General features: G+C 38.6%; 3 protein-coding genes across 3 annotated transcripts in view; 1 reads left to right on the top strand and 2 right to left on the bottom strand.

Annotated features, from left to right (window-relative positions):
* DEFB125 (defensin beta 125) overlaps positions 1-2134 on the bottom strand; it is an 8383-nt gene extending 6249 nt beyond the window's left edge. Inside the window, exon 1 of the mRNA XM_069495759.1 lies at positions 2077-2134. Coding sequence (XP_069351860.1) covers positions 2077-2134 — 58 coding nt within the window. The remainder of the gene's footprint in view (positions 1-2076) is intronic.
* Positions 2135-32489: 30355 nt separating this feature from the next.
* Positions 32490-42420, bottom strand: DEFB116 (defensin beta 116). The gene is made up of 3 exons (XM_069495758.1): positions 42416-42420; positions 38656-38756; positions 32490-32731 (listed from the first exon to the last, which is right to left on the bottom strand). Exons 1-3 carry the CDS (start codon positions 42418-42420, stop codon positions 32490-32492), a joined length of 348 nt encoding a protein of 115 aa, XP_069351859.1.
* A 22051-nt stretch (positions 42421-64471) lies between these two features.
* On the top strand, positions 64472-71704 carry DEFB118 (defensin beta 118). Its single transcript, XM_069495757.1, has 2 exons — positions 64472-64529; positions 71385-71704. Exons 1-2 carry the CDS (start codon positions 64472-64474, stop codon positions 71702-71704), a joined length of 378 nt encoding a protein of 125 aa, XP_069351858.1.
* The last annotated feature ends 385 nt before the right edge of the window (positions 71705-72089 follow it).

Raw genomic sequence — 72089 nt, 5'->3', positions numbered from 1 at the left:
TATACAATCCTAGAAAATATATTTATTGAAAACTAGTAGATAAGAAAATACTAATTGTGCAATAGAAAAGTTATAAAAAGGCTATACATTTTTATTCAAGAAAACTGGCCGGGCGCGGTGGCTCACGCCTGTAATCCTAGCACTCTGGGAGGCCGAGGCGGGTGGATTGCTCAAGGTCAGGAGTTCGAGACCAGCCTGAGCGAGACCCCGTCTCTACTAAAAATAGAAAGACATTATATGGACACCTAAAAATCTATATAGAAAAAATTAGCCGGGCATAGTGGCGCATGCCTGTAGTCCCAGCTACTCGGGAGGCTGAGGCAGTAGGATCGCTTGAGCCCAGGAGTTTGAGGTTGCTGTGAGCTAAGCTGACGCCACGGCACTCACTCTAGCCTGGGCAACAAAGTGAGACTCTGTCTCAACAAAAAAAAAAAAAAAAAAAAAAAAAAAAAAAAAAAAAAAGAAAACTAAGGGAGAGCAAGAGAGAAAAATTTTTTTACTTCTTTACAATTTCAAAACTTTGCAAATTTTCAACAAATACAGTAGTTCATAATCAGAAATGAATGTAGATAGTAATTCTATAACTCACTCATTACATCAACATATGAATCAAAATATACAATTGTAGGCATATTTATATCTATTTCATAGAAGTGAATACCATTTTTCTAAACATAATATAATACCTGCAAATTTAACAAAAGTCAATTTTCTTAGTGCATAAAGATAAATAAGGAATTCAGAAATATAATGGAATAAATGTTCAAACTTGCTTATAACGAAAGTGCCATGAATTCAAACAACTAGACACCATTTTCACATATCAGACTGTAAAACTTGGAAGAATGTAATAGAAAAAAAAAGGACTGCTGAGTGTGTAGGAAGCTGACTCTCTTGCAACTGGTGATAAGAGAGAATAGTAGTGTAGCCTTTTTGGTGGGTGGTTTGACAATCTGTGTGTGTGGGTGTGTGTGTGTGTGTACACAATCATAAATGGAAAGACATACATTTGTTTACAAATTTTCTTAGCTGAATTGTTTGTGATAATTAAAGACCTGTTTTTCAGTAGCAGTGGAGCAATTAAATAATGTGAGGAGATTCACTCTTCCCCCTCAAAGTTTTATGTATCAATTAAAAATAATGACCTAGGTTTATGTATTGATAAGGCAATGTCTAAGACATATTGCTAGTGCATTGCAAAACAGCCCACATGGTTCGTTTATAATTGAATGTTTAAAAATCTAAACAGTATACACATGTGAATATACAGATTTGTGTCTGCCGGTTTACACAAGAAATTGGTAACATTGATTCCGAAGGGCAAGACCAAAGAACTGGTATTCTTGGGCAGGAGAAGACTTTTGTTTTCCTTAAACCCATATAAACCTATTAATTGCTTGATACATAAGTCAATTGCAAGTATTATTTTTTAAATAACAATTTTTAAAAGTAACGTTATTAGAAATTGGGAACAAATGCTTCCTATTCATCTAAAGTCAGAAGCTCCCCATTGGTCACTAGTCTTTCCACCCTGTCTTTACTCCATTGACCCCGACTTCCACCTTAAACTGACATGTTGTCTCTTCCATGTGATAGCTCTACGGAATCTACGCGCTGTTGATGGACTTGCTCACCATATTGAAGAACATGCAAATTAGGGCCTCCCTCTGAAGGTACTTTTAGGACAAAGAAGAATTCAAGACAGTAGAAAGAGTTGAACTAACAGAACACAAAAACGAAATTGATATAACAACAAAATGATTAAAATGGAAGTGGAGTGAGGCCGAACTAACACTGGGTAGTTACACAGAGAGACTGGTAGGGCGACATAGAGCATTGAGAAATGCTTGTCTTTGGAAAAATGTCGCAGAGGACACCCCAGCTTGCTAGATGCCCCTAACAGAAAGATTCTCAGAGAGTGAGGGAATGGAGCTGCCAAAATAAGAGCATTTCTGCTGCTCTTTATTGGCCCAAAGCTTTTCCTGCAGACTCTCTTCCCCCGTCAAGGTACCCGGGGATCCCAAGGGCAACAGCTCATCCTAGTTCCATCACCCCTGCTTTATGGGGTTCCATTACCTTTGTCCATATGGGTTAGCAACCCACAGATAATGAAGGCCGACATCATTAGATTCATGGCTCCTGGGAAAGAGGAAGCTCTATGTCCTGAGGAATCCAGAACACTGCACAGCTAGGACTCTACGTGGTCACCTTTTCTGGCCTATCATGGGTGATGAACCAGCAAGGGGGAGAATGCCATGCCACCCAGATCACCAGACCATTAATTTGCAGCATGGAGTGAGCATGACACAATAATGCCTAGTTCTAGAAAGTATCAGAGGAATTGAGGCCTTATGAGATAACCTATAATCCCATAGAACTGTAGGGTCTGATGGAAAGAAAACCCCCAAAAGGAAGTCTTCCTTAACTCTAGATGGGTCAGTTGTTTCCCCTGTCCATATGCAGCACTTTGCACATGCCCAATGGATAGCTGAATGGTGTGTAAAGATTCCACTTGTGGCAGGCCAGTAGTTTATGACATCCAGTAGAGTATTCACCTTTTCTGCTCAGCGATTGCCGCATATGAATCCCTGTGAAACAAGAAAGACACTTTTTTAACTGTTAAGTTCATACAACTCCATGGATTATGAGACACAGGGATTTGGAGTGAAAATAGGCTTTATTGATAGGTCTTCTTTTCCACACTCCACTTTCCCACCAACTTCTCCCCCACATTCAGAGATATAAATAAGAAAAAAAATATTGAGAGAGAAGCAGCATTTTTAAAGTGTGTGTGTGTGTGTGTGTGTGTGTAGAGAGAGAGAGAGAGAGAGAGAGGTTTAATATAAAATTGTTCTCCCCTGCCAAAGGAGAGAAATACAGGAGACATTTTTGGAATTGCCCAGCAGAGGTGATCAGCACTTTGTCTCCTGGAGGAATTTGCTGAGTTGCATTTCTCCCAGATGTGTTTAATACCATTCTTCTAAGTGAAGTATCACAATGGGGAAAAAAAGCACCACACGTACTACCAGATTAGTACTAATTGATCAACACTTAATGTGCACATATGGAAGCAACATTCATAGGGTGTTGGGCAGGAGGGATGGGGGAGGAGGGGATGGGTATATTCACACCTAATGGGTGCGGTGCACCCTGTCTGGGGATGAACACACTTGTAGCTCTGACTTGGGCAGTGCAAAGGCAATATATGTAACCTCAACGTTTGTACCCCTGTAATATTTTGAAATAAAAAAGTACCATTGGATACTAAGGAAAGCAAGAAAATACTTTTTTAAAACGCAGGACCATGTATTTTTGCAGGAAACAATAGAGACTTCCCCTGTCATACATTTATAGTGTTATTGAGTTTCGTTTTGTTTTCTTTTGAAGTATAAGGAATCCGTAATGTTCTCATCTGTTGGAGACATAGTTGGTGAAGTTGGAGAAGTGAGTTGAAGAAATATAAAGCACATAAAGGAAGATCAGGAGCTTGATTAAGAGTTTTCCATGGAGATGAGAAAGTGACTCTGCAATTGAGAGGTGCACGGTGAACTGCCAAAGTCAGAGATCATAAAGAGGGTGTCAGAAAAATGCATGGCAGCACGTGGGTGCTCATGGACCACCCAAATGTCATCTAATGGAGATAGTAGTAAATACCACCAATTCTATGGGAATGGTTTTCAAGGACAATGGCCACGGAGCCTGCCTTCCTTGGACTAGCTCGGGCAAGTCAGAGAGGGATACCCCACTTCTGCACGTCTGGCTCTGTTTTGCACACATTCTCTGCCCTGCCGTTGGTGGAAAAGTCAGGATGGGGAGCAGTAGGGGTGGAGTAAGGCGACATAAGGACGAGGAGGGGGAGAGGTCATGTGGTGTTTGTTAAAATCTGTCTCACTAAGAAAATAATTCTTAATGATTCTTAGTAACCTGCCCCCAAAATCAGTGGAATTGACTGACTCTCCTTGAAGTCATCAAGGGAAATAGAGGCTCAGGGCCAAGAAAATTAGATTCAGTTATAAAATAGATTTCATGGTGGTACAGGCTGAATCTGTTTTACTATAACTGCACTCCTGCCTGTGTCATATTTCTATATTTTAATTGAAATTAAAATTTTAGAATCTTATCCCTCTTCTTCACTAGCCTATATTATCTATATCTCTCTGTGTGCTCCAGTCACATTAGAGGCACACACTAAATATTAAATGAAAACATTGCTTTTATCCTGGTACAGAGATATTTCTTATTATCAGTGTCGTGGAAACCTTTTAGATAACCTTAGAGTGGATATCGAATGCCTAGCATACGTGGCTGATCTGCTCATTTCTGTGGCATAGGCAGGCATCCCTGTAACTCTTTCTTATTGAGGCTGAGCATAACTTCAGAATCCTTTCTAGGAAAATTGGCATCTTTACGATCTATGACTGAAGCCCTACTTTACAAATGGAAAGATTGAGGCTGAGGTACACGTCTCAATATGATCCTCTAACGTGACCCAAGTTGTCTGCATGAGCCACTGCCAGAGAAAAAACCTAATTCTAACTCCTCGTTTTACAAATGAACACATTCAGTCCTCAAGAAGGAAAGTGGCTTGCCCCAAAGTGAGGTAATATGCTCAAGGTCACACAGTTAGAGAGCATGAAGCAAGACTGTTTCATTCCAATGGAGAAAATTATCTGCTAAGATAAAGGCAAAAAACAACAACAACAACAACAACAAAAACAAACAAACAAACAAAAAAAACACCCCACCAGAAAAAAGAAGCAATAATAACAGCAGAAAATGTCCAGAGTTACCACAACATTCTTCGAAGGGATCACATCAGTGAGTTTTGTGCATGTGTCATGGTGGTGGCATTAGCAAGCATGATTACAGTCTCATGTTCTCTAGACACGGACCTGCCCCCCCAGGAATGTCACTAAGTATATTACCAAATGCTTGCGTTGAAGCTATTTAGAGTCTGGGGATTGGGTGGTCTCTGGATCTGAGACAGCCTTAGATAAATTTTTTTCTTTTCTTTTTCTGCTAGTGAATCCTACTTTCAGCTCTCTAACAAATTCAGTTTGGTATTTTTCAAAAGGGAATTCTGGAGGCACTTTGTGTGATCATTTTGCCTGGGTTGCATTGGAGCATCTCTGAGTTTAGGGTATAGATAGACAAATACATGTATTCCTCACTTTCCCCTCCTGCGATGCTATGTGAATCCCTGCAGTATAGTTTTATGCAATCCGACACCAACCCTTTCTGAACACCTAGATGCACCTGGAACTCCTTACTTATAGTGACTTAGATAAACATATTTATATATTACTAACCTGTTTATTTAAAAATCTGTGACTACCAGTTTTGAGTGCTTACTGTGTGCTAAGTATGTGCTAAGTTATTCACATTCTTCATCTCATTTAACCCTTTTCAATAAACCCACAATTGGGTACTGTTCTTATCCCAGCTTAACAATAAGGATGCTCAAGCAAAGATAAGTTAAATAATTCAGATATTCACACAACAGATAAGTAACAAAGCAAGATTTGTACCCATGCAGAGATTACACGTGCTGTATCATCATATCATCACACTACACAACCATCAAGGTCATGCCTATAACAGTTGATGATGGGAGTGAAGTATTATGATAGTGGAGGATATTGAATGAGGAGATACTTATTGAAGATACAATACTGTAGAAAAAAGTTCTTACCTATAAAATTTTTAGTATTTTTTTGAGACAGTCTTGCTCTGTTGCCCTGGGTAGAGTGCAGAGGTGTCATCATAGCTCACTGCAACTTCAAACTCCTGGGCTCAAGTGGTCCTCCTGCCTCAGCCTCCTGAATAGCTGAGACTACAGGTGCACGCCATGATGTCTGGCTAATTTTTCTATTTTTAGTAGACATGAAGTCTCGCTCTTGCATAGGCTGTTCTTTTCTCTCTACCTGTTCTGGTCATGGGGCTAGAAATAAAGTAGTGATAAAAACAGAAAGAGTTCATGGCCTCATGAAGTTTAAACCCAAGAAAATAAAACTTCAAATCTGTGACCTCAAGAAATATATTCAGGATAGCTTTGTGTTTTATGTTTTATGTTTCTTTCTCGAGTTATTAAGCTGGATTTTCTCCACTTAACTAATATATTATAATCAGAAAAAGGTGCCCTAAAATAATTAATTGCCCCCTCATATTTTTAACTGGAGACACTATAGAAAACTAAAAAATAAGGAAGAAAACTACGCTTTCATAATTTTAAGAAAGGACTATCTTCCTACATCACATTTGATCTATAATACATAATCTATCAGTTAGGAAGGACAGTAGGCTATAATGTGAAACATGAAAAACCTTATCTTTTACACATTAAGGTTTTATTCTTCTCATATAGCATAAAATCAAGGAATGTTATAACAGCTTCACAATGAGATCAAATATGAGGCAACTTCTACCCTTCTTTCAGTACATTCCTAGCATGTGCTTTTGCCCAGTGGTTGTAAGATGACAGCGTCACCTCCAATAAATATTATGACCATGTTTCATGCAGAAGGAAGCAGAAAGGCAAAGGCTAATATACATGCCTCTTGAATCTTTTACTCCTCTCTTTTAAGCTTCTTACCAGATACCATAGAAAAAGTATTATGCATAATACCATTGGCCATAACTGCATAACATTTTCACCACTGAGAGTTTGTAAAGTTTGCAAAAGTATTTGCATGGGTACACTGCTGTATGGGTATACTGTGTCATTCTGACACAACACAATGCAATAAGGGGCAAATAAATGGGAATGCCAAGAGCACATTCATGCCTCAGTAGATCTCAAATAGCACACCAAGTTCTCCAAGAAACGTGGCACTCCCTGCAGGGCCAAAGTAATGATCCCTTTCTTGGAACATCGTGCTCTAATTGTGCTGGCAACCTGTAGGCATATCCAAGCCTCGTGTGGCATCACACAGGGGATCAAGAGAGGAACTTCATGTTCACATCATGTCCATGAAAGCAGCAATTTAAGTATGGAGTTTCTTCAAAAAATTAAAAATAGAACTGCCATATTAGCCAGCAATCCCACTTCTGGGTATGTAGCCAAAGGAAGTAAAATCAGTATGTTGAAGAGATGTCTGCAAAAACACACACAACAAAAATAACAACAACCCCCCCCCCAGCAGTTTAGAGATGTGGCACATAGAAGAGCCTTGTTGTTTGGTAGTCAGTGCCACTATGGCTGATTTAAGTCAGCTGAAGAATTTTGACAGGTAACATCAGCTACAGCCCCTGAAACATACAGGAGCTTCTTAAACAGTCTGCTCTAGTAGAACATATATATGGCTGTTAGTGTTGGTGAGAATATATTCAGAGTTTAAAATATCTCTATGCAAGTTGCCTATTGCCCTAATCATTGCTTTGGCCCCAGTACCTACTCAGCTAATTTTGTTTGTTCATTTTTGATTTAGCAAATAATTAGCACAGATAAGCAAACTCCAAATTTTAACAATCAGAAAGTGATGAGCTTGAAATAGTGACATAAGCAAGATAGTGAAATAGGGAATTCCAGCTCTCATTCCTCCACAGAAACACAGATTTAACAATGATACAAGTAACAAAATACCTTTATGAGAAATCCAGAATCTAGTTAAGGATTTACAGGATATCAGCAAGATGGCTCACAAGAAACTCCCAGCACTCTTCCTCCCCTACAAAAACACCCAAAACAACAAATAAATTACTATATTTTGACCAAAATAACTAAAACAGAGCACCAGAGAACAGCAAAGAAGCAGCATAACTCCTGGAGAGCAAAGAAAGCCCAGATGGCCACGTAGGTAAGGGAAGGAAACACTACGCCTCTGCTACACCATCCCCTCAGTTGGAATCAGCTCTGAGCAAGGAAGGACTTCTCCCTGTGGGTAAAAGTTAAGCAAGCCCTTAACACCATTGCAAACACCTGCAGTCTTTGCTACTGAAGACTCCTGCAGTATTTGAAGGCTCTGAGCCCAGTTGAAAGAGCTCCCCAGATTCCCCATGCTGAGCTACCCCCAGAGAAGGAGCCAACATTGTGCCCTGCCCCTCTGCCCCCAGGCTGTGCTGCTACTGCTTTGCACCATCTTGAAACTAGAGCGCTTCCTACTCTGGGAATGAGTAGCAATATCTTTTTTTCTTTTGCTTAGGATTGCTTTGGTTATATAGGCTCTTTTATGATTTCATATGTAGTTTAGAATTGTTTTTTTCTAGATCTGTGAAAAATGTCATTGGTATTTTAGGAGCTGATAACACAGAAATGCGAAATATCATCTGAGACTACTTTGAAAACCTCTATTCACACAAACTAGAAAATCTAGAGGAAATAAATAAATTTATGGAAACACACAACCTCCCAAGCTTGAATCAGTAGGAAATATAAACCCTAAACAGACAAATAATGTGTAGTGAGATTGAATCAGTGATAAAAAAATCTCCCAACAAAAGAAAGCCCAGGACCAAATAGATCCACATTCTAATTCTACCAGACCTATAAAGAAGAACTGGCACCTATCCTACTGAAACTGAAAGAAATAATGTCTTTTGTGGCAACTTAGATGGAAGTGGAGGTCATTATCCTAAGTGAAGTATCTTAGGAATGGAAAAACAAATACCACATGTACTCACTCATAAGTAGGAGCTAAACTATGGGTATACCTGGTCATGTAGAGTGGTATAATGGACTTTGGAGACTCAGAAGTGGGGAGGGTAGAAGGGGGCCAAGGATCAAATATTACCCCTTGGGTACAAAGTACCATATTTGGGTGATGGGTATACTAAAAGGCCTGACTTTACCACTATACAATTCATTCATCTGACAAATAATCACTTGTACTCCCTAAATATATTGAAATTTAAAAACCAAAAACTGTAAAAATAAAAACAAATAAATAAAAGTTTGAAGGAAATTCAGTGAACTTCAAGAAAATACAAGCAACACAACATAAATCAGGAAAATAATAAATGTATGAAATTATAAATTCAATAAAGATTAAAACTGTAAATAAAAAACAAATTCTCAAGCTGAAGAATGTGATAACTTGTCTTTGAGTTCACAGATTCTTCTGCTTTCTTCTGTCTTCTTTCTGCTTTCTTCTTTCTTCAGCATAGTAAAAATGTAGAGTTTTTTATGTGATCAGAGTTAAGTTGCTATCAGTTTCAAATAGCTTGTGTTAAGATATTTTATATAAGACTCATGGTAACCACAAGCAAAAACCTATAGTAGATCCATAAAAGATAAAAAAGAAAGATTTCAAAGAATGCCAGTATAGAAATCATCAAACCACAAAAGAAGACAGCAAGAGAAGAAGAAAGGAATAGTCTACAAAACATCCAGAAAACAATTAATAATGTAGCAGTAGTAAGTCCTTGCCTACCAATAATTACCTCAAATGTACATGGATCAAATTATACAATTTTGTGGGTAAATGGATTTTTAAAAGACCCAATTATATGCTCCCTACTAGAGACTCACTTCACCTTTAAGGGCACACATAGATTGAAAATGAAGGGATGGAAAAATATTCCATGCAAATAATCATCAAAAGAAAGTAGGGGAAGGCATACTTGCATCAAATAAAACAGATGTTAAGCCAAAAACTGTAAAAAGAGAAAAAGGAGGTCATTATATAATAACAAAAGTGTTCCATTCATCAAGAAGACATGCCACAATTTGGATGGAACTGGAGACCATTTTCCCAAGCAAAGTGTCTCAAGAATGGAAAAACAAACACCACATGTTCTCACCAATAAGTGGGATCTAAATAACGGGTACATGTGGGCACAAAGAGGTGTAAAGGACATTGGAAACCAAGAAGGGGGATGGTAGAAGGGATATGAGGGATAAAAACTTAACTGTTGGGTACAATGAACATTTTCCTGGTGACAGTCACACTAAAAGCCCTAAATTCAGCATTATACAATTCATCCATGTTAACAAAAACACTTGTATTCCCTTAATATTTTGAAATAAAATAAGTAAAATAAAATAATTTTGTCTGTAAAAGAATTAAAAGTAGAACTACCATATGATCCAGCAATCCCACTACTGGGTACATAACCAAAGGAAAGGAAATCAGTATGTTGAAGAGATATCTGCATTCCCATGTTTATTGCAGCAGTATTCTCAATAGCCAAGATATGGAATCAGCCTAAGTGTCCACCAACAGATGCATGAATAAAGAAAATGTAGTATATATACACAATGGAATACTATTTAGCCATAAAGGAGAATGAAATTCTGATTTCAAACAACTTAGATCAGCCCAGAAGACATTATCTTAAGTGATATAAGTCAGACCCAGAAATACACATACCACGTGATCTCACACATATGTGGTACTTAAAAGGCTGATCCCACAGAAGTGGAGAATAGAACAGTGGTTGCCAGAGACTGGAGAAGCCAGAGAGGAGGGAGGGATGGGGAGAGACTGGTCAACAAGTACAAAGTTATAATCAGATAAGGGGAATGAATTCTGGTGTCATATTGCGCAGTAGGTGACTATAGTTACCAATAATGCAGTATACATTTCAAAATAGCTAGAAGACAAGATTTGGAATGTTGTCACTGCAAAGAAATGATAAATGTTAGAGGTAATGGATATGCTCATTACTCTGATTTTATCAATACACAATGTATGCATGTATCAAAACATCACATTGTACCCATAAATACGTATAATTATGTGTCAAAATAAATAAAATTTAAAAGAGATGTTCAACAACACTAACAATTAAGAAGTTGCAAATTAAGACCACAATGAGATACCACCACATACCTATTAGAACAGCTAGAATTAAGAATAGCGACAATAACAAGTGCTGGTGAGGAGAAACTGAATCACTCTTACACTGCTGATGAGAATGTTAAATGGTACAGTTTCTTAAGAAGCTAAACTTACACTTATACATCCCACAATCATACTCTTAGGCCTTTTTCTAAAGAAATGAAAACTTACATTCATAGTAAAAAAAAAAAAACCTGTACACCTATGTTCATAGGAGCTTTATTTGTAATAACCCAAAGCTGGAAACAATCAAAATGTTCTACAATAGGTGAATGGTTAAACAAACTGTGGTATATCCATACCACGGAATACTACTCAGCAACAAAAGGAACACACTATTGGAGGACACAACAATCTCAAAGGGTCACATAACTGTATGAATCCATTTACGTAACATTCTCAAAATGACAAAATTACAGAAATGGGGAACAAATTGGTAGTTTCCAGAGGGTAGGGATGGTGGATTAGTAAGCGGTTGAGTGTGGTGATAAAAAAGTAGCACAAGAGAGATCTTTGTAGTGATTGAATAGTTCTGCATATTGATTGCTTGCGCTAATCTACACCTGTGATCAAATGACATAGCACAGTCCAAACACATTGTCGATTCCGTGGTTTTGACAGTAGCCATTATGAGCCAGCGAAATGGATATCTGGGGCATCTGCACAGAGCTTAGATCCCTATCAAGTCTTCACAGGGTCCATTAAAGAAAATATGCTCATTCCAGCTACCAATATTGTCTCTCTGGCCTTCTGTAGCCCAACAATCTCTAGGGTATCCCAGGATATGACTGATAATAGCTGTTCCCACAGTAAGAAAATTTGATAGGATTTAGATCCCGAATTCCTGCACCTCTGGACTAGGTGCTACTAGGTTTCCAAATGTAGAAGTTAATAGCCACAGGTTCTTATCTAATATCTCACCCTGGAGAGTTGAGATAAAACAATGTGATCCAGAAGGTTTCCTTTTGCCTCTTTATCTCAAGGCTCCTGCCTTATGGTCTCATCACACCGTGCTGTCCAAAGATCGGCATGCCCTCTGACTGGGAGGCAAATACTCCTGCCCCTACCAAACGGAAAGGAAAAATAGGTTTTAAAAAAAAGCCCAACATTTACTGAGAACTTATTATGTGCAAAGTTTTGTCCTAAGTACTTTACATAAATGACCTCATTTGTCCTGACAACAGATCCATGGCATAGGAACTATGTCATATTACGTCCCTTTGCCAGAAAAGGAAACTAAGTCTCAAGAGTTTAAATGACTTGCCCTAAATGGCACAGATAGTTCAGCAGCAGGACTTTGAACCCACAATGCCTGGGTTCAGACACTGTGTTTCCTCAAAGTGGAAAAAGATGGCTCCAGTAAGAAAAAGTTTCACTTTACTCTTCCCACCCTGAACTATGAATGTGGAAAGTGTGGAGAAAGGAATAGCTTTGTGCGCCCTCTTGTGGTAAGATGTGTAACGAACCCAGCCCTGACAACTAGGTACAAATAGAGATTATCCCGAGCAGCATTTGTAGGAGAAGTGGCTGCGATTTTGCCGACAGTCTCAGTTCAGAGCTCAATGCCAGTCAGGTCTAAAGTTATAAATTATCCCTATCCTCTATGACACAGTTACCTGAAGAACACAGCCTGAAGGCAAGGTACAGCAATCATCACAGTAATGGCAGCCACTAATCCTTCAGGCTGCTTTTCAAGGTACATTCACATCAGTCCTCTCATTTTCCCTGACTGTAATACTATGAGGCAACATTCATGTCCTGACCTTAAAAGATGTCCTTGGGGTATCAGGAAAGTGGGTCAGAGACTGAGTCTCAGATTCCTTAGGCACAGTTATTCCAATCAATACTTCAGCTTCAACCCGGACCACACCAATGACTGCAGAAAATCCTTAGAAGCTACATGTTCCTGAATCAAGAGTTTGTATATATTTTCTGGTTAGAGAAATTATACCCACAGATGGACCCAGAAGTCTTAGAGAGTAGCGTAAACATGATTCCAGGCCCATAGACCTAGAGAAGTGAGAAGGGTGCAGACAAAATTCATATGCCCAAATAGGGTATGGCTAAGTCACCTTACCACTCCGGGCCTCGGTTTGACCATTTTCAAAATGGAAGTGTTAGGCTTGATTATAAACTTTGCATACCTTTCAACTCTTAAGGCCTTCTCCATTCTTTATGGTGAAAATCCCACTCTCTACCTATGACTTCACAAGATGCCACCGTAGAGAGCAAAGGCATGGAAGATGAAGAGAGAGACTGGGAAATAGGAAAGGTGGCCTTCAGTCTGAGTACACAACCACGATCCTAAAATACACCATAGACACCTTCCTGTTCCTCACTGCCCTTCACGCCACACACACATCATGGCAGCCATACAGACTTTCTGAATCTGCATCCATGGCACCTGCTGCCCACCCTGTCTCTACTATTTCAGTTCAGCCATACTCTTTCCTTGCCCATTGCTATGGAATAAGTTTTGTTGCCCTCTCCCCCACCCCGAAAAAAAATGTATGTTAAAGTTGGAACCCCAAGTATCTCAGAATGTGACGGCATTTGGAGATAGGGTCTTTAAAGAGGTAATTAAGTTAAAATGAGATCATTAGGGTGGGTCTTAACTCTATATGACTGATGTCGATGTAAAAAGAGATTAGGACATAATTATTTTGCATATGATTATGACACACAGACAGAAGACCATATTAAGCCCCAGGGAGAAGATGGCCAAGAAGAGAAGCCTCAGAAGAAATCAATTCTACGGACACCTTGATCTCAGATTTTGAGACTCCAGAATTGTGAGAAAATAAATTTCTGTTGTTTAAGCCACCGGGTCTGTGGTGCTTTGTGATGGTAGCCCTGGCAGACTGATACAGACATACTATAGCATTTGCAACCTAGTTGTCTCTTTTTCTCTCTTCAGAGCTTTGACTCACTCTGATCTTTCCATACAGTTGCCAGAGGAACATCTATAAAGTCAAAATCTGACAGTTGTGTTTTTCTTCTCAAACCCTTTAAAAGGTATACAATGCATACAGGATTCAATTCTAAACTCCGCCTATGAAAATTCCCTGCTCTCAGTAGCTGTATCTGTGGCTCCTCTTGCCTTTCACTCCCCACCATGGACCTCACAAACAACCCGTGTTCTTGGGTATTGGTTAATCTAATTTCTTACCCTTCCTTTTATAGGTTACACCTTCTGTCTGGAAGGTTCTTTTTGCAAACCATACTTCCCCAGTCCTCTCTGATACGAGGTTAAGTAAGGAAGAAAAGTCATCATAACAAAGAATATTTATTAATAAAAACAATCACTTATAAAATGAATCTCCATTCAAACATCCTACTCCCTTATTAGCCATGTCTCTCCCTAACTAAGCAGGTCAATGTATTCCTTGGACTGATTATGAAAATTCAAAAATTGGATTGCCGTATGCAGAAGAATGAAACTGGATCCTCTGTATTTCACCATAGACAAAAATCAACCGAAGATGAATTAAAGACTTGAATGGATACCAGGCACAGTGGCTTGTGCCTGGATTCCCAGCCACTCAGGTGGGTGAGGTGGAAGGATCACTTGAGCCCAGAAGTTCGAGGCTGCAATGAGCTATGATCATGCCACGGCACTCCAACCTTGGTGATGGAATAAGACCCATTCTCTGCAAAAAAAAAAAGAAAAAGAAAAAGACCTGAATGTAAGACCTGAAACTACAAAAACACTAGAATAACATCTGAACATTGGTCTAGGCAAAGAATTCATGATTAAGACCTCAAAAGCAGGCAGGGCTCGGTGGCTCACGCCTGTAATCCTAGCACTCTGGGAGGCCGAGGCGGGAGGATCGTTTGAGCTCAGGAGTTCAAGACCAGCCTGAGCAAGATCAAGACCCCGCCTCTACTAAAAATGGAAAGAAATTAGCTTCAGTGTTTATTGCAGCATTATTCATAATGGCTAAATTATGGAATCAGCTTAAGGGTTTATCAAGGGATGAATGGATAAAAATGATGTGGTGTATGTACACAAAGGAATATTATTTAGCCATGAAAAAGAAGGAAATTTTGTCATTTGCAGAAACATGGATAGGTCTGGAGGACATTATATTAAGTGAAATAAACCAGGCACAGAAAGACAAATATTTCATTTTTCACACTCATATATGGGACCTAAAAAAAAATTGATCTCAAGGAAGTAGTGAATAGAATGGTGGCTAGTAGAGATTGGTCAGGGTGATGGGAAGGGGTAATGAAGAGGTGTTGGTGAAGGGGTAATTCTGTTTAGTAGAAGGAGAAAGCTCTGATGTTCACTGGTACAAGGGGGCAACTATAGTTGACAATAGTTTATTGTATTTCAAAATAGCTAGAAGTTTTCAAATGCTCCCAACATAAACCAATAATGAATGTTTTAGGTGAATCTTGTCCCAGTCACCCTGATTTGATCATTGTATGTTGTGTGCTTGTATCAAGACGTAACATGTAATCCATGAACATGTACAATTATTATGTATCAATAAAAATATTTAAAAAATAAATGATACAACAGAGAAAAAATAAATAAATAAAAGTTTATAACAAAAAAAGATAAATTATGCTTCTATGAGCATTCTTGTATATGCCTTTTGGTAAATATATATACTCATTTTTGTATATGCCTATAAGTGGATTTGGTGAAGCACATGGAACACATATATTCAATTTTTATTTATATACCTATCAGCAGTATATAAGTGTTCAAGTTACTGCACATCCTTGGCAGCATATTGAATTGTGATATGCTCAGTGATGTTGGCATATATTAAGTAATATCTCACTGAGCTTTAAATCTGCTTTTCCTTGACAGCTGATAAGTACTGACACCCTGTCATACGTTTAGTGGTCATTTAGACACTAAATTTTTTTGAAGTGCCTGTTCACATCTTTTTCTCTCTCTGTGATAAGAAATCAGTAAAATATAATCTCCTTTCCTTTGCACTGTGCTATCTTGGCTTTTTTTATTTCTCTCTTGGTTGGAGTATTTTTCCAAATTCTATGGTTTCCACCCATTTCCTCCTCTAACCGTGAGTCTTCACAGAAGAAAAGACAAATGCAGAAGGTTGAAATACATTTTTATAGTAAAAGCATTTGAGATAGAAGATTTCCAGAAGGAGAAGTGTTTGGTAATCTTGAGTAATTAGATGAGCTTGTGACGCTTTTTTCCCAGTCAACATCCTCTATTGTATTAGTAGCAATGGGTGCAGATGAACTTAGGCAGCACTTTTTGCCATTTGCACAGTAGTGTACTTCATTTTCAAGTTTTTTGCACTTCACTCTGCATATTCCTTGGCCCTCCTCACATGTACTTCCAAATGCCGATGTCTTCCATCTTGAGGGGTATGGCTTCATGCCTCCTGGGAAATACATGGCTACGGTTAGTCTTATGCAACTGTGATAACAGAGGACATAGAAATTAGCGCAGAGGAGCTGGGGTCAAACTCATCCTGATGGACACAGGCACATATGCACAATGCAATTTCTTCACAGACCCATAATCACACACTAAGTGAACATGTACACATGTACTCCCTGTGAACACTCATAGGTGTGCATTTATAACTGCGTCAACACACATGCCAACAAGCCAGTCACTCAGGAAGATACGTGTGTATACGAGTACTTTGCTTGAAAATACTTTAGTAATACAGTTCCTGACATATAATTGTCATTCTAAAAACATTAATCATTAGTAATATTTAGGTCTTTTAAGATTCCTTTGGAAAGAAAATGGTAACTGAGACACAGTTGTGCGTTGGGTCGCCAACATGACATTCCCAAAGTATACTCCCGTTACGCCTGGCCATTCTGCCCCACACCCTTGACCTAGCCAAATACATTTAACTCCGGAAACTTGGAGGGGGCAAGTTGAGCAGTTGGACATAGGAGCCTGGCTTAGACGGGAACACCTGCTTCAGTGCAACGAGCCCAACCGCCAGGGGTTCATTGAAGATCCGGCCTTGATTCGTTGGACCCATGCAAGATCAGCAAATACCTATCCCAATTTCAGACCCACTCCCAAGAACTCACTCGCAGGAGCTCTCGGTGGAATTGGCCCCGCTTCTTCTGGTATTATGTTTTCAAAACTGACAGGGAGAGGAAAGAAAAACTTGTCCAGGAAGGAAAATTGGATAGAACATTTAACATTTCATATTAAGTCTGGCAATGATGATGGTATATATTCTTGCTTAAATAAATCCTCTATTAATCATAAAAAAAGAAAATGGTAACTACTACCAAACATTTAGCACTACTCGTGCCAAGAATTTTTTATGTTACTTCAATGAAAACTTACAACAACCTGTCATTATCTCATTTCTCAGATAAGGAAACCAGGCACAAAGAGAAACCATGTTCCTCCTAAAGTCCCCACATTGATAAGAAGGAGACCCAAGATTTAATTTCTGGTCTACATGACTTGCAATTCTGAATGACATCAGCTATATGGTAGACTAGGAAACTCCATGCCCTCATTTGTGCACAGAAACACCAAATGAACATCCACACCAGGACCAAAGTAGCTTGTAGGAGCTCTAGAAACCAGTTAAGAAGCTGCAGCAACCAAGCAAGCACCTAATCCAGAAAATCCACACTCAAAACAGTAGAAACTTATGTGGCATTCTTTTTTTCACCCTTGTCCCACCCTCTTCTCAGTGCAATGTGGCACAGTCAGGAGGAAGCCACTCAAATCCCAGTTTCTCCCTTAGGATGGAAGGAAAAAATGGAACTTTCTTACATCAATCTGGCTTCTCTGAGGGACTGGTTGATGTCTTGCTTGACTCAAAGCATTGCCAGGAATTGTGGCATAGTTTGGTCCTCAGGCTGCGAAAGCAGTGGTGGGCACCATGGCATGTGAGAGCTGCAGGGGAAATGCAGGCCCATTGGAGCCCGGAGGCAAGAGATTACAGGGAGGGAAATAAAATATAACACATCATGTCTTGAGAATAAGTGTGAGATTTTTAGAAAAATTAAGACATTTAATAGCAGCCATGTACGTAGGGGAATCAGAGGGAGGGAAAGCACATGCTAAAGAATGACACATTTCTAGAAAAGACATGAGAAGACCTTGAGCTTTTACACCAGGCTGACTAGGGAAGGTCTATCCCTGCATGGAGCCAGTTTTCAAAGACTGGGAAAGGTGGCTATTTTTGAAAATCCCAAATTTTCAACAAAATATCACAAAACATGTGAAGAGCAGTGAAATATGGTCCATTCAAAGGAGCAAAATAAATTTTCAGAAACAGACACTAATGAAACACACGCTTCAGATTTGACAGATTTTAAAACAACTGTCTCAAATATAGTCAATGAGCTAAAGGAGAACATGGAGAAACAGCTAAATGAAATCATAAAAATTATATATTTACAAAATGAGAATATTGACAAAAAGAAAAACTATAAAAAAAGAATCAAATGGAAAATCTGGAGCCAAAAAGCACAACTGAATTGAAAAAGTCACTAGAAGAGTTCAATCACAGACTCAAACAGGAAGAAGAAAGAATCAGTGATTTGAAGATGGTAAATTTTAAATTTTCAAGTCTGAGGATTACAAAGAAGAAAGAATAAAGAAAAATGAATAGAACTTAATGGACTTACAGGATACCACAAAGCAGACCAATATATGCATTATGGAAGTCCTAGAAAAAGAAAATAGAAAGAGTCAGAGAGCTTATTTGAATAAATAATGGCCCAAAACTTCCCAAACTTAAAGAAAGACATGGATATACAAATAAAGGAAGCTGAATAAAATCCAAGTAGAATAAACCCAAAGATACTAACACCACAACACATTGTAATCAAACTACTGAAAGTCAAAGACAAAGAGAATCTTGAAAGCTGCAAGAGAAAAGCAACTTGGCATGTAGAAGGGATAGTCAATAAGATTATTAGCAGATTTCTCAACAGAAACCTTGAAAGCCAAAAGATAGTGAGATAATACATTTAAAAGGCCAAAAGGAACAAAAACTCCTAGAAACTGAAAATACTATATCTGGTGAAACTATCCTCTAAAAATGAGAGATAAATTAAGATACTCCTTAATAAACAAAAGCTGATGAATTATCTTAGCATTTTATTGTCTTGGAAAGACTTTATTTCTCCTTCATTTATTAAGCTTAGGTTAGCAGGATACAAAATTCTGCTGACAAACAGAATTCAAGATCAAATTCAAAGGATTATACACCATGACCAAATGGGATTTATTCCTTAAAAAAAGATATTTCAACATTTGGAAATTAATCAATGTAATATACCACATTAACAGAATTAAGAGGAAAAATACATGATTATCCTAATTGTGGAAAAACCATTTGACAAAATCCAACATCTTTTCATGATAAAAATCACTCACTAAACTAGGAAAAAAGGAATGTACATCAACATAATAAAGTCAATGTGTGAAAAGCCCACAGGTAACATCATACTCAATGGTGAAAACTGAAAGCTTTCTCTAAGATCAGAAAAAAGACAAGCCCACTTTCACCACTTCTATTCAATATAATACTGGAATTCCTAGCCACAATAATTAGTCAATAAAAAGAAATAAAAGGTATTCAAATTGGAAAGGAAGAAGTAAAATCATCTCTGTTACACATGACATGATCTTATATGTAGAAAATCTTAAAGATTCCACTCCAAAAAAAATATTAGAACTAGTAAGTAAATTCAGGAAAGTTTCAGGATACAAAATCAATATACATGACTCATAATGTGTATTCTGTCTTGTCTGTTACATTGCCTCCCTGTCTGGTGGAATTGCTGGGAGAGGCCGGTATCATTTTGAATAAGGTCAATAGGGCAGAGGGAGCTCCCACTGTCTTCAATACAAAATCTACACTCCCTAGACTGTTCTTCAGATTATGCTACCATAACCCATCCATCTCCTCCTTCTACACCTGTTTACCATTACCCACTCCGTACCAGGCTAAGGATACAGAGGCCTCCAATGCCTACCCACACTAATAAAAATTAGCCCCAAAAAACTATAAAGTCTATCACTCTTGACTGTGATTTTTTAATAAAGAATTTCCATCCTTTTTCCACTGAACAAAAAATGTAAATTTTGTCTTAGCATGGATGAGGTGGGGAGACAGAAAAGGAAAGAAGTGAAGTGAATGGCATATGGATGCCGTAGTACATACAAACAGAAACCCAGAGAAGGTCAGTCTGGAGCAGGAGCTGGTTAGACTTGGATAAGACAGGGCAAAGGCTGGTTAGATTTGAATAAGACATCCTAGTGCATCACAGCTCCTGCCCCAGGCTAACCCAAACTGTCTATATCAACCTTACCTTCACCGTTTTTGAACCAAACATCTGACAAAACTTAATGCCAATCCCAGCCCAACCTCTGGACTATGCCCACCCAAGCCCCAATCCCAAGACAAATACAACACTAGTCAAGCCACCCAACACCAATACCCAGTTTCAACCCAAGAACCAACTCATCCACAAACTCCATCATCTCCAATTTGTAGCTTCAGCCAATTTCACCACCAGATCCATTCAACCACAAATATAATTCCCAACCCAGCCTATCCCAAACCATTAGCCCAACCTAATTCCATAAATAGAATCCTTCACTTCTAGCTCACCACTGTTTATGTTTCTACCATTACCCCAACCCAAAATTCCCACCCTCTTTGCACCATAACTCACTGCCCATAACCTCCAAAGTAATCCCTTGATTCATTTTATAAATCCTCAGCTTAAGTTCAATTTCTCACACCTAACCCATACCCCAAGCTCTCATCTCAATGACATTGCTACCCTAAATTGCTCTATGCCAATCCTCTCCACCACTCCACCACCAAAGGCACCAAATTTTTAATTGTATCTTAGAAGTACAAAGCCAGTAAGAGATCCTGACGTGCTATGAAGCTGAGGGTAAAATCCCTATACTGCCTGACACGATGTCATCAAAACTGAAATGCCACATGCAGGATCCCCGAACCTTTGAGAGAGGTTTGAGTTACCTGAAGTCTTATGAATGAGGATCAGAAAGATGACAATGGTCATTAAACAGGGCTTCATGACTAACAGGTCCTGAAAAAATGAAGCGCACACACAGAGGACTGAATAGAGATCTTTACAGCAGGGAAGTGCTTTGCCTTTATTAGTTTCAGAAGTAGGCTAGAGTTCTGGGCAGTGAACTAAGAGGGATGAGACATACCTGAGGTCAGCCAGGCAGAAGGATAACATGTATTGCATATCCCAACTGGGCACTCTGTGTGAGTGTAGGTGCTTTGCCAACACCCACGCCAATGTGAGCCTTCCTTTCCAGTAAGAAACAAATTCAGCTTCTAATATGTTGACATTTGCATTTGAATCATTTTAAGTCATAATTTCATTTCTGTGATTTTATAGTGTTGGCAATATTTTGAGTCCATGTAGGTGGTGCAACTACATTCTTTTTTACTTGGTTTTTTTTTGAGATTTTTGAATAAAGTTTTCTAGTACCCTAAAAAAAAAAAAAAAGAAAGAAACAGGCCGGGCGCGGTGGCTCACGCCTGTAATCCTAGCACTCTGGGAGGCCAAGGTGGGCGGATCGTTTGAGCTCAGGAGTTCGAGACCAGCCTGAGCAAAAGCGAGACCCCATCTCTACTAAAAATAGAAAGAAATTATATGGACAGCTAAAAATATATATAGAAAAAAATTAGCCGGGCATGGTGGCGCATGCCTGTAGTCCCAGCTACTCGGGAGGCTGAGACAGGAGGATCGCTTGAGCTCAGGAGTTTGAGGTTGCTGTGAGCTAGGCTGATGGCATGGCACTCACTCTAGCCTGGGCAACAGAGAGAGACTCTGTCTCAAAAAAAAAAAAAAAAAAAAAAAGAAAGAAAGAAACAAAGTAAAATTGGAGCCAGCTTATATTTTATGTAAGATAAAACAAAGTGGGTGAGCAAATCAATCAATCAATTAAACAATGAGCAAACTAATAAATAACCAGAAGAAATAAAGAAACTTTAAAAAATATTTGTTTTCATTCTGCTGTCAAGAGTATATCCTTGGCATGTGTCCTTTTACTATCTACACTCACTACTAAAAACACTATGAAATGGAAATAATCAAGAAAAAAAGAGTATATCCTATTAATCAGTAGCACTTACTGTATATCTAGTCCTGTACTAGTCATGATGAATACAAGAAAGGGGAAAAATGGATACACTAAAAGGAGGAGGGTTGGAGAGGGAAGAAAAGATAGAATATAACAAACAAAAGTCAATTAATATTTACTCTGGCTCCGCTGTGGATGTCTGCACTAAATACTAATGAACATACATAATTTAATCTTCAGTAATACCCTGTGGATTTACATAGTATCATAGCTGTACAAGGACAAGGAAATTTAGAGAGGGAATTAACTTTTCTGTGTCATATGTTTAGTGAAGAGTAGAGCCTGGATATGAAGTATATCTGCATTTAAGGGATAGTCATTCTCTTTGCAGGTATAGGAGCAAAAGATCACACAGGTGTGTGAATGTAGATGTAAATGGGGAAGTGTATACATAGCGAATTCCAGTCTGAGAACTTTTGACCTTATCCAATGGGCAATGAAATTAATAGAATCTTTCTCAGAAAACATTTCTTAGCCCATAGAATTTTCTTTTATTTCTAAGTCTCCAGTCTTCTCTGGACTCATTAATTTTGCATATATTTGTTAGAGTGATGTTTCAATGATATATTTTACAAAAATAGAAAAAATACTAAAATTAATATGTCTCCTTATAGGGCTGAATACGTTTTTTTCTTCTTTCCTATGGAAATAAGATAAACATACCTACTGTCGTTTTCACTAGTTAACATTAGACTGGAAACACTAGCCAATGAAATTTGACAAGAGAAATAAATTAAAAGTATAAATATTTTGAAAGAGATAAAACTACTGCTATTTGCAGATGATATGACTGCATCAAGAGCAACCAACAAAATCAACAAAATATTGGGGGAAAAATCAAAAGTCTGAAAACATTCTATGGGTGAAGCCACGAGAAAACAGACACCCTTAGTCCATCGGTCCATCTCTGTGTGGAGGTGGGGTGGCTTCCATTGAAATACATGCCTTTCACTCTATATGTTGCAGGTGAGAGTGAAAACTGTTACATTCTTTATTGAGAGTTCTAAGACAGAAGCTCTCAGAATTACAAATCCACTTGCCCTTTAACTTAGCATTTCTACCTCGGAGAATTTATTCTGGGAATTTATACTGCTGCACTATAAAATGATAGGTTATTCATGGAAGCATCATTTGTGAGAGCAAAAATTGGAAACACCCCAGGTGTCAATCAAATTGGGACTCCTAAAACCAACTACAGAACACTGAGGGGTGTAGGTTCTTATTAGTTCGACTATATCTATTAAAATGTTCAAATACTTCCTACTGATTGGCGAATTGCTGCTGCCCTGAACCTCCAAGTGCCATCCCTGCTCTGCCTGCCCTACCCTGTCTCTAGTATCTCCTGGCTCCATGTCCTCCAACAACTGACACCTTTGCGTTGCCTCCGTTGGCCCACGAACTCTGCCCCATCTCCTCTCCTCTTCACAGCCCTTTCCAAACTTCACTCTTGGAAGAGAGCTGAAATACCTAGCTCTACTCAGAAAGCCTATCATTCTCAGAAAAATAAAACCACACTGATCAGAAGAGCAGTTCTCAGTAAAACAAAAGCCCAAGTGTTCATTAAACTATAGCTACCAAGTATGATTCACTCTTTGGTGGGTGGTTCTCAGTTCATCCTACATCAAGCACTAAAAGTACAGCTAAATTTGGGCCATGGAGCCAGGGATTAGGGGAGACCATGCACTTCACCCACAGGCTACTTTTTTCCCTGTCATAGGATCTACTCCTCTGGGACATGATTTTCCAACAATGTCCCTTCCTCATTCCTGCCAAATTACAAGATACCCCTAGAGATAATCCATGATTTTATATCTGACAACTGGAGGGAAGAAGCATCTTCAAGTCCATTCAATCTGGAAAGATGGAAACAGAAGGGCAGTTGATCTATGTCGGCAGCAGGGTATAGACGAGGCCCACCACAAAATGAAAAACCACAGATTTTCATTCATGGAAGGGAGCCAGAACGACTACTTTTTATCCTACATATGGCTTCCATCTATTCTGTTATACAAACCATTATCTACCTCAGCTTGAATATTTCCAGTAGCAGAACTCTGATCACTCCCTGCGGTGGAAAGAATTCTAAGATGAACCTCCAAGATTCGTGGCTCCTGATTTACACAAATATTACTCCAGTTATTCAAACAAGCACTAATTTTAGTACTGCTGTGAATGTATTCTGTAGATATACTTAGCTCTCAAATTAGTTGACCTTAAAATATGGAAATTATCCAAGTGAGTCTGGCTTAAATGGAAGAGCCCTTTAAAAACAGAGATTTTCTGGCCAGTAGGAGAAGTCAGAAAGGTGTACTGTTGGCTTTTCCTGGAAGAAAGCAAGTACCTGTAGGGGGTCGTGGCAAGGAACTTAGGGTGGTATCTATTTACTGGCAGTGGTTCCAGCCATCAGCTGGCAGCAAAACTTGCACCTCATTTCTACAATCAAGAAAGTGAATTCTATTATTCCATTATTGTTTATAATAATGAAAATTAGAAAAAACACTAAATATCAATGGGATAATAATTTATAAATTATGGGATATACATATTTTGAAAAGCATGAAAGTCCTGAAAAGCATGAAATTACCCTACAGGGACAGAAACGAGGTTTCTCTTTGGGCTTGTCTCGTGCACCTGGAGCTGCCCTGGTGTGTCGGGACGTGCTGGCGTCGCTGGCGCTCGGTGGGAGCCGGGCTGCGCTACCTGTCGCCCAGCGCCGGCGTGAGGGCGGCCAGCACTGCCTCACTCAGCGCAGTCCAGCCCTTACGGAGAGCTCTTTAATTTAAACATGCTTATTAATGCCTTATGAAAAGTTACTCTTTTTATTTTAAATATATGCATTTTTTTTCTTTTTCTTTTTCTTTTTTTTTTTGAGATAGAGTCTCACTCTGTTGCCCGGGCTAGCGTGCCGTGGCATCAGCCTAGCTCACAGCAACCTCAAACTGCTGGGCTCAAGCGATCCTCCTGCCTCAGCCTCATGAATAGCTGAGACTATAGGCATGCACCACCACACCCGGCTAATTTTTGTTTTCTCTATTTTTAGTTGACTAGCTATTTTTTTCTATTTTTAATAGAGATGGGGTCTTGCTCTTGCTCAGGCTGGTCTTGAACTCCTGAGCTCAAACGATCCACCCGCCTCAGCTTCCCAAGAGTGGTAGGATTACAGGTGTGAGCCACCGTGCCCGGCCTAAATATATGCATTTTTTTAAAACTCACTTCCTTAGGCCGGGCGTGGTGGCTCACGCCTGTAATCCTAGCACTCTGGGAGGCCGAGGTGGGTGGATCCTTTGAGCTCAGGAGTTCGAGACCAGCCTGAGCAAGAGCGAGACCCCATCTCTACTAAAAATAGAAAGAAATTATATGGACAGCTAAAAATATATATAGAAAAAATTAGCCGGGCATGGTGGCGCATGCCTGTAGTCCCAGCTACTCGGGAGGCTGAGACAGGAGGATCGCTTGAGCTCAGGAGTTTGAGGTTGCTGTGAGCTAGGCTGACGCCACGGCACTCACTCTAGCCTGGGCAACAGAGTGAGACTCTGTCTCAAAAAAAAAAAAAAAACCTCACTTCCTTAGTCATTTTTAATTTTATCCTGAGGCCAAAAGACGTTTTATGATAATATATCACTAAAAGTGTGATGTAGGCCAAAGCAACATTCTGATTTGATTTACTGAAAAGGATTTTTACATGAACTTTTAAGGAAATAGTATAAAATGTGTTTTTCATCTGTAAATCTAAGATTTTTTTTTTTTTTTTTTGAGACAGAGTCTCACTCTGTTGCCCAGGCTAGAGTGAGTGCCGTGGCGTCAGCCTAGCTCACAGCAACCTCAAACTCCTGAGCTCAAGCAATCCTCCTGTCTCAGCCTCCCGAGTAGCTGGGACTACAGGCATGCACCACCATGCCCGGCTAATTTTTTTTCTATATATATTTTTTAGCTGTCCATATAATTTCTTTCTATTTTTAGTAGAGATGGGGTCTCGCTCTTGCTCAGGCTGGTCTTGAACTCCTGAGCTCAAACGATCCGCCCACCTCGGCCTCCCAGAGTGCTAGGATTACAGGCGTGAGCCACCGCGCCCGGCCTGTAAATCTAAGATATTAAGCTTACTATTTAATTCCTTTTTTAATAATCTAGCACATATGTTCAAAGTTGATGAATTTGATTGTTTAACAACTACTATCAGATTAATCATTCTTTTTGCTGTTTTGGTTGCCTTAAGTTCATTCTTGTTTTTCTGTGTTTGTTAATTGTTATGCCCTCATTAAATAAAATAATTTTTTATTTTTTATTTATTTATTTATTTTGAGACAGAGTCTCGCTCTGTTGCCCAGGCTAGAGTGCCGTGGCATCAGCCTAGCTCACAGCAACCTCAAACTTCTGACCTCAAGCGATCCTCCTGCCTCGGCCTCCCAGAGTGCTACGATTACAGGTGTGAGCCACCGTGCCCAGCCGCATTATGGGGCTTTTAAAAGCAAATAATGCCACTGGCAAATAGACTGTTGTTATTATTGGATAAGACTGATCCATCCTCTCTGATACATTGAACACAACGCACTTGCCTGTACCTATGACAGAAAGTTCAATAAATACCTGGGATCCAATCAAGACCAGACATAGTGTTCTTAACTCCCAGATTCACTTCCTTCTCTTTCCCAGGGACCACAAAATGCCTGCCCTTGGCCATGTTCCATGCAGTTCTAACCCAGGTAAGCCTGTATAGTCAGAACTCATGGGAACAAGAAAACAGGAAACTTGAATAAGGTCCTGTCTGTGGGAGCTCCAGTAGCTCTGTGTCCAAAGCCTGTCTTGCTTCGGTTCTCTTGGGCCTGTGCCAACACTGAGTGATGAGTACTGTAGCCAGGCGTCCCCAGATGTTCTTCAATGTTGAGTACTCTTATCCCTTCAGATAAGACTTATATTTGTCATATGCTATGATGTGGTAAACAAATTAGAAAATATCTACAGAACTCTCATGTGGCGGTGAGAACAGGCCTTTCTGTACCCTTCCAACCATGAAAGTCTTAGATTTTTATGATAATTGCTTTACACAAAGAAATTACCAAAAGACATGCCCAGAGTTCTTGAATTATTCTTAGAGTCTGAATGATTTTCTAGAAAATGTGCCACCCTCTTTTCCCAATCACGGATTCTTTCTAGAATATATTCTCCACGTGTAAACTCATGTAAGATTTTCATTATTTGCAGATTCCATATTTAGGAAGTCACCTACTCACTAAAATTTAGTTGCAGCCCCAAAATCAACACTCAGGGCACTTAAGTGGTCATTCCCAGACACATGTAGAGAGGTGAAAAATTTGAGCCACCCAACGCACACATTCCCAGCTGAGGTCAAACAAGGTTATACTCTGCCTTCCTGTTTCAGTTCTCATGCTGTAAACAACTGTCATTTTTGCAATATATTGAGTGCCACATTTTTCATGTTTTTGTATTGTTTATTGGTTATTTTGCCATCTCAAATGGTCCACAAGCATAATGCTGAAGTTCTGTCTAGTGTTTCTCTGTGCCAGAAGTCTTACAGAGAAAATATGTGTGTTAGATAAACTTTATTCAGGCAAGAGTTATAGTGCTGTTGGTCATGAGTTCAATGTTAATGAATCAACAATATGTATTAAATAAATCATCCTTAAATAGAAACAAAAAAATTAAGGTTATGTATTGATCAGTTGATGAAAGTGTGATCAGAGGCTCACAGGAACTTAAACCAATATATCCCTCAGGAGAAATGGTTCAGTATTTGCTAATTCAGTATTCAAGGTAACTTTATAGAATATAACTACCTATCACAAAAAATGAGAATCAACTGTATTTAGACTTCACTTTTTGTTTTCAAAAAAGTGAAACTATACCATGTGTTCATCAAATTGACTTTTTTATTTAATATATGAAAGATATTCTTCCATATCAGCATATATAGGTTTCCTTTATTTCTAATGGCTGCATATTATGTCATTGTAGGAATAAGTCAAAATTGCTATTTTTTTTTTTTTTTTTTGAGACAGAGTCTCACTCTGTTGCTCAGGCTAGAGTGCCATGGCGTCAGCCTCACTCACAGCAACCTCAAACTCCTGGCCTCAAGCAATCCTTCTGCCTCAGCCTCCCGAGTAGCTGAGACTACAGGCATGTGCCACCATGCCTGGCTAATTTTTTCTATATACCTTTTTAGCTGTCCATATAATTTCTTTCTATTTTTAGTAGAGACGGGGTCTCGCTCTTGCTCAGGCTGGTCTCAAACTCCTGAGCTCAAACGATCCACCCACCTTGGCCTCCCAGAGTGCTAGGATTACAGGCGAGAGCCACCTCTCCCAGCCCCAAAGTTGCTATTTTATAGTCAAAATTAATGGCTGTTTGATTCATTTACAAATCTTCAATATCACCAAAACTCAATGAAGAATGGGCTTGTATTATACATATATCTTTATACATTGGGGCAGATTTTCCTATGGAAATGTTTTCTAGCATTCAAATACATATGCCATCTACAAACAGAGACAATTTTACTATTTCTTTCTGATTTAGATCCCTTTCACTTCTTTTTCTTTTTTTTTTTTTTTAAACAGAGTCTTGCTCTGTTGCCCGGGCTAGAGTGAGTGCCGTGGCGTGTCAGCCTAGCTCACAGCAACCTCAAACTCCTGGGCTTAAGCGATCCTACTGCCTCAGCCTCCGGAGTAGCTGGGACTACAGGCATGTGCCACCATGCCCAGCTAATTTTTTCTATATATATTTTTAGTTGGCCAGATAATTTCTTTCTATTTTTAGTAGAGACAAGGGTCTTGCTCTTGCTCAGGCTGGTCTTGAATTCCTGACCTCGAGTGATCCGCCCACCTCGGCCTCCCAGAGTGCTAGGATCACAGGCATGAGCCACCTCACCCTGCCTGCTTCTTTTTCTTGCCTAATTGTTCTGGCTAGGCCTTCCAGTACTACATCAAATAAAAGTTGCAAAATAGGGCATCCTTTTGTTCTTGATTTTAAAGGAAAAACTCTCAGTATTTCACTGTTGAGTATGATGTTAGCTGTGTGTTTGTTATATATAACCTTTATTGTGTTGAGGTAACTTCTTTCTATACCTAATTTGTTGAACATTTTTATCATTAAACGATGTTGAGTTCTTTGAAATACTTTTTCTGCATCTATTGAGATGATCATATGGTTTTTGTCCTTCATTCTGTTAACGTGGTATATCAAATCATTTATAGATTTGAACCATCTTTGCATCCCTGATATAAATCCCACTTGATCATAGTAAATGATTTTTTTAACGTGCTATAGAATTTAGTTTGCCAGTATTTTATTGAGGCTTTTTGCATCAGTGTTCATCAGAGACATTGGCCTATAATTGTCTTTTCTTGTAGTATCCTTGTATGGCTTTGGCCTTAGGTTAATGCTGCCCTTATAAAATGAGTTTAGAAGTATTCCCTCATCTTCAAATTTTTTGGAAGAGTTTGAGAAGGACTGGTCTTAGTTATTCTTTAAATATTTGGTAGAATTCATCAGTGAAGCCATCAGGTCCTAGGTTTTTCTTTGAGGTTTATTGATGATGCTTTTCAACCTCTCATAGGCCTATCTGTGAAGGAGAGAATTTAGAATTCTGATTTCCTTTGTAAGCCTCTTCTTTCCACAAATACTGTGACTGCTTTCTGGCCCAAATGGGAGATTTCCAGATTTTTGTCTTAGATATTCTGGGACATCCTGCCCTCAAGATACAGCAAGGGGAAAAACACTAGTTTAGGGGTAATCTCTGATCACCAATTCCAAATTATATTAAGTGATACCCCAGTAGTTTAAAATAATCAGGGATGGGACTTCTTCTTGGCCATTCGACTGAAAACCCCACAGAGTGAGGTCTAACCTATAAAACAGTGATCTGATTTTTCTCGGGTAAGGGTTAACAGACAGGCAGAAAACATAGTCAGATTCAGTTTATAATCTGTACCTGAAGTTCAGAGCACTTCTGCGCTCCGGTGTGGAGCCATGGTATCTTTGGGCAGCAGAAGGGAGATATGGAGGAGGATTTGAAAGTAAAGCCACATGTGAATTCAGTCCACATCTTATACCCTACTTCCATTTTTCTTAGGATTTTACAAACTATGGCATACTTTTTTACAAGAATGACCAGACTCAAAAATTTTAAATAAGTGTTTTCCATTTATAAAACTGTTTTTCAGGAAGGAAAGAGGACTGGGAACCACTTCACCTCCATTGCTTAACACATCAAAGCTACAGGCTTTATTTTATAACTTAACATACTCAAAAATCCCCATAAGATTTGTGTAGATGAGCAGTGGAGACAGTGAAACTTGAGAAGGAAAAATGAGAGAAACCGATGCTGTGCTGGGAAGAACAAGGTGGGTCTTCTAAAATAGCAGACTTCAAAGATGCTCGTTGATGGGAGTACTAATAACAATCAAAATAAATATAGAAAAATATACATTTTAAAACAAAGGGACTCACAATCCCTTATTGAGAAGAACAAAGATCAAGATCCCCAAAGGTGTAAAAATGTACTCTTGAAGGAATAAAGCACTAAGGGTTTCTTAATTAGGTAAAAATTTTCACTTTAAGAATAGCAAATCCTCTACTTTTAATTATGCAAATGCTGATTTCATCATTAAATTGAGATCTGTTTGAGAGTTGGCACTAAAAGTGCATTTTAATGGCTTGAACGTGGTGACTTGAGATGCACTGAGGAAACAAGAATGTGTCCCAAGTTTCTGAATTGAGCAACAGGAGGAATTGTAGGTGCTAATTACAGAGGAGAAGAAGACAAAGGAAAGGCCAGGTAAACAGATTTGGGGTTCATTTTGGGGCATCTTGAGTCTGAGATGGCTGAGGAATCTAAGAGAACATAACAAATGTGTAATTCAATATGCGAGTCAGAGATGTAGTCCCGGTGGAATCCATGAATACAGAATCTGCCCAACACCAAATGGCTACTGAGCACTGATGGGGAACAAGGGACAAATCCTTCTGACTCCACATTCATGCTTCTTTCCCTAAGACGTGTGGAAACCAGGGAAATAGGAGTTGGCGCCTTAAACCTGAAATACCACAACTGGTTTTCCTCTCCAAATACTGCCAAAGTGGAAAGTCTAGAAACATTATATCTCATCTACTGTGCTCCACCCAGGACCAATACTCTCCTCCAAATATTAAAATTTGTTTCTTTATCATGCTGCAATGCCAGCAAATTTCTGCATCCCTCCTTGAAACCCAGCTTCTGACAAAACCCCACCCTCTGTCTAACAAACACAGCTGAATGTCAGGGAGAGATACAAGCATTAAACTTCCACACCAGACTTCTAAGGGTCATGCAAGTTAGAAGTCAACTATAAATTGGGCATTTAGTTCATGGCCTTTGATCCATCGGTTGGGGCTGGGATTGTCATTTGTCTAAGAAATAATAAGAGAGTGTAGGTAAAGTCTGTATAATGAAGAGAGAAAGAAAAAGAACGGAAAATGGCAAAGAAATATTACGGGGCAGGTGGCAGAAGAAGAAACTCCAAAAATAACTAAGAAAGAACACCCAGGAACCAGAAGCCAAGACAAACAAAGGTTTCAAGGAAGGACTGAGAAATGCTGTAAAACACTAGCTAAAGGCGAGGTAAATGGTAACACGTACAGAATGCTTAATTTTTCAAAAAGGAAGCCATCGGTGACCAAAACCAGGGCCATTTCAATGGATTGATGAGCACAAAATCCAGATTTCTCTTATTGGAGGAGAAATGGGGAATCCAGTACTTAGAGAACTTAGTTGGAAACACAAGTTCTAGAAGTTTAGATACAAAGAGGGGAGAAATGAGACATTAGTCCTATAAGAGGAGTATAGATAACACAATAAAAATTGTGTAGCATGGCAAATATTAGTTTTAACGAAGTTTATTCCTCAATTCTCAGCAAAGAAAGGCATCAAGTACAGTGTAAGCTTCGGTGCACAATCCCTCTCTAACACCATAACTACCATCACCCCTGTCTCACATCCAGAAATGTTGTCCAGACCCCGAAACTAGAAGGCCCAGTGACTAGTCAGTTTATTCCACTTTCCAATAGCTATCACACTTAGAAAGTTTTACCCTAACTTGTCCAACAAATTCCTATGTTCAATTCCATCCATCCATCTGGTTCTGGTTCTTCTGAAGATACTGCATCATGCCAAACAGACCAGGTCAGTTCTCTCGATATCAAAGGCAGCCCTATGGTCCCTATCCTGAACCTGCAGTGTTTCCTTAGAGGACTTAATGATCTCTTCTGCATGTTCACTGGATCATCCAGACTCAATCCAGTTGTCACCTTCCCTAGGCAGCCTCCAGAATGGTGCCAAAGCACAGCAGAAAGGTGGTCTCCTCCTTTCTCGGCACCCTGTCCCCACACTGAGCTATGCCAGTATCCTATGTGCTGTTTTGGCCAATGCCCTTTCCTATGCTCCATGGCTTCCTGGCTCCCAGCCTAATCTCTCCTCTCCAACGGTGACTACTCACAGATGAAAGACACACACATGAAAAGGGACGCATTTTTATGGGGAAAGTGCTCCAGAATGGAGAAGAAATCACTACAAGAGGGGGTGATGTTGGTGATATTCAAATTTGAGAGTGGCTTGATGTGTTTGCAACTGACAAGTTGGAGCTGGAGTCGTAATCCTCCTTCGCATTGTTAGAACTGGTTACTTTCGCAGAAAATTTCAGGCAGCACTTTTGATCATGTAGGCAGTTTAAATATTGAATTTCAGATTTCCTGCAGTTGTTCCTGCATGTGCCTTGGTAGAGCACACATGGATTCCAAGGCTCTTGGCTCTTGTCATTATGGGATCTGAACAGGCCACCTGGGAAAGACATAGCTAGGTTTAGTTTCCATGCAGCAGCGATAACAGTGGTTGAGAAAACATGACTTAAAGAGCACAAACCCTGAGAGTATTAAGGGCACAGGATCTGGAATCAAAACTACCTGGATTCAAATGTGGGCTCTGTCCTTTTCTAGCTCTTCCCCCTCAGGCAAGTTATTTCAGCCCTCCTGTCCTCCATCACCTCCACAATGGGCATAATAATAGAGCCAAGTTCCTGAAGATTTTGTAATGACTAAATTAGCATCTATAGCATGCTCAGAAAAGCACCCAGCACACAATAAGTAATTAAATGTTAGATTGCGGTGTTGATATGAAAGTCTCCTGAAAGTCCAGGGCTGTCACTATGAGCACATAGTGGATGTGTCCCCAAGTGTGCAGAGATGTGTGCTGCTCACACGTCACTCATCAGAGACAGCCAGGATCTACTCCGGGACAGGACACACATATTTAAGCCCATGTGCATGCATGCCTTTATGCTGTGAAACATAGGGGCAAACATGTCCCATGCATGTCTCTCTTCGTACACTGGCTTCACAGAAACAGGTACTGTGCATACGTGGCCAGTCCACTGGCACATGAGCAGAGACACAGGCACAACCCATTTTATTCACAGATACACATGCTTGCATAAATTGAGCACACACGTGTGTGTTCACTGTACAAACCTCTACCACACACTTTCCACATATGGCTAAAGCCCATCTTGATAGCTATGCATCAGTCATCCAGATGTGTGCGTGTATATATAAGCTCTTTGCCTGACAATACCCCAGTGACAAAGTTCCTGCCACCCAGTCAGCATTCTATAAATATTACTCATCAACGGTACTAGTTACCTATTGGATGTTCCAAAGACAAAGGAGCCATTCAAAGAAAATAATATTAACAATAGCTACCATGTGTTACAGTATGGTTCAGCATCTTCTATGTATCAGGCATTTTACAAATGATATCTCACTGAACCTTCATGAAAACCTGCTATTATCTCCCTTCTTTAGCAGAAGATGTTGAGGCACAAAGAGGTATCTTATTCTGTCCACATTCCCGTAGCTTGTACTTGACCAAGTAGAAGTTTCAGGTCTACATACCATCAAGCCCATGCTCTTTCCTCTTTGTGTCACATTGCCTCTCTGTGTTAGAATTTCTGGAAGATATCGGCATCATCCTGCATCATGTCTCCAGGCAAAGCGACCTCTACAGTTTTCAACAGATAGTCCAGATCCTTAGCTTGGCATTCAAGGATCTTTTCAGCCACCCACCCATCCCCTCATTTTACATCCATTTATCAGCACTCCATCTGTGCCAGGCTATGTACTCAGTGCTAAGCAGGTAGAGGTCTTTGATTAATAAACAAAATTAATTTGTTATTGAATAGATAAATCAGTACATTCCATATGGGCTCTGGAGTCAAACTACCTGAGTTCAAATCCTTGCTGTGCCAGGAACAGTTTGGACAGTGGAATCATCAAGACCATGCCTGCATCCTCCTGTGGCAGGATCATTTGTTGATATTCTAATTTGTATTTCGTTGTCATCATATTTTTCTGTGCCTCATTCTAAGCCACCCATCTTCTAGGGATCATGACGATCTGGATGGTGAGACTATTAGTAGGAATGACAGGCTGAATATGAGGGGCATGTTTTCCATTTTGTGGGCACCACATAAGATTCTAGTACAACCCCGGGGGAAGGTGTGTGGGACCCACACGACTAAATTTCCTGCTGATCCAACACATTGGGGGCAGCTTCTGAGGTGTTCTTTCTGAGTCTGATTTGATTTGATAATAATAAAATAAAGACATGACCTCCTTGCAAAAAAATGAATACATTATTAACATTAATAAGAATGGGAAAAGCAAATTTGATGTTATTTTCTGCATGGAAAAAAAGGAACACTTTGCCAGTTTTTTAATAAGAGAAAGTAAATTTTTTCAAGTTTCTGTGAAGTTGGAGAGTGGGAGGGGAAAAAAGAAGAAAGTAAAAATGTCTCAGTGGCTGACATCCCATAGCATTTGGGTTCTGGTGTATGTGTGAGCTGCCCCAGAAACCCAGGGAAGGCACCCAACTGCTGCAGCATCAGCCAGCCTGCTGGTCGCCCAGAGGAAGGGCGTGAAGAATGCTCCCAGTCACGCATGCTCCAGCGTTAGGGCACCGCTATGTTCCCACCTCCACCTCTCCCTCATCATGGGGCCTGCTTGTTTCGGCACCATTCTAGTTACAGGAGGAAGAGATCTGCAGGGGGCCCTCCAGGAGGGACAGTCACACTCTTCTGGCTAACACCTGACCTGCAAGACTTCCCCTTTCTCCCAAACACACTGGATGTCAGTCAGAGGACCCAAGATCTCCGCTGTGTGTTCACCAGAGGAATGGATAGGGACACGGAGACCAAGAGTGAGGAACAGGCAAGCTGCCTTTTCCTCATTCTCTCCACATGGAAAGCTGGTCAAGGCTGCCCCAAGAGGATTCTGCCCACAGTGGCTTAATAAATAAATAAAATTTTTTAAAAATAAAAATAAAGATTTTTGGCTGGGCACAGTGGCTCACACCTGTATTCCTAGCACTCTGGGAGGCCAAGGCGGGAGGATCATTTGAGCTCAGGAGTTCAAAACCAGCCTGAGCAAGAGCGAGACCCCATCTCTACTAAAAATAGAAAGAAATTATCTGGACAACTAAAAATATATATAGAAAAAATTAGCCAGGCATGGTGGCACATGCCTGTAATCCCAGCTACTCGGGAGGCTGAGGCAGGAGGATTGTTTGAGCCCAGGAGTTTGAGGTTGCTGTGAGCTAGGCAGATGCCACGGCACTCTAGCCTGGGCAACAGAGTGAGGCTCTGTCTCAAAAAAATAAAAAAATAAAAATAAAAAATAAAGACTTTTGTCACAGACACGTAGAGCTTCTCACTCCTTCAGCCTTTCTAACCCTATATAGCCCTGCATTACCACAAATATTAACATCCACAAAAAATGAATGTCACCTTTGATGATCCCTCCATCTTCAAACTGAAGTCAGAGGGAACCTGCTTTTGAATTCCAGCAAGGCTCCGATCCTTTGTACAATGCTATGTTTTAATTCTCTGGCCCTAGTCTCCCCATGGGAGAAATGAGAAAGGGGAGTTTGCACCAGATCAGAACATCTCAACTGTGTTTGTGAAGGAGGAGGTTAATAAGATGGGGAATTTTTAAGTGTATTCACACCAATTCACTAGAATCTCTGATTCAATATATCTAGTGAGAGGCCAGAGCACAGGTACTATGCAAAAGCTACCCAGAAAATACTTATGGGCCTGGTCTTCTCACATTCAGCTATAGACATTGTCCAACTCATTTTCTCACATTGGAAGTCTTTTCAGAGCAAATTAAAACATCATAAATCAAAAAACAAAATATATGCTCTAGATTCTTTGTAACAATTTTATCCAGAGCCCAAATCAATGTGATACATTATTTCTATGTCAACTATACACCCAAAGTGATTCCTCCCCCAATCCAACTTCTAAGATTCTTCTTATCCATATACATACGTTAGCCATAGTCATTTATATATTCATTCATTCAATAAACATTTCCTAAAACCTGCTCTATGCAAAGCACTCAGATCAACACCAGAAATACATAGATTTAAAAGACAGAATTCTGGCTTTCAAATAGCTCCATTTCATATGCATATGTTTGGGGCGATGAAATGGGAAAATGACTTTGATTGTCCTAGTACAAGATGTTGTCTAGAATAGTTCCTGCCCATAAATTCTGCCAGGTGAAAGTATTAAATGGTTATTAAGGAAGCTGCACTATGTACAACTCTTGAAGCATAGAGTACTGTCTTCATTTTTTGTTGTTATTCTTTGCAAATCCACCTGTCGTTTCTACCACTATTCCAACATGGGAACTGAGCTTTACTGAGCATGAGAACAAGTTTCTCTCGAGTAAAATGGATGAGAAATAAGGTGAGAAATAAGGGGGAAGGAGAATGTGAAGTAGGAGGAAGACAGGAAAGGGAAGAAGGAGGGAAAGGAGAAAAAGTAGAGGGAGGAGGAAGAGGAGGAAGAGAAGAAAATTCTAGACATGACGACTCTGAACACAGTCGTGGTTTGCTATAAGGCTGGGTTGAGGCTGCTCCCATATCTCTCTGTACATGTCAAGGTCTGACAGAAGACACTTGAGAACATTCTAGTCTCCTGATTTCATTTATCCTACAGTCACATGTTCTTCAGCACCCTTGAAAATCACACCCAAGAAAGCTTTTTAAGAATCTGAATATAATACTGGATATTTTCATTTCTATTCACTTCTTTTTAAAACCAATTTGTTAAGGTATGATTGACACACAACAGCTGTACATATTTAATTTATACATCCTGATGAATTTGGAGATAAGTACACACTCATGAAACTATCACCACAATCTATTCCATAAACCAATCCATCCCCTCTAAAAGTTTTCTCCCATTCTCTTATTTATTATTTTTTCTTTATCAAGTCTTATGTTGAGATTTACCCTCTTAGCAATTTTTAAAATATATAATACAGTATTGTTAACTATAGGAACTATGCTGTACCACAGATCTCTAGGACTTTTTCATGAGAGGATGGTATCTTTAATAAACGATGTTGGGAAGACTGGATATCCACATGCAAAAGAATGAAATTGGATCTTTATCTTACACCATACACAAAAATCAACTCCAAATGGATTAAAGACTTAAACCTATGACCTGAAATCATAAAATTCTTAGAAGAAAACACAGAGAAAAAGTTTCTTGACGATATTCTTAGCAATGATTTCTCAGATACGACACCAAAAGCACAGGCAACAAAAGCAAAAATAGACAAGTGGAATTACATCGATCTAAAAACTTCTGCCCAGCAGAGGAAACAGTTGACAAAATGAAATGGTACCCTAAGGAGTGGGAGACAGTATTTGCAAATAATATAACTGATAAAAGGTTAATATTTTTCCTATTTCAATAGCCACAGCCCTGTTATGATGAATCCAATTGTCTTACTCAAGCTTAATCACCCCCAAACCCAGGCTAAGCCAACCCTTGCCCAGATATACCTCACGTACACCCTACTTGAATAAGATACCCACTTAAGTCAAACACCTAACTCCAACACAAGCCCTGTCTCTTTTTTTTTTATTTCAAAATATTAAGGAGATACATATGTTTTAGGTTACATGGATCACTTTTGTAATGCTTGAGTCCTGGCTAAAGGTGTGCTCGTCCTATTTCTTCTGACAACTACCCAAAGTCCAATTACAAAACATAACACAAACATAACACTATTCAAGCCACCCAACCCCAATTCATAGCATCAATTCAAAACACAGCCCAACTACAAACCTCTCTCTACCACAACTCCCAGTTCCACACAACTCTACCCCCAGTTCCATTCAACAAAAACACCATTTCCTCTCTAGACTAACCAAAACATCAGTCCAGCCCAATTCCACAAATATAATTATTCACCCTGTGGTCATACCCATTCATTTTTCCAATATTACTCTATCTCGAAGGTATTACAACCTCCCTGCCACAACTCACCATCCAACCCCAAACTGCCCTTTATTCCTCTTATAGTTCCCCAACTTAAAGTCAGCTTCTCACACCTAACCCATGAGTCAAGCTCCAATCCCAATGACAGCACTATCAAAAATGCTCCATCCTTTGACTGTCCATTATGCCAGGAACAGTGACCTCTTGGATTTGTCTTGGTGGTGGAGCAGAATGAGAGGAGATCTTGACATGAAATGAACCTTGGGGGTAACATCCACAACCTATCTGAGACCAGAAAAGGCTTTAGGTGTTGCCTACTATATGTGAGTCGGTCTCATCTCAGAGGTCACCAAGATATTAGTACCACACGCAAGACCCCAGAACCTTTGAGAGAGGCCTGAGTTACCTGGAGTCTTTTGAACCAGGATCAGAAAGATGGCAATGGTCATTAAACAGGGCTTCATGACTGACGTGTTCCAAGAGAATGGAGGGCTGTGTTGCAGGTGACTGAACAGAGATCATTGCAGCAGGGAAGTACTCTGCCTTTATTAGTTTTGGAAATGGGCCAGTGTCATCTGTAGTGAACTAAAAGAGATGGGAGATACCTGAAGTCAGTCAGGAAGAAGGATAACGTGTCACATATCGCAGCTGGGTGCTCTGTGTAAGTGTGGGAGATGCGCCAGGAGCACTCATGCCAAGGTAGACTTTTCTTTCCAGTAAAACACAAAGAACCAGCTGGCATTTTGTGGGAGGCAAATTGGAATGAATGAATGAATCAAGCAAGCAAGCAATGAGAAAATTAATGCATAATTACAAGAAATAATTATGTGTAACTGTGGTCACCGTGCTGATCAATAAAACACCAGAAGTTATTCTAACTGAAACTTTGTACGCATTGGCCCAAATCTCCCCTCTCCCCATCCACCCCCACCTCCGGCATCTAATAACCACCATTCTATTCTGTATTTCTGAGTTCAACTTTTTCAGATTCCACATGTAAGTAAGATCCTATAGTTCTTTGCCTCTCTGTGCCTGGCTTATTTCATTTCACATAATGTCTTCTAGGTTCACCCATGTTGTTGCAAATGACATGATTTACTGGGGTTTTAAGGCTAAATAGTATTCCACTGTCTCTAATTAATAATAATGTAAGTAGCTAAAACAGAGAATTTTAAATGTTCTCACCACAAAGAAATGATAAATATTTGAGTTGGTGGATATATTAGTTAGCCTGATTTGATCATTCCACAATGTATACATGTGTTGAAGTATCATATTACATCTCACAAATATATATGTTATTTGTCAATTTAAAATAAAACTTCTTTAAAAAGAATCATTTTTAGACAGTAGAATGTCCCCCACTGTCAGTAGCACTTGCTGTATACCCAATCTTGTACTAGGCATCATACATTAACAACAACAAAGAAGATGGTGGAGAAAATTTGAAGGGGAAGGATAGTTGGAGGAAGGGAGGAAAAGACATAAAACAAAAATAATGGCAATTCATATTTACCATGACTTGACCATGTGTCAGTTTCTGTGCTAAATACTATGGTAGAGATATGAACACTTACTGCAATCCTGTAAAGCTAGGTAGTATTTATAACACTCCACAGATGAGGACGAGGAAGTTCAAAGAGATGTGACATTCCTAGGCCACATGTCTATTGAGGCATAGACTCTAGCTTAGAACTCATACCTGTCTGGTGGTATATATTTCTGGAGGATTTTCATTCTTCCTGTGAGTTAAAGGGCAGAGAATGATAGATTGGCAAAGATGTCATCAATCTGCTAAAAATTAAAGACTGATCGCTTTTTAAGACAATAAATTTAATCTGAGGAACTCAGTGCTCATCCTTGGGAAATGGAAATAAAAAACATACCGTGGCCAGGCATGGTGGCTCACGCCTCTAATCCTAGCACTCTGGGAGGCCGAGGTGGGTGGATCCTTTGAGCTCAGGAGTTCGAGACCAGCCTGAGCAAGAGCGAGACCCCATCTCTACTAAAAATGGAAAGAAATTAGCTGGACAACTAAAAATATATATTAAAAAAATTATCCGGGCATGGTGGTGCATGTCTGTAGTCCCAGCTACTCAGGAGGCTGAGGCAGTAGGATTGCTTGAGCCCAGGAGTTTGAGGTTGCTGTGAGCTAGGCTGACGCCACGGCACTCTAGCCCTGGCAACACAGGGAGACTCTGTCTCAAAAAAAAAAAAAAAATAGAAACAGAAGTCTTTCAGGTTGAAGAGAAATAGCAACCAATGGTAACTTGGATGTACAGGAATGAAAAAAGAACCCCAAAAATGGTAAAAATGCAGGTGAATGCAAAGATATCCAGATAAAGACAATAAACAAATATGCATATATATGCATCCATTAAACATAAATATATGAATGTAAAACAATGAAAGCACAAAGAAGTGGGGAAAATGACACAGTACTGGTGCCAAGTTCCATTATTTTACAGGAAGTAAGGTAGTATTAACTTGAAGTAGATTGTGATAAGTTAAAGGTGCATATTGTTAATTCCTAGAGTAACCAACAAAAAGTTTCAAGAAAATGTAGTTTAAAAAGTAAATAGATAAAATTAAATGGTATACCAAAAATTCTTGCTTAACATGAAATAACGCAGCAAAGGAGGAAAAAACAAATGATCTAGCACCTCTTGTGCTATCCTGGATAGAGCTGGAGCCATTCTACTAAGGGAAGTATCACAAGACTGGAAAAACAAGCACCATATGAACTAACCACCAAATTGGTATTAACTGACCAACACTTAAGTGCACATATAGTAGTAACACTCATTGGGTGTCAGGCAGGTGGAGGGCACAGGAGGGGATGGGTATATTCACACCTAATGGGTGCGGTCTGGGGGATGGACACGCTTGAAGCTCTCTGACTCGGGTGGGGCAAAGGCAATATATGTAACCTAAACGTTTGTACCCCCATAATACGCTGAAACAAAAAAATAAAAAATTTTAAAAAAAGAAACGAGACAAGCAGAAAACAAATAGCAAAATAGCTGACCTGAAACCAAACCCATGAATAAAGACATTAAATTTAAATAGATTAAACACATCAGTCAAAAGAAGCTTTCACATTGGGTTTAAAATCAGCATCCACCCACAAGCTGTCTACAGAGGTACATTTTAAATTCAAAGACAAATAGAGAGAAAAAGAATAGGAAAAGATACACTATGCAAACGATAACTATAAGAGAGCTAGAGTGGCTCTGTTAATAAGACCCTAGAGTCTAAGAAAATAAAAGGAATATTACTGTAGACAAAGAGTGATAAAACAGCTAATATTTTAATTCACTATTACAGTTTCAGAAATATGAAACTCCCCCCAAATTAGAAAATTTTGCTCCAGGGGAGCTAAAGAGCACCATAAGAATACGGGATTACCCAATGATATTATTCCAATAAACCAATTGTATACTTAGTGGCTTTTCATGTCATCCCACCAGCAGTATCATTTCAACGAAAGAAATATACTGACAATCTTGGAATTTTACCATTCCTGTAACAAGACCAAAGAATTCAGTGGATAATACAAGCTACGTGCTGTCTGTCGGAAAATTTCCTTACAGGAAACACCTAAGGTAAGCCAAGGGAGCCCACTGAGGCCAATGTTACCTAGGACCTGGTGACAAATGAACATTAAAGAGCTTCTGCCATCAGAAATTAAGAAATACTATTTAGTATGATGTCTGGATGGCCAGAAGTGTTTGACTAAAGCAGCTGCTCACAAGGTGATCAAAGCCTTACAGAATTGTATCATCCCAATTTTTGGAATTCCTAAACATCTAGAATCTGATATGGGCAGTTAGTTTGTGGTAAATCGGGGGCTCTGTGAAACTCCACAAATACCAATAACTTATATTTCTTATCATCTTCAGTTTTCTGGTCAGATGAAATAAAGAGTACTCTAAAGAATTCTTTGGCTAAATTAAATCAAGCCACTGGCTTCTGGGGACCCAGAGCCTTACCATTGGTTCTATGAAAATTAAGGTTAACTCCCTTCAGCAAGCATGATATTTCTCCCTTTGAGTTAACGTTTGGAAGGGCTGTATGTGTGGCAGTTAAACCTAGCCTCTTACCTGAGACAATGGAAGAGGCGATCAGATACAAAGGGTTAGTGCTTATTTCCCTAGGCTCATTACGCCATCGTGTGGACAGATGATGAAAGACTCCCCCTGAGAAGGTGCGTCATTGATACAGACCAGGAGACGCGAATCTACAGTACGTGGAAGTTTTCCGTTGTCAGGCTGGATCGCCATCATGCTGGGAAGGATGCAGGTGTTGCTGATAACTCACACCGCTATCAAAGTCCACATGCTTCACGTGTGAGGCCAGAGTCAATGACTGAATGGGTGTACCTCCCATCAAAGTTATAGTCTTCAGTTTGACTCATCGTATTTGTATGAAGCTAGCAATTGTTTATTCTTTTTATTATGGCATAGTGTTTCATTACCATAATTAATTTATCCATACTACTGATCATGAACATCACCTTCCCCTAAGTTTGGGGTCATTATTAATAATGCAACTCTGAACATTCTTTTTCATGTCTTTTTATGCACATATGTAGGCACTTCTATTGGGGAAATTGATAGGTCACAGGTATGGATGTGATCAGCTCTTGTACCTACTGTCAAGCAGTTTACCAAAATGGTTGTATCATTTTAATTCACCCCTGATGATACTTTATATTGTCTATCTTCATTAATTTTAGCTATCTGTGTGTATGTAATGGTAGCTCATTGTGGTTTTAACTTGTATGTCCTTAATGACCAGTGAGATAAAGAGCCTTTTCCTATGTTTATTGATCATCTGGTTGATCTATTCAAGATTTTGGCTTCTTGCTCTTGGGGTGTGTATCTGAGGGTTTTTTTTTTCTTTTTAATGATTTGTAAGAATTCTTTATGTATTCAAGATACAAGATCTTTGTAGGTTATATATTTTCAAAATAGCTTCCACAATTTTATAGCTTGTCTTTTCTCTCTTAATGGCATCTTTTGTTCCACAGATGTTCCTAATTTTAATGAAGTCCAATTTATCAACTTCTTCCTTTTTAGTTGGTACATTGTGTCACGTTTAAGAAATCTTCACTCATCCCAAGATCATAAACATCTTCGCCTATTTTTGTTCCATAAACTTTATTGTTTTACCACTATGATTAAGATCTCCAATCCACATGGAACTGATTTTAGGAGTGAAGGAAAGGCCAATTCGTAAAGAATTATTTTTGAAAATATTAATACTATCCTTCTGCCATTACTCCATGGTGCCACTTTTCTCATGTAATCATGTATAGCTAGATCTATTCCTACACTTTCTATTTTATTCCCTTGGTTTATTTACCTTTGCATCAGTAGCACATCTACCCAATTACTATGGCTTTACAATAAGTCTTAATATCCAGGAATTTAAATTCTATAACATTGTTCTTCAAAATTATCTTGGATATTCTTTGCCCATTTGTTTCTATAAATCTTTGAACTTGCCTGTCAACTTCCACAAGCTATAAAACTAGCTCCTACTTTTCAGTCTTTGCACTTATTTCTTATTTTTTCCTAGTAACATGGACCAGGCCCTCCATTATAATAAATATTTGCAATATTAGTAACAGTCTTTGTTTTCCTTCCAATTTTAAAAGGAATATACATAAAGTTCCATGAGTAAATATAACATTTGCTACAGGATTTTGGCATTTAATCTTTAGCATGTTTGTCAGTTCTCACCTCTTTATAATTGGCTAAGATATTCTACTATAATTAGTTTTTTAAATTTATAAAATATTTTCTCTCTATCATTTAAGATAATCATATTACTCTTCACCTTTTTTCTATTAAGGTACAGAGTTACATTATTAGATTTTCTGATATTTTATTATCCTCACATTTTTCAGGTATAACTGAACTGATTACATAGGTAGCATTTTTTAACATACTATTAGATTCAATTATCTACAATTTTATTTGGATTTTGGCATATACATGCAGAGGAGATACGGCCTACTGTTTTCTGTTCATTATAGTTCTTATCTGTCTTTGAAATAAAAATAGCACTCACCTCCTAAAATCATTTGGGCAGCTTTTACATTTCCTTTATTTTCTGGAACAATTTGTATAATAAAGGAATTAACTGCTCCTTCAGAGTTTGCTAGATCTAAGGTTATCACACAAATTCATCTATAATTTATGTAGCCAGGACATATTTAAGAACAAAGGGGGAGTATTATTAATAATTATTCCAGGGCAAAAGTGCGTGAACTATTCTAAGCAAAACAAACTAGAACTCAATGTTAATACTTTATGAGTCTGGGATTTTAGTGGGAGGGGAGGCCTCTCAGTACCATTTCAATGTCTTCATACTTGATTGATCTTTTTAGGTTTGCATTTTTTTCCAGTGCTACTCTTGACAGATTGTTCTTTTTTGAAGTATTTTTTAAATTTATTATGTGTATTTGCTCATTATAGAGTTTTATTGTTCTTAATCTCTGTCGTGTCTACAATTGTTCCTAGCTTTTCAACTGCTTTTAATTATTTCCATCTTCATTTTTCCCTTGATAAGACTATCAAAAATACGTTTATCTTATTTCTCTCTTTAGCAAGAATGAAGATTCTGATCTTGTCATTTATATTCCAGTGTATTTGTTATAGTCTTTCTGTTCCGTTGATTTGGATTGGATTAAAGTCAAGTGCCCGAACTTAATTATGTTCTTTTCCCTTGGTTTCTCTAGGTTTCCTCTTACTCTTTTTCTCTAACATCTCAAATTGAATGCTTAGCTAATTTTTAAACTAATATTATTACAAAAGCAATATATTTGATCATATATTAAAATATATAAGCAAAAAAGAAACAATAAAAACACCCTATTACTATCACTTAAGATTGTCACAATTAACACCTTATTTTATATTACTGGTTCTTTTTCATGTATAGATTTTATTAAAATAAAATGTTTATTTTCATCTTGTTTACTATGCAAGCTATATTCAAACCCCAGTACACTTGAGAGAGTTCTATGTTATTGGAGTTCCATAGACTAGGTTACAAATGCTGACAATGACCAGGATATGAAACTCCATGGCTGTAGGGTCCCAGGAGAAGTAGACGGTTGATTCACGAAGGATGAAAAATAATTTTTGCAGCAAAACTGAACTCTTAAGTTTATTAGCTTCTGAGGCATGGTAGGTTTTTGGTCAGTGAAGCATAGAGGAAAGCAACTTATCTGAAGTTCTAACATAGAAAACAGACAACCTTTAACATATACCTTATCGAGGTATTAGAGTGGGAGAGTGAGATACTGGCCAAAAACCAGAAATAAACTCACACACTGAGTCAACTGAACTTCAACAAAGGTGACAAGAACACACCATTGGGTAATGGACAGTTTCTTCAACAAATGGTGTTGGGAAAACTGGATATCCACACGCAGAAGTATGAAATTAGACCCCTTATCTCATACTATATACAAAAAATCAACTCAAAGGGATAAAAGACTTCAACATAAGACCTGAAACTATAAAAGTACTAGAAAAAAAACAGGGGGAAAGCTTCTTGACATTAATCGTGGCCATGATTTTTTTGGATATGAGGAATCTAAAATTGTCAAACTCATAGAAGCCTAAAGTAGAATGGTGGTTGCCAGAGGTGGGTTGGGGGGTAAATGGGGAGATGTTGATCATAGGGTACAAAGTTTCAGTTTATGCAAGATGAATAAGTTCTAAAGATCAAATATGCAGTGCGGTGCTTGACATTTGCTAGTAGATTGTAACTGTTCACACCACAAAAAAAAAAAAGAAAGAAAAAAAAAGAAAATGGTAACTACGCGAGGCGATGGATATGTTAATCAGCTTGATTGTGGTGATCGTTTCACAATGGATACATATATCAAAACATCAAGCTGTACAACCTAAATATATAAATTTTATTTGTCAATTAAACCTCCATAAAGTTGAAAAAATAAATTTCATTATCACCCCCCAAAAAACCCATTTGTCCTTTTGTGTAAGGCACAAATAGTAATGGAACGTTATTTAAGAAAAACATTTAAAATAATAAACTGTCTTGCTCCCCTGTCATGAAAGAGCTATGGAGCCCGTCCCACGCATTCAGCCTTGCGCTGGGCACCGCAGGAACAAAGGAAAAGGCAGAGAGGTGGGAGTAAAAATTGAGGGTGGCAGGAAGCAAGGGAGAAGGCAGGTGACACAAGCAACTGCTTTGTGTTAGGCTGTGTTCTAGACAACAGCACGTAATTACAGACACAGATACGGAAACAGAGGTTCAACAAAGGGTGTTAACTTTCCCACAGTCACGCAGCTGCCGAGAACAAGGATGGAAAAACAGATTTATCTGAAGTCTTGAACAAAGTACATTTTCTTCACAGAGACAGAGTTGCACGGAGGCCAGTGGAAGAGATAATTATAAAAGGATAATGTGGTATCAATATTTTCTTAATAGTCATTATTAATTTAAATGTATCCAACGTTTGGTTTAGATAAGAAACCTCTGGGGTCGTTTCACTGGTTTGCTCTGTGTTTATGGGAGGAGTTGGAAGATCCAGTGGTCCCCTTCTGGCTTTTTATCTTTGAGAAAAGATAAAATATGACAAATACAGTAAACATGATAACCAGTTGGAACTACCTACCTCATGGAGGTTAAAGTTAATTTCACAGGACATTGCAATACACTTTGAAGTCTAGGTGGTTTGCAAAACTTCTTTGTTAGCATTAATCTTAAGAATGGTTTTATCAACTTGAATATTATCTGCTTTCTAGCGGACTGCATGGGAGGAGAGAACATTTTCTTCTTGTGGAAATTTCTTTCACCAACGAGTGCTAGAATCTTGATGATTACTAAGCGGAGGAGGAAGATGCAAGTTTAAAACTTGTAATACAGAAAGAGATAAGAGAGTTTTATCAAATACAATATGGGGCATGTAATAGTCTACATTCACAATGCTCCTCTGTTGCTGCTCAGTGACACTTTACCTTGGACTTGAATGCACAGAAGATGCTTTAGCTCCTTTTATCCACATTTCTTCTTCCAATATGCATTACTCTTTAACATGCATATGAGAACTTTTGTTATTTATTAGTAAAGGTTGCAAATTGTTCAGCATTCCATTGCTGTCACTGCTAAATATGAGTGGTTTCTTCCAGCACCATTACAATACTGTACATTTGAAAGGCAAGAAAATACAAATTGAATAAGTATTGAGCTTTTTTCCAATTCTTTTTCTGTCTCCAAATACTCAGAATCCTATATACACTTTCTTTTTTCCACACCCCTCCCATTGGGGCCCATTCACACTTCTCTTTTCACTCTCCACTTTCCCTTTTCTACATTCAAGACTTTCTGAAGACTTCTTTGTCTCTTAATTGAATGATAAGTATCACTGCCTAGCTCTTTTATATGCAAATTTGTATGAGAGATTAGTTCAATCAATGAATGTAAAGCCTTGGTCCTCCTTCGGGACACCCATTTCAGGTGAGGGGATTTGTAAACTGAGGCTTAAAACCCACCCATCATCTGCAAGACTGATACCTCCTCAGTCCAGCCAATAAACTATTACTTAATAAATCACTGCATGCATTCAGAAAGAAAATAGTAGAGTCTAATCTTTGAGAATCTATTTCTGCCTATAGTCTTCTTTCAGTCTCATCAACAGGAAAGTCTTGGGCACTCTACCTACCCAGAACTTTTTCAGAATGTCCATTAGATTTAAGTGGTCAACAATGATACATTTCCAGATAAGTCTCAAACTATGCATCTCACAATACATACACAATATATCCCCATAAGAACTGAAGCCTTCATTCCCCCAGCTGCCAGGAGTGCTGGCTGCTAACAGCTCACAGCTGAGTCTTTCTCTGGTCCTTGCCCTCTACTGAAAGAAGCTGCCACATCCAAGGTTTCAGTGTTTCCCCAGGAAGAGCCCTACATCCAATGTCTGGTCAAAGGGGGCACAAAGTCCGTGCCTCCTTGCTCCAACTGGGGAGAACTCTGGGCTGGAAGAACAGAGCTATCCCAGCTTCAGCTGAGTCCCCTACTACAACTGCATTCTACTCTAACTTCTCCCTCTGCAGATATGAGAAAACACACTTGATTCCCAAGGGCAAAAGGTCTGCCACCTGTACAAAATCTGCAGAAAGCAAAGTAATATTTGCTAGTTCATATGGAGAACAATACATATCCTGAGTTCAAATTTCTTTTTTCTAATCTATCAGTCCTTTCTCCCCTATTTAATTTAAAATTCTTTTTTTATTAGTTTTACTATATCTTGATATGTACATATGTATATTTATACAATATATTCTTAATCAAGCAATGATTAAAGGACAATGTTACTTTAGCTTAAAAGTTCTAATGTTTAAAACAAAGTATCTTATCGAGCATATTTTAAGACAATGTACATAATCTTTTGGTATAACTACCTTCATTTGGGTGATTTGAAGGAACAAATTAATTTATGACAATAAGAATACATAGGTTTTTAAAAATGAAGATGTGGTAACTGTAGACTTTATTTTCTCTGTCTCTCCAAATTTTGATTTCTTTAAAGTATCAAGATAAATAAAGATTTCTACCCAATTGTCACAATATTGAATTGTTCTAATGATCCTAAATCAATGATGGATTTTAGAAAATATATTTAGGTTAATTTTAAAGGACAATGAAATCGCAATTTACAATAACAATTTGACAGAGAAACAAGGACTTCATAAACCTATACCCAGTTAGTGCAAGTGGTGAAACTACCAATGCACATAAACAGAATACTGTCTAAAGCTTACAAGAAACAAATTTATAAACACTGTATGTTTAAATTATGGCTCAATATAATTGAAGACCTGTGTTTATATTTGTATACTCTTAAATATTATTATAATTAATTAAAAACTTATCCAGTCTACAAATTAAGTATAAGGAAGTGGGTATTCAACCATTTTGTAAATTAATAAATTAAAAGTATTAGTTACACTGAAAATCTCATGTTTGTATTTTTATCTTCCACTGAGGCAAATTCAGAGAGAAGAAGTACAGAATTCTATTAACCCAAACTTTATCAAAGGATAATAATGCTTCCTCTGCTTGGGAGTATTAATGAGAACTGGCTATAACTCTCAACCAAGAAATATTAAAAACTTTACAGAGGGGTTTTATAATGCTCTTTTATGATTACACATTATAAGCCTAAAGTTAATTTCCGTATCTTTTGTTCCTCATTTGTACTCAGCAGGAACACTGAGGTCATTTAACTAAAATAAGATTTTCCCTTTTCTCATCCAAAAACATTTTTAAGTGAAAGTATTTATATTAGAAAACAGGAATACCATTAAAATTATCTGTAAGATCTTTGTGATTTTGACAGGGTTCTTTGTACATTTTTATTTATATACATTATGTTTTATTCCTGGAAGAGTATAATACTCTTTTGAACCAAAAGATTTTAAACAATTCAGTACTTTAACTTTTTCATTTGCAAAGAAGAAAACCATTATAAGATTCAGTTCTCTGAAGACATATTTCTTTAACTTACTTAATGTATTTGCACGTTATAAGGTTTGATAGATGGTTCAATTCCTCAAGAGCTTGCCACTTTCTGCCAGGTTAGAGAGGTTTTTTTTTTAAGTGCTAGCAAATTTAAAGCATTAGGAGTTTGGGTTTGATTGTTAACGTCTTTTTCCTGAGAGTTAATAAAACATTTATACCCCTTCCAGTAACTTCCAGAGGCAGGTGCACCCATCTAATGTACAGGCACCTTTTAAAGTAAACTCTTTTCTTTTCTCAGTAATATTATAGACACATCAACATTCAAAAAAAATATGGCCTCTGAGACCCTCCTCTACTTTGGTAGCATCAGAAAGACAGAGACTCTCTAGTAAGGGTACAAAATCCTCTTGAATTCTCCACTTCCTGTCTCCTAATTTGCATGGTCCACACAGAGGAAGAATTCTCACCATCAAACAACAGAAGAAACTATAAATTTTTGGTCTATCTGTAAATTGTATGGCAACTCCTTCCCTCCATAGAAAAAGGAAGAAAAACGAACTTCTATTCAGAAAAGAAAACACACCCAGCAGCTTTGAGCATCACGTGAATTGAAACTTGACCTCCAGAGGGCAGCAGTTCCCTGACACCGAAGACAGACAATATTTCAAGATAAGGGTTTTTGTCTCTCTTGTATGCCAATCCTAGTTCTGGAACAGTTGAGGCACAATCTCACAAAGTAAAACAAACTCTTTTGCCTGGAAACAGATAAAATGCTACACTAATCAACACTCAAACCTAGGAACATTCATTCCAGGAGGACAGAAACAGTGTTCCCTTCTCTGAGACCGCTGCTGACGGCTTTTCGAATAAAACTCTACCTATATACAGTGAACATACAGCAGACAAAAGCCATAAATCCACAATAAACAACTATAACATTTCTTTAAAATTTCCCAATGGCTTTATAGATTCCTGGGGAAATGGCTCTTTAGAAGTGTTTTTAAATCCCAAATGGGAAATAAATCTTACCTCTCTTTTGACAGCTCATAGTACCCAGCTCCAAAATTCTCTACCTGGTTTAGCCAAATATTGCAAGACATCATTTACTAATTTAAGTGACTGTAGTCTCTCAAAAGTTTGTAGAAATAAGAAACAGGAAAATCATTTTATTTGTTTCCTTCATTCATATGGAAAATAAGGAAATACCAATAATCTTCTTCCTATATAGCATGGAAAACTTAGAGTAATTATATCATGGATAAAACAGATTTGTCAATTTAGGCATGATGAAGGAACCTTTCGAAATTTAACAGAGTCAAGACAGAAGGACACAGGCATGAGCATGACTTTGGCCCACTAGCCAACGCTATGACAATTTGAGTATCACATTGATGCTTTAGGTACCAACCAAGCTGAAGTCGGTCCACTGAAACCTCTCTCTCCCACTGATTAAAATGTATAACTCTGGGGCCGGGTGCGGTGGCTCATGCCTATAATCCTAGCACTCTGGGAGGCCGAGGAGGGTGGATCGTTTGAGCTCAGGAGTTCGAGACCAGCCTGAGCAAGAGCGAGACCCCATCTCTACTAAAAATAGAGAGAAATTATATGGACAGCTAAAATATATATAGAAAAATTAGCCGGGCATGGTGGCCCTTGCCTGTAGTCCCAGCTACTTGAGAGGCTGAGGCAGGAGGATTGCTTGAGCCCAGGAGTTTGAGGTTGCTGTGAACTAGGCTGATGCCAGGGCACTCTAGCCCGGGTAACAGAGTGAGACTCTGTCTCAAAAAAAAATATATATATATATATATACATATATATATACATATATATATATAACTCTGAACAAAATACAAGAAGCAAGTATCTGAGCAAAGGATAGAGCCAAAAATAGTAGGTGGGTTGGGGATGGGAACCAAAATCTAAAAAATGACTTTCTCAGGGATTTTCCCCCTTTTGTCTCCCAGCTTTGGTCTGAAGGCCGCACAGAACAGACCTGGGCAGCAGATACAGGCAGCACAGCCTTCAGGAGAAGCTCCGTTTTTCTGGCCAGAGGACCAGTAAAACAGGTCCCTGTGAGCCAGAGAATGCGCATATGTGGATTGGGGATACCCACTTTTTCCCACCTTTTCTCTCTTTTTTCTGTCCCCATCCATCTCTAAGGGCAGCCCCTGGACTCCGCCCCACAGAGGCAAATAAAAACCTGAGTCGAGAGTCCCATTGCAGAATGTTCTAACTCCTGGATCTGCCACATCATTCTCAAAGACCATGAAATTCTTCCTACTGACTCTTATTGTATTTTTGGTCCTGTTCCAGATGTTTCCAGGTAAACAGAACCAAGAAAGAAGGAAAAAAGATCTAGGGTGGGGAACTGCCCTTGGAAGCTTTAATATCTTTTTGTCCATTGAGACAGGCTTTTCAAGGGTGGCTGATAATTGTTTGACCTTATCAGAATACTTTCCTCCCAGGACAAATCCAAGGCCCCATGTTGGGCATGTGTATCTGGCCAGGATCCCTGGAGTCATGGAGTAGGGCAGGGTGTCTTCTGAGAAGTTCCTTTCCATATTCAGCTGTAACCTCAGCATCCAAAATATCCCTTGGTACTTTGCTTCAGTAGCCCAAAGACCCAACTGAGGGGCTGCTTGACTTCAGCTGTCTTTCCAATCTCTACCAAATTGTGAATCTTGAGGCCTTTCTTAGACATTAAGTTCTATCATCATTTCATACAAAGTCCCTGTTCTCCTACTCTGGGATGAAAGTATCTGAAAAGCAATCATGTGGAAGAAAGTATAGGGCTTACTGTTCCTTTCCAGTTGTGAAAGTCTGTGATTTTGTTGATAATTTATAATGAGATTTCACAAACAAATGGCCGTAGTTTTGAAACTACTGCTTATGAGGGCCTGAATAATTTTTAGACAAGGCACAGTTCTCCTCTTCTGTCTGATATTTTTTCTATGTATATATAAATCCACAGAAATACGTACGTACCTACAGTTCTTTTTTTAACCAAAAAAGGTAACTATATATTACTCCAATTTTCTTAATTCAGCAATACATGCTAGACATCTTCCTTGTTAGCACATAAAAGCCTGCTTCATTGCTTCTGGAAGTCATATACTATTCCATCATATGAGTAAATCATAATTTATACAACCAATTCTTATTGGTGTTAAAAAGGGATCTTTCCAGATCTTTGCTAAGACAAACAAAACTGCAGCTAACTTTTTGCATATGTATTTTCACATACTTGGACAAAAATTTCTAAATAAGTTCCTAAAAGTCAACTTGTTAGGTAAGAGTGAGTTCACAGTTTTGTTTTTCATGAACACGTTTTCTAAGTCTCCTTTGGGTCATTCATAGCTGGAAGAATTCACTTGCCTTCCAGGGCAAAAGAAAAAAAAAAAAAAGCTTTAGAAAACCCAAATGAATATTCTTTATGCAAACCAAGAAAAATCTGAGTTGTGGTGACTACTGATGTAACATGGTGTGAAAGGAAAAATGAATATTTTAAATAGTGAAGGAAAAGAACTTTGAACCTAGAATTTTATGTCCATCTACACTGCTATTCAAATATAGGAGCATAACAAAAATATTCTCAAGCATAGAAGGACTCAGAATGTTTGCCATATAAAGACTTACTTTGGAAACACCGTTCGAGGAAGAACTCAGGTAAAAAGAGGGAAAAAAAAATCCAGAAGGATGTTGGAAATGATATGACAGGTAAGAATTATCAATTACTTGTAATTTTGTAGTTAACTTTAAAAACTAGACTAGAGGCAGGGTGCAGTGGCTCACGCCTGTAATCCTAGCACTCTGGAAGGCCGAGGCGGGAGGATCGCTTGAGGTTGGGAGTTCGAGACCAGCCTGAGCAAGAGTGAGACCCCGTCTCTACTAAAAATAGAAATTAGCTGGACAACTAAAAATACATAGAAAAAATTAGCCGGGCATGGTGGCGCATGCTTGTAGTCCCAGCTACTCAGGAGGCTGAGGCAGGAGGATTGCTTGAGCCCTCTCAAATGAGACAAAGAAAGCTAAAATAACGTGTTGTCTAAAAGACACAGACACACATGATATTAAAAGGCATGGAAAAATTAAAATAATGAAGTTCCATACTAGGCAAATATAGGTTTCTTAAAAAAAATGTAGGTTTTTTTAAAGAAAGCTGGAGTAGCAATCTTAATATGCAACAGAGAAGAATTCATGACAAAATGTATAATGATTGTCAGAGAGGTGGGTTACATATTGGCAAAGAAATAATTAAGCTACAAGAACATATTAGCACCTATAATTTCAGCTTCCAAATTTGCAAAACAACAAAATAGATCTCTAAATCTATTTTAGAGAAAAATAGTTAAGTCAACAATATTTGGAGATCTTTAATCCAAATTTTAACACTTGATTAAGATTAACACATTGATGGCTAGGCATGGTGGCTCACGCCTATAATCCCAGCACTTTGGGAGGCCAAGGTGGGAGGATCACTTGAGGCCAGGACTTCAAGACCAGCTTAGGCAACATAGCAAGATTCCCATCTCTATAAAAAGTAAAAAAAAAAAATTAGCCAGGTTCAGTGACATGCACCTATAGTCCTAGCTGCTGGGGAGGCTGAGGTGGGAAAATTACTTGAGCCCAGGCTTGTTACTTATAGCTGCTAGATTTGTATTTTACATAGTTTTACATAGATTTCCTTCAGCTGTTCTTCTTCTGTCCTTTTTTTTTCAGCATTCAACCTGATTCGTGAATATCCTTTTTTCATTTAAAATGATATTTGGTATCAATGAAGTTATTAATATATAGAGTAGCAAATTTCAGTCATTGTCAGTTAAGCACTGGATCAAGTTCCCAAATGCGTTTTTCAAAACTCTATTTATGACCTTTTGGGAACTTTTAAGATTAATAATACAACATCAAAGCATGATGAAATGGACAATTATATCAAGAGTACTTCTCTATTTATTTCATTTTTTCTTAATTAAAGTATGTGTCATTAGAAAACCTAGCTAGATTTTGACAGATGGCTGGGTCCCTAAGTGATGGTGCCTCTAAAAGTAAAAATTATCAATTACCTGTACTTAATCCCATGATACTTGGTAAATTCTATGACTTATATGTTTTCTGTGAAGTGATCAACAAGCCTTTCACAAGAATTTTTCAAAAATAAAAAGTAGATTTCTATCTATTTGTGGGATGTTTCATCCTTAAACTAAACAATCCTAAAATTCAGCTGGAACCACAAAAGACTCCAAATAGCAAAAGCAATCTTGAGCAAAAATAACAAAGCTGGTGGCATCACACTACCTGACTTCAAAACATACTACAAAGTTATAGTAACAAAATATCATGGTATTAGCATAAAAACAGACACATAGACCAATGGAACAGAATAGAAAGTCCAGAAATAAACTCACACATCTACAGCCAACTGAGTTTTGACAAAGATGTCAAGTACACACAGTGAGAAAAGGACATCCTGTTTAACAAATGGTGCTGGGAAAACTGGATATCCACATGCAGAAGAATGAAACTAGATCCTTATCTCTCACCATATACAAAAATTAACTCAAAATGGATTAAAGACTTAAATGTGAGACCTGAAACTATGAAACTACTAGAAGAAAACATGGGGGAAAAGCTCCGTGACAATGGTCTAGGCAACGATTTTTTGGCTAAAACCTCAAAAGTACAGGCAACAAAAGTAAATACTGACAAATGGGATTACCTCAAACTAAAAAGCTTCTGCACAGCAAAGAAAACAATCAACAGAGCAAAGAGACAACCTACAGAATGGGATAATATATTTGCAAACTATACATCTGATAAAGGACTAATATCCAAAATATATAAGGAATTCAAACAACTCAACAACAAAAAAACAAAGAACCCAATTTAAAAAATGGACAAAAAACGAGAACAGACATCTCTCAAAAGAAGACAAGCAAATAGCCAGCAGATATATGGAAAAATGCTCAACGTCATTAATTACCAGGGAAATGCAAGTCAAAACTGCAGTGGGATATGGCCTCACTCCAGTCGGAATGACTATTACTAAAATATCAAAAGACCAGTGTTGGCAAGAATGTGGAGAATGGGGAACACTTACAGACTGCTGGTTAGAATGAAAGTTAGTGCAGCCATTATGAAAAACAGTATAGAGGTTCCTCAATAAATTAAAAATATTAAATATAATTACCGGCCGGGCGCGGTGGCTCACGCCTGTAATCCTAGCACTCTGGGAGGCCGAGGTGGGCGGATCGTTTGAGCTCTGGAGTTCGAGACCAGCCTGAGCAAGAGCGAGACCCCATCTCTACTAAAAATAGAAGGAAATTATATGGACAGCTAAAATATATATATAGAAAAAATTAGCCGGGCATGGTGGTGCATGCCTGTAGTCCCAGCTACTCAGGAGGCTGAGACAGGAGGATCGCTTGAGCCCAGGAGTTTGAGGTTGCTGTGAGCTAGGCTGACGCCACGGCACTCACTCTAGCCTGGGCAACAGAGTGAGACTCTGTCTCAAAAAAAATAAAATAAATAAATAAATAAATAAAATTACCTTATGATCCAGCAATCCCATACTGGGTATATATCCAAATGAAATTAAATCAGTATGTTGAAGAGATATCTGCACTTCCATGTTTATTGCAGCACTGTTCACAATAGCAACACTATGGAATAAACCCAAGTGTCCATCAACAAATAAATGGATAAAGAAAATGTGATGTATATACACAATGGAATACTATTTAGCCATTAAAAAAGAATTAAATCCTGTCATTTGAAGCAACATGGATGAACCTGGACATTATATTAAGTGAAATAATCTAGGCATGGAAAGAGAAATACCACATGATTTCATGCATATGCGGAATCTAAAAAGTTGTTCTTATAGAAGTAGAGAGTAGAATAGTGGTAACAAGAGGATGGGGAAGTTATGAGGCAGGGAGGAAGGTGAGAGATTGGTCAACAGGTAAAAAGCTAGGAGGAATAAGTTCTGGTGGTACATTGCACAGTAGGATGACTAGAGTTTACAATAACGTATGTTTCAAAATAGCTAGAAGAGAGGTTTTTGAATGTTCTCATCACAAAGAAATAATAAATGTTTAAGGTGATGGATATACTAATTTCCCCAGTTTGATCATTACACAATTTATACATGTATCTGAACATCATATTGTGTCCCATAAATATGCACAATTTCATAAATTTAAGAAATAATTGGTTGTTGCCTCTTGAGAAGGTATTACTGTGTGGCTATTCTTGCAAAGATGTTTATAAACTCTATCTATAGTGCAGTGGTTCTCTGTGTGGTTCTCCCAACCAGCAGCATCAGCATTATCTGGAAACCTGTTAAGAGTGCAAATTTTTAAGCCCCATTGCAGATCTACTGAATCCAAAACTCTGGGTGGGACTCAGCAATCTGTATTTTAACAAGCCAATAAGGGAGATTGTGATGCATGCTCAAATGTGAGAACAAATAAATAATCTACTACAGCTATGTTTCTGTGCTCTCTAGCTAAAACGCTCATTTTGTTTCATTGCTACCTCATAGAACAATCATTTTTAAAAACGCTTTATTGAGGTATGGTTGATATACAAAAAGCTATACATATTTAATGTATACAACTTGATGAGTTTGGAGATAAGTATACACCCATGAAACCGTCATCACCACAATCTATGCCATAAACCTATATCACCTCTAAAAGCTTCCTCCTGCTTAGAGCTGCTTAGAGGAGTTATTTTTAAGACATCGTAAGTGACAATTGTGTACTCAATTGAAGTTGAAATTCCTATACTTGTGGTATAGCAAATGTAAGTAACTCAGCTGAGGTGAGATTAAATTAACCCACTTTAAACAGGTAATTTCACATGGTCACACAACTTCTCACCAAATAACTCTAGTTCCTGCTGACTAACAAGTTCCTTTGATGGTAAGATGCTTAGAAATATGAAAATATGGTATATACCAAACCTTACTTTGCTTATATAATTTCTTTTAATGAACACAGGGTTGTTGTGAAGATTACAGATATGGTGACTCTAATTATTATGACTCTGAGCATTGATATCTTGAGTTAATTACCTTTTCTCACTCTTTTCAGTCTACAGGGGCCGACAATTTTGCTGGATCATGAAAGGACATTGCAGGCAAAACTGCAAACCTGGTGAACAGGTGAAAAAGCCATGTAAAAATGGTGACTATTGCTGCATTCCAAGCAAGACATATTCTCAACCATACAGACCACCCCAAGGACCTTCCAAAAAAGACGAAACTTTTAATAATGATTTGAGAGAAGCAATCCAAAATTTACCAGTAGTAATCATTGAAGGCAATAGGAATTTACAGTGAAGCAGAAAACACTGGGGACTTCTCAGACAAGGAATTGTCAACTCTGGTGTCTCTTCCATGGGTCCATTAAAGCACAAGACCTCCTCTCTGCTGTTACTCATCTCTGTCCTCACAGGGCTAGATTAAGACCTTGAGGTGCCCAAAGCACTAAAAATACCATGATGTCCTATCTCTAGAAATACTTAATTCTAAACAAAAACAATGATTAACTACTTAACAAAGTTAGAAGGAAATCTAGAAAACTTCCAGTGTTTCCCATGAAAACGTCCTCAAAGAATTTTTTGGAAACGTCAAGTATCACATCACTTTACCCCAGAAAAACACTTTTCCATTGCTTTTGTGCTTCCTTTTTTGTTGCCCCTGTCCCTGGCACTATTCTCTATATCTGGGCCTCTGACTTTCCAAAAAGGGTTTGGGAAGACTCTGAGAAATTCGTTGTGTTACACTTGCTTCCTGGTTCAATACAAGTAGCTCCTTGGTTTTTTTTTTTTTTTTTTTTTTTTTTTTTTTTTTTTACCAATAGCTTAGGACTATGACTTAGGACACTAAGCATTTTCTTTATGAAATAGAAGGCACTTCAGATAAGTGCCTCTATTCATTACTAACTCACCTTTGGTCCTAAACTTCTGTCTGATGGGGCTGGGCCAGAGATGTACTCTGAGGAATGCTTCTCCTTCCTTTGTTTAAAGACTAGACAACAAGGACAGCCTTCTTGATTTGTTGGTTCCACGGGCTTATTTTCTTGACCCAAGCTCTGATCTGCCTACAGAGAAGGCAGCTGAACCCTACATGATAATACTTATCTTCCTAAGGATTGTGTGGTCAGTGAAGAGGATCCAGGAAAGAACAAGGAAAAAAGATTGAAATAAATGTTCCAGCATAAGCCTCATAGGTAGGAAAGAGCTAAATGTCAGTTCCATTTTACATTTTTTGTTACCCCTACTAAGAAGTTCATTCCCAAGGGCCACTTGGGGGTCCCTGAGAACTCTGTATTGGTTTTGATCTTTGCACATCTCCACCTCCTTGGAGACTCAGCAAGGTGGGAAGCCTTGAGTTTCCCCTCATGGCTTCAATGTATGATGATTTCACGTTGTGAGAAATTTTAAGAAAATTTTGTCCTAAATAGGAAGAGCTTACAACATCAGGTGAGAGTAAGCCCAGAAGAACTGGCCACAGTCTGAACAGAAAGTTCCTGGCCCAATCGCCCTCATCCGATTAGTTTTTGTTACTAAATGATTATGACCTCCCTGCTGATGTGATTCTCTCTAAATTGTAGATGTTGGACTATCAGGAGATTTATTTCCCTTCATGGGGATTTAGCAACAGCAGTTAAACTTTAATCCTAAGAATAAATCACTACTCAAACATAGCAGCACTCAAAAAAGAAAAAAAAAACTGTAACATAGAGAGATTACCAGCACTTTACAGATGAGAAATCTGAGGCCCAAACAGGTTAATTTCATTAATTTATTCCAGATTACTTTCTAAACACTATATTGAAACACATTGTGGGGCTACAGAATTGAAGATGACAGGCTTGTTGCCTGATCTAATGAAGCATATTATCTAGCAAAGAAAACAAAGAATAAACAAATCAAAAAATAAATAAGCTGTGATTGCTACTATAAACGGAACAAGAAAGGGATTCAGACCAAATAATAACTTGGATGGGTATGCTATTTTTTTTTAAATTTCAGAATATTATCGGAGTACAAATGTTTTGGTCACATGGATTTCTTTTCTACTGCTTGAGTCAAAGTTCTAAGTGTGTCCATCACCCAGATAGCATACATTGTACTTGTTAGGTATGATTTCACCCATGCCCTCCTCACCTCTCCCACCTGCATTATTTCTGTTGAGTTTTACTTCCATCTGTGCATATGAATGCTGATTGGTTAGTTTCAATTTAATAGTGAGTACATGTGGTGTTTGTTTTTCCATTCCTGCGATACTTCACTTAGGAGGATGGTCTCTGGTTCCATCCAGATTGTTGCAGAAGGTGTTAATTCAATTTTTGTATGGCTGAATAGAACTCTATGGTGTACATATACCACATTTTATTAATCCACTCATGAAATGATGGACACTTGGGTTGATTCCACATCTTTGCGATTGTGAATTGTGCTTCAATAAACATTCCAGTGCAAGTGTCTTTTTGATAAAATGACTTTTTATCCTTTGGATAAATACCCAGTAGTGGGATTGCTGAATCAAATGGTAGGTCTACTTTTAGTTCTTTGAGGAATCTCCATACTGTTTTCCACAGAGGTTGCACTAATTTGTAGTCCCACCAACAGTGTGTAAGTGTTCCTTTCTCTCCACATCTAGGCCAGCATCTATTGTTTTGGGACTTTTTGATAAAAGCCATTCTCACTGGGGTTAGGTGATATCTCATTATGGTTTTAATTTGCATTTCTCTAATTATTAGTGATATTGAGTATTTTTTCATATGTTTCTTTGCCATTAGTCTGTCTTCTTTGGAAAAGTTTCTGTTCATATCTTTTGCCCACTTTTTAATGGGGTTGTTTGATTTTTCTTGCTGTTTTGCTTGAGTTCTTTGTAGATTCGGTTATTAGCCCTTTATTGGATGTATAGCATGTGAATATTTTCTCCCATTCTGTAGGTTTTCTATTTGCTCTGTTGATTATTTCCTTGGCTGTACAGAAGCTTTCTAATTTAATCAAATTCCATTTATTTATCTTTGTTGCTGCTGTGATTGCCTTTGGGGTCTTCATCGTAAATTCTTTGCCTAGGCTGATATCTAAAAGAGTTTTTTTCAACATTTTCTTCAAGAATTCCAGGGTTTCATGTCTTAGATTTAAGTCTGCTACCCATCTTGAGTTAATTTTTGTCAGTGGTGAGGGATATGGATCCTGTTTCAATCTTCTATATATGGCTATCCAATTTACCAACACCACTTATTATTCTTTTCCCCAGTGTATATTGCTGTCTACTTTGTCAAAGATCAGATGGCAATATGTGGATGGTTTTATATCTGGGTTCTCTGTTCTGTTTCATTGGTCTATGTCTCTATTTTTGTGCCAATACCATGCTGTTTTGGTCACTACAAGGTATGGTACTTTAGATAATGTGTTCAGAGAGGTGTGGTACTTTAGATAATGTGACATTCAAGCTAAAGCCTGAAGGAAATAACCATGAAAAACAAATCACAGGAAGAATGTTCTAAGAAAAGGAAATAAAGAATGCATAACAAGTGGTGTATTAGTAGGATAGGATAGATTATATTGCAGTAACAAATAAACCTCAACATCTCAGTGGCTTAACAATAGCAATTTGTTTTGCTTATACAAAGTCCAGTGTGGGTCACATAGACCCCCTCCATCTTGGAGTTAGAGCATCTGAAACACGTGACACCTAAGATTATCATAGCAACGAGAAAGAGGGTTGGACGAGCATATAAGATGTCCTTAAGGGCCAAGGCAGGAAATGACTTATATCATTTTTCTACTAATTTACACCGGCCCAATCACATGACACCAACACACCTGCAAGAAAGGCCATAAAATGAAGGAAGAACGCATGAATATTTGGTGAGCACTAACAGACTCTGCTGTAGTTTGAAATGGCCTTATCCACTTGATCTCTTCTTCCCACATATAGATCACACTCAATTCCTTCTCAAGGGACACAATCCAAAATCCAATCCAACACAAAGCCCAGCATTCCTGAGCAGGGTATGGCCCCTACCTTCAGGTCCAGATGTGGGTTTCCTCAGTCTGACAACCTATGAACTAAAAAAACAATTTATCTCTTCACCCACACTTATACCTACACCATATAAAATGCTGGATCAGGAATAAAGTAACTGCAACAAACATTCTTTGGAAAGGTCCAGCAGCCATTAGTCCATGGCAATGCTAAAATGCCATTAGTCCCATATTGCGAAGTTCTCACTCTGTGCCTAGTGGGGAGTCCTAGCGGAGGCCCTAATTCTGATCTCAGAGATGAATTCCTTTGCCCTTTGTTCTCTGTGACCCCTGAATCCATCCCCTTGAAATGTTCTCCTTAGCCATAATTTCCCTTTGCCATCTCTGAAATTGATGTTTAGGAACTTACCTTTGAAGCCTACCTTCCTTCATGGAATTGAAGCACCAAAGATTATTTTACAGCTCACATAGTCAGAGACTTTGTTGGCCTAGGGTTAATGGTTTATTTTGCAATATGGAAACTTCAGAGACTTAAGAGGCTCCTTAGTAGCCTCCTAAATATTTGCTTCCAGGAAGTTCCTTCCTACACTTACTTGTCAAATTATTTTTATGCTTTCTTGTATAGTGTTTACTTGGTCTCTCACTCTCTCAATCTCTGTCTCTCTCTCTCTCTCTGTCTCTCTCTCTCTCTCTCTCTCTCACACACACACACACACACACACAGCAATTACCTGACCAAAATATTCACCATGGAAAGGAAGTATATAAATGTGATATCTATTTTTGGAGGTAGGGACACAATTAGAAGGACTTGCTAATGCCATCTATTGAAAGGGAGAAGACCGGAGTGAGAGCAAGTAGAATAGGTTGGGGGGAAACTGAAAAATCCAGGTGAATTTGACAAGCATACAATTGGACATGTGAGTCTTTAGCTCAAAGGAGAATTTGAAACAAGAGATAAAAATTTAGTAAATTTAGTACTTCATCACATGTACTCACCATTAAATTGGAACTAATCAATCAACACTTACGTGCACATATGGAAATAAGATTCATGAGAAATCAAGCAAGTGGGAGTGGGGAGGAGGGAATGGGTAAATTGCTTTCAGCAAAATAAAAGTCCAATAGGTAAACAACAACTAATATCCTTCAGGTGTATTTCTTAATGGATCGGGCCTTGATTTATCCCTTGACAAGGATGGCTGAAGAAGGGCACTGGGGCAGGGACTAGCTCTGATACCATGGACTGTACCCACTTATCTCCTCCCCTGTAATAAGCCCTTCCCCTTCAGGGCACTTTTTTTTAATAAACTACTCTTCTCCATTCCCACCACCACCAGCATCTCAGGTGCGAGGGCAAGCTCTACGAATTGAGGGAGGGGTAATCCAGATTTTCCTGCTTTTCTGTAGCATAACAAAAAAGGGTTTTTCTCAAATTCTTTAGATTAGAAAGGGTCAGGATCTCTCTCATCATCAGGACATGGAAAAAAAACATTCATAAAATTAAGAACATGGATCTTTATGCCTGGAAGGAATTAGAAAAGATACTGTAGAAATCCCTCATATTAAATCACTTAGCCTCAGCTTGAAAAATCAGTTACAGAACACCCTCTGCCTCTCTAGGAAGCCATTTCATGGTAAGGGAGTTCAGGCTGTTAGAACTTTTTAATCTAAAGTTAAATTTGGAAATATCCACCACCGTCCTAGGCTCTCTGCATGGTTCCATCCGGAAGAGAACAATCTGTTTAACCACATGACCACCCTACTAATTCCTATAGACTATTCTCACAGCTGACACCATCAACTGCAGAAGAGGAAGATCAACAACCTTAGAACCAAGCAAACAGGAGGGAGCAAGAGTTGAAACAGGGTGAAAAAGCAACCAAAGCAAGGCAGGACCTAGGCCGATGCCAGGGGTGAAATCGAGGTTCTGCATCCCAAAGACAGATCTAAATGTTGAGGTCTTCAGAGACAACACTCGGACCTCCAATGGCCCTCATTGCCCCCTTGTCAAAAGTAACATCCCAAGTTATTGTAGATCTTCCTTGTGTAGGGAGCACTTTTTGACGACATTGGACAGCAGCCTCCTTTGAATTTTATTATAATATAAATGATCTGCCACAAACTCTACAGCAAGTCAGCTCCATTATCTCGGGCGAGTCACTTTCCCTGGTGGCACATATGTAAGGGAGGTATTTGGCCTATAGAGGGACATATGTTCATTATCTTTTAATTCCACAAACCTTCACTGAGAACATGCTTTGTGCCTTGGGGGTTAAAAAATGAGAGATATTGTCCCTACTCTCAGGAATCTCACAGTCCAGCGCAAGTAAGTAGGCAGTTCAAAAGCAGGCTTATGCTAGAGGGAAAGGGACTGGGAGGGAGGGTTGGACCCTGATGAGAGGTCCGGGAGGCCAGGGAAGATGGTCTAGTACTGCTCCTCCCTCTCCATATCTGCAAACACCTCCTCAGAGCTTGTGACAGAACCCTCTGCAGGCCCTCCCAGCGCCTTCATCAGTTGCTCGGGCAGTCACCAGCCAACGGACTGATGATTCGCATGGATAAGCTTTTACATATCTGTCCGGTTCAGCGCCCTTCCCTCTGCCCCCACTGCAGGTAGGCCAATAAAACTCTTGTTCAGATTCACACTGTACACAGTGTTCCGAGCTCCTGGATTTACCGCCTCCTATTTCCCAAAGACCATGAGACTCCTGCTGCTGGCTCTTCCTATCCTTGCGCTCCTACCCCAAGTGATCCCAGGTAATGAGAACTCAGGGAAGCTGCAAAAATGGAGATATAATGAGCTGTGGCTCATGGAAATTCCAGTGTGTCACGGTACCCCCAACCTGGGCAGCTCCACAGCTCCCATATTGGGACTATGTCCCTGACAGGGGTGGAATCTAAGGGTAGGACAAGTTTTCCTCAATACACAGGGGCAACTCCGACAGCCAGAGTTGTCCTTGGTTCTACAATCCAAGTTGCCACCTAAGAATCTAGGTGAAAGCTTCACTCACTTCAGTTTTCCAGCTTGTGCCAGCTCTTCAAAATGATTCCCAAAGCCCACTTCCTGATGTGTTCTTGGCCCTAAAAGTCCTGTTATAGCTGTAAATGAAGTTCTTTTTGTTTTCTAATATCTAGAATTTGGTGAACAGGTCAGAAAATATCTGCAGTGGCCAGGCATGGTGGCTCACACCTATAAGCCTAGCACTTTGGGAAGCCAAGGTAGAAGGATTGCTTGAGGCCAGGAGTTCGAGATCAGACCCACCAACATAGCGAGACCCCATCTCTACAAAAAATAAGAAAAATTAGCTGGATGTTGAGCCCAGGAGTTTGAGGTTGCAGTGAGCTATGATGACGCCACTGCTCTCTAGCCCAGGCAACAAAGCGAGACCCTGTTTCAAAAAAAGAAAAAGAAAATATCTGCAGAGCTGTTATGTGGAAGAGAAAACTGACCTTCCTTCTCCCTTCTACAATGAAAGCCTAAGCTTTTAATCATCACTGCTTTTTTTAATTAGTATATCTACAGTCCTGACCAGAACGTTGAAATTGCTGCTGAAGAGGACCTGTTTTCCCCTTCATTGTATATCTTTCAAGATGCATTTTAATATTTCCGTTTTATAAAAAAAAAAAACACTAGATGCATAGTTATGCAGCATTCTTCTTTCACCTAATATTTTGTGGCTGCCTTTCCATGTCACCATCTGAAGATCTGTCTCATTCTTTGTAAAGTTCTATAGTTCTATTGTAGGATAAACCATAATTTATGTATAGTCATTTGGGATGTTTTCTAATTTTCTAACACGTCGGCAACATACTTGTACAACCCTATCTACGTATCTGGACGAGGACTTTTATGGGCTAGATTCTTAGAAGTCAAATGATCAGATTAAAGGTAAGTCTAACATTATTGACTCCATTAATTCCTCCCTTATGTATCTTTCAGGACCCTGCCAGCAGAAATTGCCAGCTTCTGGGGTTTTGAGTAATTCTCCAGCTGTAATTCCAGGCACAATCGGGAACAATTCTGTGTAATCCATATGGAACCAATTGTGTCTGCTTTGAGTTCTAGTGGAGATTTGGAGTCTAGGAAAGAGACAGATGAGAAAGATTTTGTAAAAGCAATCCATGGGTCATAGAAACTCGGTACACGGGAAGTGAAGGAAATATTGGCATGTTCTGGGGTTTTTAAGTCTGAGTTTTCTGGTAAGATTGGTTAATTGGAGGGAAGAATTGAAATGATGAAAGAAGCATAAAGTCTTCACGCTTTATCTCGGCCAGCTTCTCCTACATTTAAGGAAAAAAAAATAAAAATCAGTGACATTTATAGGGACAGGGAGATATCCATACCCTCCCACCAGCAGTGCACGAGGATTTTTCTATCACCGTAATCCCTCCAACACTCAGCATTATTTTTACTAGTCTGATGGATATAATCTCACACTGCTCTTTTAATCTGCATTTCTTTTATTATCCTGTGATCAAAATGTGTCAATGGCTTCCTTCCAGTGACTTGCAAGACTCCATGTGATCTCAGCCTCCATTATATTTTCTCTAATGACTCTCCACTTAACTTATTCTACACTCACCATGGCCACCTTATTGTTTTTCTTTTTGTTGTTGTTGTTGTTTGATTTGGGTTTGGGTTTTTTTGTTTGTTTGTTTGTTTGTTTTGCTGGTCAAGTGGAGCAGTGGGAGTGGAGAAGGAACAAAGGAATCTGTAACTGGTTGTGATCAATTAGTTGTAAACACCACTGCTCTCAGACCAACCTACCTTATTGTTTTTCAAAAACTGAGAGATAGGCCAGGCATGAGCCACCTGTAATCCTAGCACTCTAGGAGGCCAAGGCGGGAGCATCATTTGAGCTCAGGAGTTCGAAACCAGCCTGAGCAAGAGCGAGATCCTGTCTCTACTAAAAATAGAAAGAAATTATCTGGACAGCTAAAAATATATAGAGAAAAAAATTAGCCGGGCACAGTGGTGCATGCCTGTAGTCCCAGCTACTCGGGAGGCTGAGGCGGTAGGATCACTTAAGCCCAGGAGTTTGAGGTTGCTGTGAGCTAGGCTGATGCCAGGGCACTCTAGCCCAGGTAACAGAGTGAGACTCTGTCTCAAAAAACAAACAAACAAACAAAAAAACTGAGAGACAGATCCTGCCTCTGGGCCTTTGCACTTGCTGCTTCCTCTGCCTGGTACACTCTTCCTCCAGTTAGTCTCATAGCTCACCCTTTCCCTTCATTCTCAATGAGGTCTTTACTTGCCTTCTGATCACACACTTCCTACCCCACTTCCCTGCGTCATTTCTCTCCATTTACTTTCTTCTCTTACTTACTGTCTTGTTTATTTCTCCTGAAAAGACTGAAATCTCCATAAGAGCAGAAAGTTTGGTCTACTTTTTTAATGAATGTAATCTCCTGCATCTTGATCAGTGCCTGGTGGTATACAGTAGGCACTCAGCAAACATTTCCTGAATGAATAAACAAGTGATCATTAATTGCCTGTTTATATCCTTTGCCCATTGTTCCATTGTTCTACTGAGCAACTGTGAGTTCTTGTGGTTATGTGGAAGTTCTTTATCTATTTTTTATATTGTTCCCTAGTCAGCTGGGTATATTACCTCCCAATCTGTCATCTGCCTGTCTACAGAACTTTGCCAATGCATTAAACTTTGACCTTTATTAAACAGAAATACATAATTTTGATAATCAAAGTCAACAATTTTTTGCCTTGTGCATTGTGCTTGGTGGTTTTGTTAAAGAAGTCTTTCCCCATTCTTATGTCCCAAAGGGTTCTCTGATATTATCTTCTAATAAATTTTTAGTTTTGCTTTTCACGTTTAGGTCATTAAGTCACCAGATGGAATGCATACATCCCCTTTTATCTTTCTCATAGAGTGAGCCATTTTCCCAGCACAATATGGTTAACAATCTATGCTGTCTCCATTGATTTGTGGTGTCATTGTCATTGCACATATCTGAGCTCTTTATTCGGTTCTCTTTGTCTGGTTCTTCTTGTTACAATACTATATTTGTCATATCACAATGGCTTATAGTATGTCAGGGTTTAGAAGAGCCAGGTTTGTCTTGCTTTTTTAAAGAGTAGTCTTAGCTATCAGTCTTCGTTCTTTTCTTTTATAGACAAGAATCTCACTCCGTCACCCAGGCTGGAGAGCAGTGGCAAGATCATAGTTCACAGCAACCTCCAAATCCTGAGCTCAAGCAATCCTTCCACCTCAGCCTCCCAAGTAGTTGGGACAAGAGGTGTGCACCACCACACTCAGCTAATTTTTCTTTCTTTTTTTTTTTAGAGATGGGTCTTGCTATATTGCCCAGGCCAGTCTCAAACTCCTGGCCTCAAGCAATCCTCCCAACTCAGCTTCCCAAATGCTGGGATTACAGGCATGAGCCACTACACCTGGCCTTATTCTCTATTATAAGTTTATAAGTTTTAAAGTAAAATAATCAAGTCTGTTAAAACTCCCACTGGGATTTTGATTAGAACTGAATTAAATTTATGAATTATTTTAGAGTATAGTTAATCTTTAGAATGCTTAAGTCATCCCATCCAAGATCACATCTTCTGTTAGAGTTTTAAACTATACACCCATAGAAGTCTTAGGTATTCTTAGTTTAAAACAAGCTACTTATAGCTATGCCATTTGTTTTATTATATTTTCTAATTAGTTACTATTAATGTAGAAAATAGCTCTTGATTCTTGTAAGTTGATATTTCATCTGACATAACTACTGAACTCTTATTAATTGTAATAGTTTATTGGTTCCTTTTTTATATTGTAATCATGACTGCTGAAGTGAAAGACAATTTTGTCTTTTCCTTCTAATCCTTATACTTTTGTTTTGCTTTTGTTTTCTTTTAACATTTGCCAGATCCACCACAATTTTTTTTAATTTTTTTTAAGAGACAGGATCTCACTATGTTGCCCAGGCTGGCCTTGAACTCCTGGCCTCAAGTGATTCTCCTGCCTCAGCCTCCCGAGTAGCTGGGACTACAGCCATGAGCCACTGTGCCCAGCTCTCCACAAATGTTATTTTAGACAATAGCAATAATTGAGAGTATCGTTGTTTTTCTCATCTCAATGGAAATTAAAGTTTCTCCAAATTTTCTTCTTCACCAAATTAAGAAAATCCCCTTCTGTTCCTGCTTTGCCTAGAATTTTCATAGAAAATAAGCAATTGTTACCAAATCATGTTTTTTACACCAAGATAATTCTATAATTTATCTCCTTAGTTCTATAAAGGTGGTGAATTTCATGGATAGATTTTCTGATTTTGGATAATATTTTGCATTTGAGGTTAAACTCTACTTGATCATGATATATTTTAATACACCATCAAATTCAGTTGGCTAATACTTTATTTAGGATGTATTCACATCTGTATTTATAAAGAAAATAGATCTATAATTTTCTGATTTTAGAACCAAAATTACACTGGCCTCATAAAATGAGCCAGTTAGCTTTCCCTTTTTGTTTTTCTATTTTCTGGAACATGTTATATAAAATGCTACTTAAATTTTCTGTGAAATTAGAATTTACCTTTAAAATATTCTAAGATAGCAACATTTATTCACAATAGACAAAGGGTAGAAGCCACCCAAACCTTCATCAATGGATGAATGGATAAATAAAATATGGTATATACATACAATGGAATGTTAGCCTTAAAAAGGAAGGAAATTCTGATACATGCAAAAACGTGATTGAACCTTGAAGACATTATACTAAGTGAAATAAGCCAGTCACAAAACAAAAAATACTGTATAATTGTACTCATATGAGATGCGCAGAGTAGGCAGATTCATAGAAACAGAAGGTTAAATGGTGGTTGCCAAGGGCTGAGGGAAGGAGGAAATGATTTACTATTTAATAGGGACAGAGTTTCAGTTTAGCAGAATGAAAAGAGTTCTGTGAATAAGTGGTGGCCATGGCAGCGTAACAACGTGAATGTACTTAATGCCACTGAACTGTACACTTAAAAATGGTTAAGATGGTAAATTTTATTTGTGTTTTACCACAACTTAAAAAAATGATCCAGGGCTAAGGCTTTTGGGAGGAAGGGTCTTCCACTGCTGTTTTGATTTCTTAACACTTACTGATTTATTCAAGTTTGTATTTTCTTCCTATGCCATCCCTGGAACTTTTTGGGGGAATTTACCCATTTCATCTAGGTTTTTTATTTTACTGGCATACAGTTGTTGATAGTTCTCTTCTTTTATTTTTAATATGCTAGATCTGTTTTTTTTTTCAATATTTCACTACAGATTTTGTTTATTTTTATTATCGTCTATTTTTTCTTAGTCATTCTTTCCAGAAGTTTTCTGATTTCATTACTTCTGACTTCATTATTTCTCACTTTATTCCTCCTCTTCTTATCTTTTATACTTTACCACATTACTTAATTTCCAAATATAAGAGTTTTTATTCTAATTTTATTGCATTTGGTTAGAAAACACAGAAAGTATGATATTGAGCATGTGGAACTTATTGAGGTTTTTTTATGGCTTGATACCTTGCTACAGAAAGTGTGGCCCACAGACTAGCAGTTTTGGCATCATCTAGAGATGTGTTAGAAAAGCAGAAACACAGACCCCGCCCCACCAACTGAATCAGAATCTGCCTTTGGAAAAGACTCTACATAATTCCCATGCACATTAAAGTTTAAGAAGCACTGGCCTAAAACCTGAGCGAATGAAGCCTATCACATCAGAATATAAGGTTCTAATAATGTTCTATTTCTTAATCAGGGCATGAGCACATGGTACTCATTTTATTATTAGTCTTTTTTTTTTTTTTTTGAGGGTTTCTGTTTGCTTTATTTTTTTTTTTATTTCAGCATTTTATGGTGGTACAAAAGTTTAGGTTACGTGTATTGCCCTTGCCCCCACGCCCCCGAATCAGAGCTTCAAGCGTGTCCATCCCCTAGACGGTGCGCATCACACTCATTATGCATGTATACATCCATCCCCTCTGCCCCCCCACATCTGCCCGACTCCCGATTGATGTTATTCCTAAATGTGCTCTTAGGTGATGATCAGTGAAACCAATTTGATGGTGAGTACATGTGGTGCTTATTTTTCCATTCTTGGGATACTTCACTTAGTAGAATGGGTTCCAGCTCTATCCAGCAAAATACAAGAGGTGCTATATCATTAGTCTTTAAACTACACAAATATATTTCATATACTCATTTGGATGTATGTTTTGCAGTAGAAGGTAGTCAAAGAAATTTCATCACATAGAATATGACCAATGCAAATAACTTAATCACCGTAGCATGAAGATGAACTTTCTTTATGCAGGTAGCTTTGCACATGCCCAGGTAGCTTCATTATAACTGGCCCCAATTCCTTATGACAAGCAAATTTCTTTTCATTGATGGTAAGATCCATCTCACTTTCAGAAAAGTTAAAAATGGGCAGGTGGGAGGTCAGAAACTGAGATTTTTAGAAACACGGTATTTACCGGGCCTGAGGCAGGAAGGGGTGCAGGCATAGTCTAATTGTGACCCACAGTGTGGTTACAGGATGCCAGATATACAATCATGCTGGTAAAATTGAAAGCATCTGTGAAATCAGTGGTCTCTCCTTTTGTTACCCAGCCTATGGTGGTGAAAAAAAATGCTGGAACAAATCTGGGCACTGCAGGAAACAATGCAAAGATGAAGAAGCGATGAAAGGAAAGTGTGCAAATCATCGAGTCTGCTGCGTTCCAGAGAGTAAAAGGCCCTGGCAAGTTCCTGAGACACCTCCCACCCCCTCGTATGATTTGACATCAGTACCGTTTGATGTAATTTTAACACTAATGTTCACTACACACCACTTTGAAGTAAAAAGCGACACAGTCACAGTTGAGCCATCTGAGGTAGTACATGCAACTGAGGCCACTCGCCCACAGGTTCATCACAGCTCAGAGGGATGAACTCAGTCAGAGATGCAGCATCATGGTGACCCTCCCCCCATCCCGTGTGTAACTCTAGATAGAAACAGCTGTGTAAAGAAGTCTAAGATTTTCACTGTTTCTGATGATAAACTCTTCAGTGCTCTTCCTGAAATGTCAAATTATTTCCATGACAGATTTTAATCCATTTTTAGTATTTCTCACTTGCTGGCGACCTATGCACAGCCTTGATCACTAAGTTAAATATTCCAACGCTGATCTTTTCATGTGTCCTTCTGTCTCCCCGACAGGTGTCTTGGGATATCAAAGGCATCCGTTATGTTAGTCCTGCCTCTGAATGGCAGCATAAGTGGTCGAAATCAAAATTCTAAATCTTTTTATCTATAAGAGTAACTGCTAAAACACT

The sequence above is a fragment of the Eulemur rufifrons genome, chromosome 20, assembly GCF_041146395.1.
Source record: "Eulemur rufifrons isolate Redbay chromosome 20, OSU_ERuf_1, whole genome shotgun sequence".
Lineage (NCBI taxonomy): Eukaryota > Metazoa > Chordata > Mammalia > Primates > Lemuridae > Eulemur > Eulemur rufifrons.
This window is presented reverse-complemented; position numbering and strand designations above follow the sequence as displayed.

Coding starts and splice junctions, on each gene's coding strand:
- DEFB118 (XM_069495757.1), top strand. CDS start 64,472: ATGAGACTCCTGCTGCTGGCTCTTCCTATCCTTGCGCTCCTACCCCAA. Junction 64,530..71,384: donor CCTACCCCAAGTGATCCCAG/GTAATGAGAACT, acceptor TTTGTTACCCAG/CCTATGGTGGTGAAAAAAAA.
- DEFB116 (XM_069495758.1), bottom strand. Junction 32,732..38,655: donor CCTGGTTCAAAAGACTCCAG/GTAACTCAGGCC, acceptor TGTCTTTCCCAG/GTGGCCTGTTCAGATCCCAT.